The sequence below is a fragment of the Loxodonta africana genome, chromosome 6, assembly GCF_030014295.1.
Source record: "Loxodonta africana isolate mLoxAfr1 chromosome 6, mLoxAfr1.hap2, whole genome shotgun sequence".
NCBI lineage: Eukaryota > Metazoa > Chordata > Mammalia > Proboscidea > Elephantidae > Loxodonta > Loxodonta africana.
In genome coordinates, this window is record NC_087347.1 from 20,820,309 (window position 1) to 20,892,397 (window position 72,089).

Below are 72,089 nucleotides of genomic sequence, written 5' to 3' on the forward strand. Positions count from 1 at the left end.
AAACAATCTTTGATGGTTATGAGGGAGGATGGGGTGAGAGGTAAAAACATTAAGTAGACAATAGGTAAGTGGTAACTTTGGTGAAGGGTAAGACAGTACACAATACAGGGGTAGCCAGTACAACTTGTCCAAGGCAAGGTTATGGACGCTCCATAGACACATCCAAACTTCCTGGGGGATCAAATTACTCAGCTGAGAGCTGTGGAGACCATGGTCTTCGGGAACATCTAGCTCAATTGGCATAATATAGTTTATGAAGAAAATGTTCTACATTCTACTTTGGTGAGTAGCCTCTGGGGTCTTAAAAGCTTGTGAGTGGCCAGGGACTCTACCAGTCTCACCCTGTTGGGAGCAAGGGAGAATGAGGAAAACCAAAGACACAAGGAAAAGATTAGTCCAAAGGATCACAACTACCAGAGCCTCTGCCAGATTGAATCCAGCACAAGAAGATGGTACCCAGCTACCACCACCAACTGCTCTGACAGGGATCACTACAGACAGTCTTGAACAGAGCTGGAGAAAAATGTACAACAAAACCCTAACTCAAAAAAAAAAAAAAGACCAGGCTTGCTGGTCTGACAGAGACTTGAGAAACCCCATGAGTATGGCCCCCAGACACCCTTATAGCTCAGGAATGAAGTTACTCCAGAGGTTCACCCTTCAGCCAGACATTAGACAGGCCCATAAAACAATATGAGACTAAATGGACACACCAGCCGAGGGGCAAGGACGAGAAGGCAGGAGAGGACAGGAAAGCTGCAATGGGGAACCCAAGGTCGAGAATGGGAGAGTGTTGGCATGTTGTGAGTGTTGGCAACCAATGTCACAAAAGAGTATATGTATTGTATGTTTAATGAGAAACTAGTTTGTTCTATAATACCATCTAAAGTACAATAAAGAAAAAAAATTTTTTTAAAAAAGACTTTTCAACTAAGGAAGATAAGGGTAAATTTCAAGGTAATACAAAGAAAGTTAACAGACCTACTCATCAAAACAAAAAAAAAGAAAAACAAAGTCTCAGTAAATACAAATTCTATATATAGTAACAAAAGGAAAGAAGAGAAAATCCACACACACAAAAAAAGGAACTCAGCACAGGAGAGTAAGATAAAAAAAAAAAAAAAAAAAGTCAGCACCAAAAAAAAAAAAGTCACAATATGATAGCAATAAACTCATACCTACAGATAATCACACTGAATGTAAATGGCATAAATGCACCCGTAAAGAAATGGAGAGTGACAGAATGGATAAAAAAACATGACCCATCAATATGCTGTCTAAAAGAGACACACCTTAGACACAAAGATATAAATTTATTAAAAATCAAAGGATGAAAAAAATATATATATATCATGCAAGCCATAAGCATAAAAGAACAGGAATGGCAATACCAATTGCAGATAATATAGACTTTAAGGCAAAATCAACCATAAAAAATAAAAATAATGATTAAAGAGAAAATCCACTAAGAAGATATAACCTTAATAAATATCTGCACACCCAATGGCAGGGCTCCAAAATACATAAAAAACACTCAAACATCACTGAACAGAGAAACAGTTCTACAACAATAGTAGGAGCCTTCAAAACATCATTCCTTGAGGAAAACTAAAGATACAAAGGAAAGATTAGTCCAAAGGACTAATGGACCACGTCTACCATGGCCTCCACCAGACTGAGTCTAGTACAACTAGATGGTACCTGGCTACCACCACTGGCTGCTCTAACAGGGATCATAATAGAAGGTCCAGACAGAGCTGGAGAAAAATGTAGAACAAAATTCTAACTCAAAAAGAAAGACCAGAATTGCTGGCCTGACAGACTGGAGAAACCCTGAGAGTATGGTCCCTGAACATAATGATGTCACTTTCAGCTCAGTAATGAGGTCACTCCTGAAGTTCACCCTTCAGCCAAAGATTGAACAGGCCCATGGAACAAAACAAGACTAAAGGGGTGCACCAGCCTTGGGGCAAGGACTGGAGGGCAGAAGGGAACAAGAAAGCTGGTAATAGAGAGCCCAGGGTTGAGAAGGGAGAGCATTGACATGTCATCGGGTTGTTAACCAATGTCACAGAACAATGTGTGTACTAACTGATGAGAAACTAGTTTGTTCTGTAAACTTCATCTAAAGTACAATTAAAAAAAGAAAACACCATTCTTGGTAAAGGACAGAACATCTAGAAAGAAACTCAACAAAGATACATAAGATATAAAGGCCACAATCAACCAACTTGACCTCATATACATATATAGAAAACACTCCACACAGCAGCAGCAAAGTATACATTCTTTTCAAGCATGCATGGAACATTCTTCAGAAAAGACCATGTTTTAGGACACAAAGCAACTCTCAATAAAATCCAAAATCTTGAAATAATACAAAGCATGCTCTGATCACAATACCATAAAAGTAGAAATCAATAACAATAAAAACAAGATTTAAAAAATCAAATACAAAGAAACTGAATAATACCTTGCTGGGTAATGGAAGAAATCAAACAAGGAATGAAAAGCTTCCTAGAATCAAATGAGAATGAAAACACATCATACAAAAACTTTTGGGACACAAGAAAGGCAATGCTCAGAGGTCAATTTACAGCAATAAATGTACACATCAAAAAGAACGGGCCAAAATAAAACATTAACCTACAACTCAAACAAATCGAAAGAGAACAACAAAAGAAGCCCAGAGTCACCAGAAGAAAGAAAATAATAAACATTAGAGCAGAAATAAATGAAACAGAGAACAGAAAAACAACAGAATCAACAAGGCCGAAAGTTAGTTCCTTGAAAAGAACAACCAAATTGACAAACCACTGGCCAAAACGATAAAGGAAAAACAAGATAGGAAGAAAAAAACCAAATAATGAGATGGGAGACATTATAACAGAACCAACTGAAATAAAAAGGATCATAACACAATACTATGAAAAATTATACTCCAAGGGATTTGAGAACCTAGAGGAAATAGAGGATTTGAGAACCTAGAGGAAATAGCTCTGACCCAGACAGCTTCGCTGGAGAATTCTACCAAACATTCAGAGACAATCTCACAATAGTACTACTCAAACTATTGCAGAGCATAGAAAAGGAAGAAATACTCCCAAAATCATCCTGTGAAGCCAGCATAACCCTGATATCAAACTCAGGCAAAGACACCACAAAAAAGAAAATTATAGACCAATATCTCTCATGAATATAGATGCAAAAATTCTCAACAAAATTCTAGCCAATAGAATTCAGCATCATATCAAAAAAAATTACACCACAACCAGCTGGGATTCATACTAGGTATGCAAGGATGGTTCAACATTAGAAATCAATCAACTTAATCTGCCACATAAATAAAACAAAAGGAAAAAAAATCACATGATCATCTCAATCGACAGAGAAAAGGCATTCAATAAAGTCCAACACTCATTCCTGATAAAAACTCTGAACAAAATAGGAATAGAGAGGAAATTCCCCAACATAATAAAGGGCATCTATACAAAAACAACAGCCAACAACATTCTCAGTAGAAGGGCGTTGAAAGCATTCCCTGAGAATGGGAACGAGACAAGGATGACTTTATCACCGCACTTACTTAACATTGTGCAGGAAGTACTGGCTAGAACAATAAGGCAAGAAAAGGAAATAAAGGGCATCCAAATTGGAAAGAAAGAAGTAAAACATCCCTATTTGCAGATGATATGTTCCTATATAGAGAGAACTCCAAGATTCCACAAAAAAAAAAACTACTGGAACTAAAAGAAAGATTCAGCAGAGTAGCAGGATACAAGACCAACATACGAAAATCAGTTGGATTCCTCTACACCAATAAACCAAACCCTCAGAAAAGAAATCAGGAAAACAACACTATTTATAACAGCCCCTAAAAAGGTAAAATACTGAGGAATAAATTCAACCAGGGACGTAAAAGACCTACAGAAAGACAACTACAAAATATTATTGCAAGAAACAAAAACAGACCTACATAAATGGAAAAACATATCATCCTCATGGATAGAAAGCCACAATATTGTGAAAATATCAATTCTACTCAAAACGATTTACAAATTCAAATACCAACGCATTTTTAAAGAGATATAAAAACTAGCCACCAACTTTATGGAGAAGGGAAAGAGGCTCCAGATAACAAAAGCATTATTGAAGAAAAAAAAAAAGAGTAGGAGGCCTCATACTACCTGATCTCAGAACCTATGATACAGCCATGGATGTCAAAATAGCTTGGTACTGGTACAATCACAGGCACATAGACCAATGGAACAGAGTCTAGAACCCAGACACAAATCCATCAACCTATGGTCAGCTGATATTTGAAAAAGGACCAAAGCCCATTAAATGTGGAAAAGACAGTCTCTTTAACTAATGGTGGTGGTAAAACTGTCTGGCCATCTGTAAAAAAAAAAAAAAAAAATGAAACAGGACCCATACCTCACACCATACACAAAAATTGACTCAAAATGGATCAAAGACCTAAATATAAAACCTAAAACAATAAAACCATGGGAGAAAAATAAATGACAATGCTAGGGGCCCTAATACATGGCATAAATACAATACAAACCATAATAACTAATAATGTACAAACAACAGAAGAGAAACTAGATAACTGGGAGCTCCCCAAAATAAACACATATGATCATCAGAAGACTTCAACAAAAGAGTAAAAAGAGAACCTACAGACTGGGAGTAAAGTTTTGGCTATGACATATTCCTCAAAGAGTCTAATCTCTAAAATCTATAGAATAGTGCAACACTTCAACAACAAAAAGACAAACAGTCCAATTAAAAAATGAGCAAAGGATATGAACAGACACTTCACCAAAGAAGAGATTCAGGCAGCTAACAGACACATGAGGAAATGCTCCCAATCATTAGCCATTAGAGAAATGCAAATCAATACTACATTGAAATATATTTCACACCAACATTACTGGCACTAATCAAAAAAACAGATAATACAAATGTTGGAGAGGTTGGAGGGAAATTGTAACTCCTATGCACCGTTTGTAAGAATATAAAATGGTAGAACCACTTTGGAAAATGATACTGTAACTCCTTAAAAGCTGGAAATAGAAATACCATATAATCCTGCAATCCCACTCCCAGGAATATATTCTAGAGAAATAAAGAGCTGTCACTTGAATAGACACGGGTACAACCATGTTCATTGCAGCATTATTCACAATAGCAAAAAGATGGAAACAACCTAAGTGGCCATCAATGGATGAATGGATAAACAAATTATGGTACATACACATAAAGGAACACTACGCAATGACAAAGAACACTGATGAATCTGTGAATCATCTTACAACACAGACGAATGTGGAGAGAATTATGCTGTGTGAAATAATTAAATCACAAAAGGACAAATGTTGTATGAGACCACTATTATAAAAACCGAAGATTTACACCCATAATAAAAACAAGCTTTGATAGTTACCAGGAGGGGAATGGTAGGGAGGGGAAATCAGTAACTCGTGGGTAGACAAGAGTTAACTTTGGTGAGGGGAAAAACAACACACAATATAGGGGCTGTCAGCACCCACTTGACCAAGGCAAAATCATAGAAGCTTCCTAGATACATCCAACCCCTTGAGAAAACAAGTTACTGGCACTGAAGGCTGGGGACCATGGTCTCAGGGGACATCTAGGTCAATTGGCGTAATATAGTTCATAAAGAAAATGTTCTATGTCCTACTTTGGTGAGTAGCGTCTGGGGACTTAAAAGCTTGTAAGAACCATCTAAGATACATCTATTGACACAAGGAAAATACTAGTTCAAAGAACTACTGGACCACTTGAACCACAGTCTACACCAGTCTGAGCCCAGAAGAATTAGATGGTGCCTGGCTACTACCACCAACTCCTCTGACAAGGATCACTAGAGGGTCCTGGACAGAGCAGGAAAAAAAATGTAGAACAAAACTAAAATTCACACACACAGAAAAAAGACCAGACTTACTGGTCTGATTGAGACTAGAGGAACCCTTGAAACTACAGCGCCCGGACACACTGCTAACTCATAACTGAAGCCACTCCCTAAATCCACCTTCAGGCAAAGGTTAGACAGTTCTATGTAACAAACAATAACACACATGAGGAATGTGCTTCTTAGTTCAATCAAGTATGGAAGACCAAATGGGCAACACCTGCCCAATAGCAAAGACAAGAAGGCAGGACGGAACAAGAAAAGTAAACAAATGGACAATGGGGAATCCAGTGTTCAAAGGGAAGGGAGGGGAGTGCTGAGAAAATGTGGGAATTACAACCAATGTCACAAAACAATTTGTGCATAAATTTTTGAATGAAAAAACTGTGCTGTAAACATTCATCTAAAACACAATAATTTTTTTAATGAGAAAGAAGAGGAAGTTGTGGCATCTTGAAATAAGTCAGTAGCTGATATATTTCATTATTTTGTTTGATACTTAGACTGGAGGGTTGTATGTATCATTTAATTTTTAAAGAAACACTCAAACCATGTGTATGTTTTTTACAACTAATTTATGACACCTAGTGAATGCCTACTTGAGCTTTTCTTTCTTTCTTCATATTCCCCTGCCCTTTCTTCATATTCCCCTGCCCTTTCTTCATTTTCTTACCTTATTAGTTTTGTTATTCTTATTGTTCTGAACAATGGATGCAAAAAACACCATCACACTCTCTAGGAAAATGGCTGTGCCCATTACTGAGTTAATTTTAAGAGGGTCACATAACCTGTGGGAAAGAAAACAGGAAAACACAAGTGAAGTTCTATTTCACATGAACTTCAAAACCCAAATGTAGAAAGCAGAATACTAATTTCTGGAGAACATTTATACTGTGGAAGAAGAAATAGGTTATGGTCTCCACTTTTAAGATTTCAAAATACATCTATGAAAATAATTTAATCCAGCATCTGTGTAATATTACTGTTATCAAAATGCTTTTATTTAAATCAACCCATTGGACCACAAAAATTCTGGGACCATTCTAAACTATGTTTATCTCTGAAAAATTAAGATTGCAGAAGATGCATTTTTTAAGGAGTATGTTTCTATAATACATAAACAATAAAGATTAAAATGATATTTGATGCTCTCCCCAATCATACTGGCCCACAATATAAATATATTGATCCCATTTCTACACCAGTACACACACAAACACAGAGTATGTATTAGCATGTCACTAACCCTAAAATAAAGATATAGAAGAAGGCTTAGATTATAGGGAAGAATCACAGGGATTATCCATTTTGCCTCTGACATTTATTCAGTCAACCAAGTCAACACCTTAATCCTGCTAGTCTATTACATCTGGCCCTAGTCTTTTGACCTCTTCTTTGCCTGCCTCAAAACACTTGGCTTCACAGAACTAACCTCCCTCTCATCTGTAATTCACTGTTTACAAGTAGCCTGTTGTATTTCAACCTTGGCCTCTCCCCAGGGTCCTTAGCATGGCATGGAGTTCTGTGGGAATTCTTTCCCCAGCTCCAGCCTTGGGAAAGAAACCCGATCTCTGAGCCTATTGGTTCTGTTGGTGATGTCTGGGGACAGTGATGTCTGGGGACACAGTGTCTAGCAATGTGGGTAAGTTGTAAAGGAAGAAGAAAGATCTAAGTGTCAGAAACCTAGTAAACATGCATTGAGGACTGAAAAAGCTTCCTCATGGACAGAGGATTAACCAAAGCACAATGACATCATTTATGTGAATGAAATTTAGGACCCAAAGAAAAAGAAAAGGAATAGGTCACTGCCCAATTTGTATTTTCTACATCCAGATTCAATACAATTGTGTTTAAGAATTAAAAATATACTTATAGGTTTCCGGAAACCCTGGTGGCATAGTGGTTAAGAGCTATGGCTGCTAACCAAATCCACCAGGCATTTCCGGGAAACTGTATGGGGCAGTTCTATTCTGTCCTATAGGGTTACTATGAGTTGGTATCAACTCGACGGCAATGGGTTTCGTGGATGGGTTTATAGGTTTCCATGCACAAAGGGAAAGTGAAAGACAACAGACATAATGTGTCATTAATCTCACAAAAGAAACTCTGGTGGTGCAAAGTTAAGCTCCGGGCTGCTAACTGAAAGGTCAGTAATTAGAACCCACCAGCTGCTCTGTGGAGAAAAAAGCCCTGGCAATTTACGCCTTTAAAGAATTATAGCATAGGAAACTGTATGAGGCAGCTCTACTCTGTCCTGTGGGATAGGTATGAGTCAGAAACATATCGACAGCACACAACAACAACAATCTCCCAAACAGGGGAAATCTGGAAAATGAGTGGCTGCTGCCTTTACAGATAAATCATGTTGGGGAGGGAAGGTGATGAATCCTGAGATGATACCTCTGCAAGTAGCAGAAAAGCCTCAAAAACTGTGTGTGTCCTGCTGAAATATCTACTGTTTGGCAGGCCACTTACCCAGGACAGATAAGTTTGTCAGCAGTTTTGTCTCCCATCTTCTGAAACCCTCCCTACTGTACAAACAGAATTGGACCAAAAGTCAAGACATAATAATGGCAAAAAACAAACCAACCAACCCTAAACCTCACCCTCTGTTAGACAAGTCAAAGACCAGTTCACAAATTACTAGTGAGTATTATGGTGAGGAGACCACAGCTCTGAAACACTCATGGGTCATAAACTTGAACTCTGATGGAAACTATCACCCTTTCCCCTGGAAAATGTGTCTATTCACACTCCCACAGAAGTTTACGCAGTTCCAGGATTTGGGGAACACAGTTTCAGAATTTTTGAATAGCTATGTTTTCTTGAAAAAGGTTAAAACTCAGTGGAAAAACAGGAAGTTCTTAGTGTAGAATGTAGAATACTTAAGAAAAATATGAGGGAAATGAAAGTGAAATTAGAAAAAGTTAATAACAAAATGAAAGCCAAGAGTAATAGGCTTAATACAATAGCAAAATGTCTTTGAAACTGACTTTAAAGAGAAAAGTAATCCAGTAAAGCTGAATGGTACTAAAAGAAAAAATAGAAAGACACCAAGTGGTGGAGGGGGGTGGTGGTGGTGGTGGTGATGATGGTGGTAGAAAGCTACCACTTATGAAATATATATAGAAGGATTGGGAAGAAGCTAAATTGGCTATGCAAACACCCAAAATACAAATTAAAATTACAAGAAGAAACTTGTTCAGTTTACCCAGCAGAGCACAGGAAGATAGCAGGTATTTGTGGTAAAATCAGAGAAATACAGCCAGAAATGTGATGTAAATTGCTAGACAAAGCCATGTACTAAGCTCTTTAACATGACCTGTGGTACATAAGGTATACCACCACTTTTTCTGGCTCTTAGGTTTTTGATAGTATACTTTATCACTGAAAATATCTGCTGCTTTCCAGTGGTGACTTGCATAATGGCAAAAGGTGAAAGAAACATTAGTTGAAGCAAAATAGTTGGGGTATGAGCCTTAAATGTGAGGTAGTGCATCCTTGAAGTATGATTGGTTAAAATTTTTTTTTTTTTTTTTTTTTGCTTTTGTTCCCCTAGATAAGCCTTTTAAGCATATTTATGGTTCCCTGTGTAATAGTTAGGGAGCGCTGGTGGGGTTGGTTTGGGGCTTTTGTGTCATATTTGGAGAACCAGAGGTTCCCAATGTAACCTAATGGAAGGTGCCCTACAATACATCCAGCAAACAAGGTCTGCTGGTAAAGACAGGCATCCACTAATTATGGCATCCAAGAACCCTTAAGATTTTTTTGGTAACCAAGTAATAGCAGATAATATTTCTCAAAATCCATATTACTAACCAAAAATTTAAGCATGCTCCATGACTCACCATGATTCCATTAATGAAAACACATGTATGAACAAATAATTCAAAGCAGAAAATAATTGGGTCACCAAAGGGTTAAATGCATAAGGGATAAGAGACGACCATAGGTATGTTAGCCTTTCATATTTCCTTTTAATAAATGGCTAAAAAATAAAGTCCCTTAACAACTTGTAACTGAATGAGTATCTAGATTCAAAGTTCAATTTTAACAATTAAAATAATGATAATAGTAGAAATAGTCAAAATATTGCCAATATGTCATTATAACCTACAATGTTCAATGGCGTAAGCATGAAGTTTTGTATTCATTCCTTCAACACTTATTGAGCATTTTAGTGGACATCTTAAATAGGAAATCCACATAAAGCACTCCATAAATATTAGCTATTAATATTTTGATTGTTACCAGATGTTACTGATTGCCCAGCATCCAGTGACCATATTCTGGTACAGAACCACTTTTCTCCCTTTGTAAATCACTCTCACTCTACTCTTAACCCATGGGGGTCAGGAAGGGTCAGGAAGGGCTTACCTCTATTCTTAGTTTCTGGAATGTTTCCTGACCCCAACTAAGGCACTCAGGAGATGATACTCCAAAGCTATGGTCAGGGGCCCATGGGTGAACTTGTGACCCAAGCCAACCAATGAAACTCTGGTCAGGGTATTTGCTGAAACAATCTCTTTCTAAGACTGGAGTTACCAGGGATCACATAAACCTGGAGCATTCAGCACTATCTTGGCCACCACATGAGCAGAACATTTCTAACTGTATAAGCAACAAAAAGAAATTATCGTAAGGACGTAATTTGAGTACAGGGGCCGAGCTATAATGAAACTACTCAAATCTATCTCTCGGCTTTTTAGTTACATGAATCACTGATTCCTTTTTCTTACATAAGGTCAGATGAGTTGCATTTCTGTCGAATGCCACCCAGAGTCCTGGCCATGTGCACACTAAGTGCTAGAGAGATACTGGTGTCTAAGATAGATAGAGTCCCTGCTCTCATAAAGTGCAGAGTGTTCTGAAGAAGACTGGCCTTAACAATCCATTACAAGTGTGTAGAAAGTTTTAAAGGAAAAGTACAGGCTTCCAAGGCAAGGTTTACCAACAAGTATATCTGACCCGGTCTGAGAGGTCAGGGAACACTTCCTCAAGGAAGTGACACTTATTCTGAGACATGAAAGGTGAAAAGGAGTTAAATCTAGGCTAAAGAGATGACACTGAAAAAAAGAAAATCTTTGCATACATACAAAATCCTAAGACAAAATCCTTACTCCATATAATGTATAAAAGGCAACTTTGACTTCTCTTTTAGAACAAGTAATATCAGAAATGGAAAGTTAAGGATACATACTACAGAGAATTGAATAATCCAATAGATTAAATATACCTGTGAGATATGTTAATTTCTATAAATAATGAGGAATCATATACAAGGAGATAGCTAAAGTAAACATACAAATGTTCATGAACACACAATGTCAAAAATTTTCCAATGATGGGTATTCTGGGAGAAGTGATGGTATTGGGGCAGTTTAGGTAGAAGGGCTATTCTGCTGACAGGTTAAGTATGTGAGGAATTCTGAGGATGGTAAAGTACAATTGTGATCTTAGAAAAGTCACATAAGCTTCTGGGGATCAATTTTTGTAATCTATAAAATGACAATTATAACTAGATGATCTCTAAAAGCCCTTACACAAATTAAATTCTAGAGAAGTGCCTTCAGTCTAGTTTGTCAAAGTTTAATTTTGGCATGTTGAGGTATCACTCAGGCCCCCATGCACCAGCTCCCACCACGCCATCTTTTTTTTTTCCTCTTCCTTGTCTTTCTCCACTCCACTTAGCTCCATACGCCACCTCCTTATCTTTTTGCCAAGCCAAACAGCACCACAACTGCTAGAGAATCACTGCCCTGACACCACCCCATGCCCCTACCTGCTAGCCCACATCAAACCATCATCTTTTTTTCCTCTTTATTTTCTTTCTTTTATTTTCCCCTCTCACCTACCTCTATAAGCCACCACTCCTCCCTTCCACCAGACCCCAGGTACACCCCTCTGCTACTCACTGAAGCCATTGCCTGTCATCTTTTTCCTCCTTTTTCTCTGTCTCCCTTTCTCCCTCCCACCCAGCCCCATAGGCCACAGCCCCTCTTCCTGCCAGACCTCACCGTACCACCACAGATAAGAATGCAGCCAGTGCACCAGCATGCTACTGACCCAATCCACCCAATACCCCCATGCTGGCCCCACCATACATCATTTATTTCATTCTATTTTCTTTTTCTTTCTTTCTTCCTCCCGTTTAGCACCATATCCCACTTCCCCTGCCTTCTCACAGGCCTGTAGCTCTGCCCCAACCCCATCCACTGGCTATAATTTTTCTCTCTCTCTTTTCTTCCCCTCCCCCACCTAGCCCCATATGCCACCACCCCCTTCCCATTGTCCCTCACTATGCTGTCACATCTACAGTGTCCCTGGCACTCAGGCTCGCCACCACACCGAGCCTGCACTACCCCTCCCCTGCTGCCACTAACCAGGTACTGAGCAGTAGAAAGCGAGCCCATACCCCTCCACATCTGCTATGCCCACCCATCTGGTGAGGGTCTGTGAATGCTCCCACACCACTGGAACATCAGGATGCAGACAGCAGCTGCCCAGTCCACCTTCAGCCACCTTGCCAAACCAGTGTACAGTGAAGTGAGTTCACCCTGACTGCTGCTGCCCTGCCCACCCAGACAAGGTGGTAAGAGCTATCGTGCCAACAAACAAGCAAGCAGTAAAGCACACCCAGCCACCCACCCTGACATATCAAAACAAAACAAAAAAGCAGGATGAAACAAACATACAATCAATAAATGAAAAAAATACCTTAATCTTCTGCAGACAGCAGACAATATCAAAACATATCAAAAAGGCAGGACAAGATGGCTCCAGCAAGTGACAAAAATAAAGAATCAGATGACCTCCCAGTAGAAGAAAAGGTAATGAAACTGCCTGATATGGAATTCAAAGACTAATATTTAGGGCTTTACAACAGATTAGGAAAGAGATCAAGGAAAACAAAGACAAAACCAAGGAAAAAAATGATAATGTTACAGAAAATACAGAGAAAACCAACAAAAACATATCCAAAATCAAGGAAAACACAAGCAAAGCAATAGAAGAATTCAGGAAAATAATAAAACAACAATACATTGAAATAAACAGAAATCATACAAAAACAGCAAGTAAAAATCCAAAAGACAAACAACAAAATTTCAGAAATGGACAACTCAGTAGAAGGTCTTAGGAGCAAATTTGAAACAATGGAAGACAGAATCAGCAAGACTGAAGACAAATCCATGGACAACATTTCGTTTGAGGAAAAATATGAGGAAAAAAATGAAGAAAACCAAAAAATTATGTGGAACACAATCAAGAGCAAAAATGTTCATGTCATACAGAGTTCCAGAACAGGAAAGAAAATGGAAAACACAGAGAAGATTGTTGAAGATTTGCTGGGCAAAAACTTCCCAAATCTCCTTTATCTGAGAAGATGAAAAGCTGATCATCCAAAAAGATCCACAAACCCCAAGGATACACCCCAAAAAAAGGCATCAAGACATATAATAATTACACTTATCAAAATCAAACACAAAGAATCCTGAGAGCAGCTTGAGAAAAATGAAAAGTCACTTAAAAAGGGGAAATAATAATACTAAACTCTGATTATTCAGCAGGAACTATGCAGGCAAGAAGGAAATGGGATGAGATATATAAAAGCTTGGAAGAAAAAACTGTCAACCAGAAATAATATAGCCTGTAAAACTCTCTCTCAAATATGACGGCAAAATTAGGAGATTTCCAGATAAACAGAAATAAAGCGGATTTGAAAAAATCAAACTTACAACTATTAAAGGGACTCCTTGGGTTAGAGAACCAACACAACGGACAACAACTGGAGTCTAGGATGCAGGACAGCATCAGCCAGATACCAACCTAGGTAAAGAACTCTCAATAATAAAACACAGCAAAAGACTTAAAACAGGGAAACAGAGATGTCAATCTGTAAATGATGATAAAGTCAAAATAATAAACTGTGTAAGTATGGAATTTTCAAATAAAGAGGAAGTCAAGGCAATATCAAAGAATAAAAAACTCATTCAAAATTAGAAAGATAAGGGTAAATTTCAAGTTAACCACAAAGAAAGTTAACAAACCTACTCATCAAAATAAGAAAAACATTAAGATTTACTAAACAAAAAATCTATAATAACAAAAAGAAAGACAAAAAAATCCACAAAGGGAACTCAGCACAGGGAAGTAAGAGGAACAAAGAGAATGTCAGCACCACAAAAAAAGTCACAACAATATGACAGCAATAAACTCATACCTATCAATAATCACACTGAATGACAAGGTCTTGAATGGACCCGTAAAGAGACATAGAGTGGATAAAAAAAAAAAAGACACATCAATATACTATCTGCAAGAGACACACCTTAGACAAAAAGACACAAATGTATTAAAAATCAAAGGATGGGAAAAACAATATATCAAGTAAACAGTAATCAGAAAACAGCAGGAGTGCCAACAGTAATTTTAGTTAAAATAGATTTTAAGTCAAAGCCAACCATAAAAGATAAGGAAGAACATTATATAATAATTAAAGGGACAATCCAACAATGAGACATAACACTAATGAATATCTATGCACCAAACAACAGGGCTGCAAATTGCATAAAACAAACTCCAACAGCATTGAAAAGAGAAATAGACAGTTCCACAATAATAGTAAGAGACTTTAACACACCACTCTTGGTAAAGTTCATAACATGTAGAAAGAAACTCAACAAAGAAGCAGAAGATTTAAAGGTCACAATCAACCAATTTGACCTCACAGACACATATAGAACACTCCACAAAATACGACCAAAGTATACATTCTTTTCCATTGCAAATGGAACATTCTCCAGAATAGGCCACATTAGGCCACAAAGCAATCCTTAATAAAATCCAAAACATCAAGATAATACAAAGTATCCTCTCTGATCGCATCACTGTAAAAGTAGAAATCAACATCAGGAAGAACAAGGAAAAAATCTAATACATGGAAACTGAATAACACGTTGCTTAAAAGCAACTGAGTGATGGAAGAAATCAAAGAGAGTATCAAAAACTTTCCAGAATCAACGAGAATGAATACACATCATACCAAAATATTTGGAACACAGCAAAGGCAAAGCTCAGAGATCAATATATAGCAATAAACGCACATAACAACAAAAAAAGAGTGGGTCAAAATCAAAATGTTAGCCCTACATCTCAACAAGTAGAAAGAGAGCAGCAAAAGAAGCCCACGGCAACCAAAATACAGGAAATAAACATTAGAGCAGAAATAAAGAAACAGAGAATACAATAGAAAGAATCAGCCTGAGCCCAGAAGAACTAGATGGTGCCTGGCTACCACCACCAACGGCCTTGACAGGGATCACAACAGATTGTCCCAGACAGAGCATGAGAAAAATGTAGGACAAAATTCAAATCCACAAAAAAGACCAGGCTTACTGTTCTGACAGCGACTCGAGGAAATGCCAAGACTATAGCCCCCAGGCACTCTGCTAACTCAGAACTGAAGCCACTCCGAAGTCCACCTTTCAGCCACAGATTAGAAGACAGGTTTATAAAACAAATGATAATATACATGAGGAGCGTGCTTCTTAGTTCAATCAAATATATGAGACCAAATGGGCAACTCCCACCCAAAAGCAAGACGAGAAGACAGTAAAACTGGGCGAATGGACACAGGGAACGCAGGGCGGAAAGGCAGAGAGTGATGTCACATTGTGGGGATTGCAACCAATGTCACAAAACAATATGTGCCTAAATTTGTGAATAAGAAACTAACTTGAGCTGTAAACTGTAAAGCTGTAAACTTTCACCTAAAGCACAATAAAATTTTTTTAAAAAATTATAATTCATATGATAAAGGTAACACTGACATTATATTCTTGGGGTTGAAAGAAGCAAGCAATCCTTCTTATTCTAAGGAGAATAAAAGACTGACATAAAATTGGATTTTTCACAACCTTCAGAGGCACATTACAAACTTCATTATATTTGCTTGAATTCATATAATGAATAGTTTATAATTTTATGTAAATAAGCTAAAAATGTATCTTTCTACTGGGGGGAAGGTACCAAAAATAGCAGGCAGCAAGAGTAAGCTATTGAGGCAAAAATAGTTCTCATATTCTTGTTTCTTGCTCTGCCACTGCAGGCTAAAATTCAATTCGACATCCAATTACATTTGATGAGTTATTTAAAAAAAATAAACACCCCATTTCCATGGGGAGAATAATTTTCATGGTATAAAATTCCACTGGAGTAGAAAAAACACTGATAGGTCATTTTGCTTAAACATGTTCAGGAAAATACAATGTTTCAACATGAAACTATAGTACATGAGGAATACATTTTATTCAAAGGAAATTTCATATGAATCTTTTTTTCAAGAGCATTGCTCCTAACCCCAACTTCCATCTACAGTTTTTCTTTCTTATCATTTGAATTCCAAATATTCAGCTTCCTGAAAGAGGGACACATTTAGAGTTCACTTTGCCTAAATTAAAAACAGAGAAAAGAATAACAATAGCAAGGACCACGACCACAAAAAGGAAACCCTTAAAATTACCCTGTTGGTTGCCTGTTTCCGTAAAATCTGTTTTCAGGAAGTAAGCATATGTAATCCGGGTATAATTCCTTGATATCCTGTTTCTACTGGCAGGTGTTCCCCTCTCCTATCATCAGAAATACTGGGCCTCCAGATTTGTAGAAGGCATTGTTAATAAAATATCTCTGTGAAAGTAAAAATATTCCTGTAGGTCACTAACTCACGAGGCTTTGTGGTTTGTTTGTGGTTTCAGATAACTGGGTGGCAATATATTATGGCCTGTCAGATTTGGGTTACGGTCCTGAGATCCCATCTAAATTAGTGGCATTGCTCAAGCCACTATGACTACATCCTGGACAAATTTATTTTTTGCTTTTGGTGGTAAAATAGACACAGCATCAAATCCGCCATCTCAACTGTTTTCAAGTGCACAATCCAGTGGCGTAAGTCATACCCACAATATGAAACTATCCCTACAATTTGTTTATATTTCATGCTAGTATCTCAAATTTAAATTTAGAATGTGAGATTGTTGTTTGATTTTATATTTGGAGCAATTTTCTTTTACTCTGAAAATTTAGGTTCCTCACAACATTAACATAATTATTTATTTGCTTTATACAAATAATATATAGTAATACATACACATTGGAATAACAATATTAAAGTAGCCCTGGTAGTACAATGGTTAAGCACGCGGCTGCTAACTGCAAGGTCAGTGGTTCAAATTCACCAGCCAGTCCTCGGGAGAAAGACCTGGTGATCTGCTCCCATAAAGATTACCCACTACCACGGAGTCGGTTTTGACTTATAGCAACCTTGTAGGACAGAGTACAACTGCCCCATAAGGTTTCCAAGGCTGTAAATCTTACCAGAAGTGGATTGCCACATCTTTTTCCCATGGAATACATGGTGGCTTCCAACCATTGACCTTTCCGTTAGCAGCTGAGCACTTAACCACTGCACAAACAGGGCACCTTCCCATAAAGATTAACCCACCCCAGCCCAGTGCCGTCAAGTCGATTCTGACTCATAGCAACCCTACAGGACAGAGTAGAACTGCCCCATAGAGTTTCCAAGGAGCGCCTGGCAGATTCGAACTGCTGACCCTTTGGTTGGCAGCTAGTAGTACTTAACCACTACGCTACAGCCTAGAAAACACTAGGGACAGTTCTACTCTGTCCTAAAGGGTTGTTAGGAGTTGGAATCGATGCAATGGTACATAGAAACAACAACAATATTAAGACTGTATGATTATTGAAATCTTTGATTTCTTTACTATTGTTCATGAGTTTGTGTGTATCCTTAGGAATTATCCCACAAGAGATATAAGTCAAAGTACTGAGCTTTCTACTCACTTAATATAATTCTCTCTGATTAAGCTACACACTTACTTAATAGGCAGCTCCATTTGTTTTATTTTATTTCCAATTTTTATTTTTTTTTATTGGAAACTTTTACGTGGATCCAAAGCTAAACCTGCAAAACAAAGTTTATTCAGAGAAAACAGTGATCATTTTTATTTCCTAAACCTTTTCACGCTCTCTCATTATAGGTAACCATTTCTACTAATTTTTATTTATTTTTTTATAACTTTATATATATATATATATATATATATACACACACACAAATATATTTCATTTTTCTGACTTAAGGTGCAATTCTGGTATATCCACATAATATCATATCCTAGAGATCATTACATAGCAGTATATTAAGATGTTGAAATGTTCCTCATTCTCTTTTACAGCTACATGGTATTTTCTAGCATGGATATACTGTAATAATAATAAAACCAGTATTTTATTGATAAGCACTTATTTATTTTCCATCTGTTCCTACTCAAAATGCTGCTGCAATGAATAGTTGGTGCATATATATTTTCATATTTTTCCTACTGTATCCTTGAGATAGAGTCCTGAAAGTGTATGTAATTTTACTAAATATTGCTAAATTCCCCTCTAAAAACGTTGTACTATTTTTTCATTCCTATCTACTATGTTTGAGAATGCCTTTTAACCAATATCCCAGCCAACAGATTATGTAATCAAGCTAGGAAAATGTACTTGGAAGCAGTTCATAATTGTGATGAAAGATTTTTCCTAAGAATTCAAGAACTTAAAGAAAAATCACCTCTATGAATAAGAGATCAGAAAACTTAATGAAAGAATAACAAAGATATGAAAACTAAAGTGGTCATGCTCAGAAGATAAATTGAAGGAAAAATAAACTTATACAAATAAAAATTATTCACAGAAATGAAGAATCTAGAGGAAAAGTTGGAGAATTAGCAGAAATAAATGAAGTGTGTAAATAGAATTAAACAGAAAATTTTAAACGTGGTAATAGGCACAATATATTTGTGATTAGTGACTTTAGAGAAGAAAAATGAATATATAGAATAGAAAATATATATATAAGTAAAAAAAACTATTATAGAGTAAATAGACTGTGTCTCGGGAAAAACTGGTATCAACTCATCAACACCAAGGTGTGTCCCCAGAAATTTTATTTACTTCAAAGAAAAAGAAAGGATCCTTCAGGCACTGAGGCAAAAAGTCCCATGTAAGGAGGTATATATTTCACTGGACTCAACCTGCTACATAGCAATATGCAATGTCAGATGAGGGTTCAACAATGCATATGAAATCAGGGAAGAAAATTGACAAGCAAGAATTATATACATAGCCATTAAGACATCAGGTAAGTATTAAAATTAACAATATAATCCTTATAAATCTTCCTTTAAGAATCTATTGTGGAAGTGAGGCCACCATGGCAGAGTAGTCAAATGCTTTCTGTGGTCCCTCTTACAATAAACACCCCAAAAAACAAGTGAATCAATTACATATGACAATTTAGGAGCCTTGAACATCAAAGACAAAGTTGAGGAGTTGGACTGAGCAGCAGGGGGAGGGAGAGACGGTTCAGAAGCAGTGAGGATTTGCCACACCTGACCTGGCCAGCACCTTGCAGGCTGAATCTGCTGGTGTGCTCAGGCTGAGGCAAGCAGTAGTACTCCGGATGTGTTTTCCACATAGGGAGAAACCAAGCAGCAGAGAGTCTGCTCAAGCCTCTGGAACCAGGGAAAAGCAACACTGAATCAGCAAAAGATAAGTACAAGTGTCTAACCTACAGCACAGATCAAAAAAACATTCCTTTCTTTGGGAAGTACCTCTCTCCCATTTACCTGCCCCCTCCCCACTCTGTTCTGGGTCCCAGTTCACCTTCAGAGATTGCTGCACCCCTTGGGTCAGGAGTAGGACCCATCTCACACACCTCAAGCCATTCTCCCAGCTTTGGAGAGGGAACAGATTAACAGGGAAAAATAATCTGCTAGCTCCCCTAAGCCGGGAACTCAGGGCAGTCACAGCCTCTTTGCCTAGGCACAGGCATAACGGGTTTATGAACTTTGAATGCCTTTCACCCTTTCCTAGACCTGTGTAGACCCATTTCAACAGGATAGTTCCTCATTGGCATAGCACAAAAGGGTATATGCCTGAAGCCTATTTTCAACTGCAACAGCGAAGGGGGAGTAGCAGATTCTTGATATTTGACTAAGCCTAAAACAACCTTAACATTATGGCTACTGAATAGGTTAAATTAGATGTCACAAAATATAAAAATTAGAAACATATGCTGATCAAAGGCAGGCAAATGCAGAACTGAATTTCAAATTCCCATGGAATACAGCATTTTTGGAGTCACGGAGGCTGGATAAACCCCTGAAACTATTTCCCTGAAATAATCGTTAAACCAAAAATATTCCCTGAAGGCTTCTTAAAACCAAACAGTAGTTTAGCTTAACTAGTAAAATATGTCTGCCTTGAGCATTATGCTCTTTTAAGATCTATTTACATGGGATCGAATTGGAAACAGCAACTCGAAAGATTAGATAGGAACCTTGGGGGGCAGTATGTTAATGGAAGAGAAACAACTCAGAAAAGGTGGGTGAGAATGGCTGTATAACTAGAAGTACAGAATCAATGTCACTGATTTGTGCAAGTAGAAACAGTTGAATTGGTGTATGTTTGCATATGTTCTCAACAACAATAAATTATAAACAAAAAAAGAAAATGATTGCCTATAATATCACTAACAAAACCAGGAAAGTAAAAGAGAAAAAGTGGAATATTATAGTGCAAAGACATGAAGAGCTTCATCTTTTAAGTCATAAAGAGAAGCCCTAAGAATAATGATATAACAAGCCAAAATTGAGTTTATTGAAATATTTCATTTTGTCAATTGACTCTGGAACCATATAAATATTTTAGGTAATTGTGAAACAGAATTACATTGTTGTGTAATACAAGGTAAAGAAAATGAGTGATTGCATGATATTCTAAATCTATTATCTTAACGTCCTGTAAAATCTGGTAAATAAAGGAAATGAGTCAAGCATTTCTACTATCTTTCCAATACAAACTGTAACCAAATAATAGATGATGGGAAGATGATGAGAATTCTCTTTTATACACACATTATGTCGTCATTTTGTAACTCCCCCAATGAATAAATTGTCTTGGAAGAAGTACAACCAGAGTGTTTCTTAGAAGCAAAGTACATCTCACATACTTTGGACATGTTGTCAGGAGGGATCAGTTCCTGGAGAAGAACATCACGCTTGGTAGAGGATCAGCAAAAAAGAGGAAGACCCTCAATGAGGTGGACTGACACAGTGATTGCAACAATTGTGAGGACGGCGCAGGACCAGGCAGTGTTTCATTCTGTTGTAAACACGGTAGCTATGTGTCGGAACAGACTCGATAGCACCTAACAACAACAACAACAATGAATTAATACATCTGGGCATTCAGTAGAAACAGTTTCTAACATAATAATAATAAAAGACATTTCAGGCATTACATATCTCTACATGAAAGAACCTGCCATTATCTATAAAGTAGCTTGCTCACCCACTTCCACAAAAAAACAAAAAACTAAGTTTTATCAATTCTTTAGTTCCAGTCTTATTTAACCTTCACAAAAACCCTGTAAAGTGGCCACTGTTATTTACTGCTATTTTGCAGATAAGGAAACTGAACCACCAGGAAGTGGAGCCCCTTGACCCAAAATCGGAAGTTAGCAGAGCCAAGATTTGAACCCGGCAGATGGTCTTCAGGACCCTTCTGTTATACTGAAACCAGAAGTTTTACAGGCTTTCTCCTGCTGCCAGGCCCCTTCATACACTCAGAGGTTTTCCCTTCAATCCAAATAACAACCTCCCCATAAACACTGTACACCCACTGATGGCTTCCAACTTCTGAACACCAGTAATTTAGGAGGGCAAAGAGAATGGCCAATCTTAGGTGCTAAGAGAAGCAAAGGAAATCACCTCGCATAAGCAGAACACATGTGAATAACCACTGAAATACAAGTCGGCCTCACCATCGCCCAGGAGACTGAAATAGAACCGTTACCTAAGATTTCTAGAAACACTAAGTTCTTGGACTACTTAAAGATCATCTGAAGCACTACTTCCCCACACTGCCTTAAGGAAAGGTATCCCATACAGCATTTCATAGGGGCTTAATTGGAGCCTGCTTCTAGGCACCATCCAAACACTCAACAGGGCAGCATAGCAGCTCAATCCATGGCGGTTGATCTCTTAGAATACAAGTATTCACCCACATTGCCCACACTAGATTAGGTTTCTAATTAGACCTTTTAAGCACACAAGCAATGCATTTGTAGTTACTGTGGTCTCCAAGGAGCATGTAGCTTCCACCAAATTCCTAACTTTGGATACAAAAGCTCTTCCGTTATTGCTTTGAATTGAATAAGGTAGGACAAATATAGAAATAATTTCACTGAGGAAAGCTTTGCTTACTTCTGATGCCTTTTCTGTTTGGAAGGGGAAGGCTTCTATCCATCTGGTAAAGGTATCTACGAACAACCTCCCATAGCCATTGGCGTAACAAGTCCACTTGCCTGTATCTCTGGGTCCGGTCCCTCGGGCTTATACCCCTGGAATAGGAGGTGGTGGGCCTGTTTTTGGATTGTTCACTACTTTCTGGATAGTCTTCTGTAGATCAGGCCCTTTTAATCAGTTTGGCTAGCCAGTAAAACATAGCATCCCACCGTAATGTGTGCTTTTATGAGCTGCCTTTATTATTGGGTACATCAGGCATTCTTATATTAACATCTGTCCTTGGAAACTGTACAACCATCATCTTCTGCTGTCATTAAGGTCAGAGCCCCATTTGCAAGCTCTGTTTATATCACATTCAGTGCACAGGGGATTTTCTGATAGATGAAGATTAGGAATGAAAGCAAGGCAAGAGGCTGGGTTTTTCTGGAAGTTTGGTTGGCCACCTGATCCTTTAATTATGTGAGACTTTCCATTCTGGAGCCCATTCTGTAAAAAGACATCTCTAGTAGACTTTCTGGAACTGCCAGAAATTCAGGCCAGATTCAGAAGAGGAACATGGAACCAGGGATATCATTGCTGATGTCAGATGGATCCTGGCTGAAAGCAGAGAATACAAGAAGGATGTTTACCTGTATTTTATGGACTACATAAAGGCATTTGACTGTGTGGATAACAAATTACAGATAACATTTCAAAGAATGGGAATTTCAGAACAGTTAATTGTGCTCATGAGGAACCTGTACATAGATCGAGGCAGCTGTTCAGACAGAACAAGGGGATACTCAGTGGTTTAAGTCAGGGAAGGTGTGCATCAGGGTTGTATTCTTTCACCATACCTATTCAATCTGTACGCTGAGCAAATAATCCGAGAAGCTGGACTATATGAAAAGCTCAGCATCAAGATTGGAGGAAGACTCATTAACAACCTTTGTTATGCAGATGACACAACATTGCCTGCTGAAATTGAAGAGGACTTGAAACACTTACTGATGAAGATCAAAGACCACAGCCTTCAGTATGGATTACATCTCAACATAAAACAAAAATCCTCACAATTGGACCAATAAACAACATCATGATAAACAAAGAAAAGATTGAAGTTGTCAAGGATTTCATTTTATTTGGATCCACAATCAACACCCACGGAAGCAGCAGTCAAGAAATCAAAAGACATATTTCACTGGGCAAATGTGCAGCAAAAGACCTTGTTACAGTGTTGAAAAGCAAAGATGTCACCTTGAAGACAAAGGTGCACCTGACCCAAGCCATAGTATTTTCGATCGCATCATATGCACGTGAAAGCTGGACAATGAATAAGGAAGACCGATAGAACTGACACCTTTGAATTGTGGTGTTGGTGAAGACTATTGAATACACCGTGGACTGCCAAAAAACAAACAAATCTGTCATGGACGAAGTACAACCAGAATGCTCCTTAGAAGCAAGCATGGTGTGACTACATCTTACATACTTTGGGCATGTTGTCAGGAGGGATCAGTTCCTGGAGAAGGACATCATGCTTGGTAAAGTACAGGGTCAGTGGAAAAGGGGAAGACTCTCAATGAGATGGATTGACTCAGTGGCTGCAACAATGGGCTCAAGCGTAATGATTGTGAAGATGACACAGGACCAGGCATGTTTCCTTCTGTGATACACATGGTGGCTATGAGTTGGAACTGACTTGACAGCACCTAACAACAACAGACTTTTCTTTCCTCCAACCCCACCGACTCAGATGCTCTTTGCTGTCACAGCCCTGCCAAGGTTTGGGGTAAACTAAGGATGGTGACCATCTCACCAGGCCCTGAAGCTTTGTGCTGCCTCTGCTGTGTCTGGCAGCTCTCCACCCTGCCAAGGAAGCCAGCCAAGGACTGGGACTGCAGATTTCTCCCTGCCTGGGGTAGCTGGTGGGTCCCCCGTGTGCCTGAAACAGTAGCAGAGGCCATATTCTCCAGCTCTCTGGTCTGTTGTGTCGGTAAGCTGTCCTCCCACTGTTATTGCAACCTGGGCTCCTCAACGGTTTCAGAGGAGTCCCTAGGACTTGTCAGTTCAAGCCAGTGGCTGACAGCTGTGGGAGCTGTGTTATGCGTTTCCTGCTCAGACTGGGTTGGCCCAGAGGGGCGCTCTCGTTTCCAGTGGCTGTGTTGTTTACAGTAGGCACACTGTCTGGGACCTAGCTTTAGGAGGCCTTGTGTTGGCCACTGGACCTTTAGGAAAATACAAGGACTTACCCTGCACAATGTCTGCCTGGGTGGCAGGTTACCTCTGAGAGCTACTTGCCAGGAACGCGGCCTTTTTCCTTGTATCTGGTCCCAATCTCAACAAGTTGTGAAGTATTCATTCCTAAATCTCCTTCTAATTTTTGAAGTTTCTGCCTGAAGCTGGGGGTGCTCTGGCTGATGAGGGTTATCTTTATTAACCTGGCATTCTCTGAGTCTTCAGGGTTTATATCAGTAAACTGCCAGTATGCTTTGTACACCCATGTCTTAGTCATCTCGTGCTGCTATAACAGAAATACTACAAGTGGATGGCTTTAACAAAGAGAAATTTATTCTCTCACAGTCTAGTAGGCTACATGTCCAATTCAGGGAGTCAGCGCCTTTGTTGGCTCTGGAGGAAGGTCCTTGTCATCAATCTTCCCTTGGTCTGGGAGGATCTCAGCACAGGAACCTCAGGTTCAAATGTTGCGCTCTACTCCCAGTGCTGCTTTCCTGGTGGTATGAGGTACCCTGTCTCTCTGCTCGGTTCTCTCTTTATATCTCAAAAGATATTGGCTTAAGACACCACCTAGTCTTGTAGATCTCATCAATATAACTGCTGCTAATCCATCTCATTAACATCATAGTAATAGGATTTACAACATATACGAAAATCACATAAAATGGTGGACAGTCACACAATAGCAGGAATCATGGCCCAGCTAAGTTGACAGATATTTTTGAGGGACACAGTTCAATCCATGACAATCCATTCTAGGAAGCTGGAGGTATTGCCTTGGGGCCTTGTTCATCTTTAACTTTCCTAAAGCTCTTCTCTTTTGGAGCCCCTTGCAGTCAAAACAGTTTTTATAATGTTCTAGCTGTCCTGCCCCCAGCTGATATCTGTGGCAGGTACAGTCTGGATGGCCAGGAGTCTAACACCATTCTGGGGGTTGAGGTTATGCAACCTGTCCACCTCTTGACATGCCTTTTCTAAGACCATCTTCCATTCCTCTAGAGAGTGACTGACAGCCCAATTAGGGTGATAGCAAAGATGGACACAAACAAATCTGTGAGTTTTAGGTCATCTCTATTCTTCCAATTATACAGGTCAGAGATAAAGAATGGTGTACAGACCCAGATAAACCCTCTGGGCTGGCCGTTGTGATCTAGTCCAGCAGGCATTTGTCTCAGCAGAAATTGCCCTGAGGAGACTTGGGTGGATCCCTGGCCAAACTGCACCTCATAAAAGTGTGTGCTGGGAAGACTATTCCCTGGCAGGACCAGGAGTTTCTGACTCATGAGGGGCCATTGGAGGGTTCTGCCAAAGGGGTAGCTGCTGGGCTGGGAACCAGGCCTACACCTCCCGGTGGAAGGGGTATGAATACATGCAAATCTGGGTGAGGCTCAGGTTTTTGACCTAAAATCCCATTCTATAAACAAAAAGCCGTGTTTCTCTCAGGCAACTCCTAGCTCCCTTTTTAGCATATCCAATTAAGTACTGGCTGAAGGCGGAGTTACATGGTCTCCCTAGCACATTCAGATAAACCAAAACCAAAACCAAACCAAACCCACTGCCATTGAGTCGATTCCAACTCATAGCGACCCTATAGGACAGAGTAGAACTGCCCCATAGAGTTTCCAAGGAGCGCCTGGCAGATCTGAACTGCCAACCCCTTGGTTAGGAGCCGTAGCACTTAACCACTACGCCACCAGCGTCTCCATTCAGATAAACGCATAATCCTAACCACATAACCCTTTCTAAAACATTTCCAGATTTGTCTTCTCTTTACACTGTATCTTCTCATTTATATGCATATGGCCTTGGGCCTTTGGCTGGATGGAACCAGAAGACCCTGGCCCCCTATCGATCATCCCATTTATCTGGCCTGGCGTTAGCCTTAGGCCTCTCCGGGTGGGATTTTCTCCCCTGTACCACCAGCTTACAGTTTTCGTAGGTTTTTATTTTGCCAGAGAGACAGAAAGGTTTGTATATAGGGGATTTCATCCCATTTTCCCCCTCTTTTGTCATTTTTTCTGTCATAGTTAAGTGACCCCAAACGGTAATTAAAACCCACATGAAAAAACAGAGCACCAGTGAAGGTACACTAGGTTGGTTTCCCATATTTCACTCACAGACACACACTCACTGAGTAGCAGAACCAGAGCCTGAACTCAATCAGAGTTAACAACCATAATCTAGGCCTGCCTGTTCTCTGCCATCTGCTGAGGGAGTCGCGAGGCCAGATAATGAGGATGATCTTAGTAGGGCTTCATCCTACTGGGGATGTCTCAGTCTACCTCAATCCTCCAGACACTTCCCCACCTCAGAACCATGGAATGACGGAGTAACGAGGATGATCTCAGTAAGGTTTCAATCCCACCTAATAAGGATGTCTTGGTCCGACTTCAATCCTCCAGATACCTCCCCATCTTCAATCCTAAGCATTTACACTTAACAAGAGAAATTCTTAGGGCACTTGCATAGCAGATGTCCATACCAGAGTTAGTTTCTAATTCTCAAAGTAAAAGCACCTCAGGCCAGTCACTGTCTCCGTTGCAGTTAGGAGACCCACCTGATCCACCCAAACAAGAGGCTCGGTAAGTGCCAAGGGTTGGTGGAGTTTCCGCTTGTGGTCGAGAGGGTGCCAGGCTCCGCAAGTAAGCCCTACATTGGGCGCCAAAATTGTTACCGAACCCAGGAAGGTGGGTCCTTGTCTGGTGCACTCAGACTTGCCAGTTACCTGGACACTGGTTTTTGAGAATGTAACTTTACTGCAATGCTCAGGAGCTAGAAGTTCCTCAGATCTGGCTCCCCAAGCTTTGGGAAGTAAGGCTTATATGAGATTTGGGCAGCAAGATGGTGGCCACACAGGCATACCGGGGAGGGAAAATTCCAGAGGGTGGCCCGGAAATAGGAGGTAACGTGGATCTTGTCGGACCTCTCGCTTCAGAATATGATCCAGATGATGATTTTCCTTCTGATTCATTCTTCCTATTGCTTCAGCCTCTGTTGAGGTCAATTACTAGTCACAGCTGACCCTTCTATACATCCGAGCTGGGTCAGATCTAACCTGGGCTAGTTTAAGGACTAATGGAAATTTACTGGCATTCATAGGGTCAGGTTACATCACTTGCCCTTTGCCAATTACAATTCTACCACATAGAACTTCTTCCTGTCTGCACAGCACTCCAAATTTATTCCCAGGGTAGACCCTTTGCACTAACTGTTCCCTTTGCTGTGAATGCCCTTCCTGCTCATTTTACCATGGCTCACTAGTTTTGACAGTTAGATTGCAGCTTAACGAGGTCACCTCCTCAGAGAGGTCTTCGCTGACCCCTGATTTAAAGTAGCCACCCTCTATCACAGCACCCTCAGGAATTTTCTCCAGTGTAAGCTCCCACAGGAAGGTAAGCTCCCACCTGAAAGTAAGCTCCACACACGCAGGGACATTGAGTATCTAAATTCCTGTGTGTCTCCAGGACCTGAAGAAGTACCTGGGGAATTTTATTTCCACTCACAGGGTATATGAATTGGAAAAAAGGAAACCTGTCATAATTTATAAATGACATGACTGTGCATGAAAAACCCAAAACTGTCAATAAGGGAACGTAATTGATTTTCTGCATATAAAAATCAGTTTACGAAACCAATTATATTCTATATACCCGGAACACACAGTTTAAAAAGGATATTACCTACAAAAGTACTAGAAAAGTTAAGTTGTACAAGTAATCTGCTTTGTGATTGATGACACAAGAAACCATCTTGTGGATAACTTATGTTTTCTATTAATCCCTATGAAAACTTTACTTCAATGCACTTACATTGTGATGTTTAAAGGGAGACTCTAGTCCTCGTGTGCCAAGATGTGATTCTGCAGTCATATTAGCTTTTTAAAAAATCATTGTAATCACTGATAAATTTACATTAAAGGAGAAGCCAAGGATAAATGAACAAACTACAGATGGTGCCTGTACTCCTATATTTTCAGGGCTCAAAACCTATGTATGCTGTGAAAATTCCTTATAAGGTGATTCAAATTAATAATAACTAAATAAAAGACGAAGAAATGAAAGACAAAAAAATGAGGCATATGAGATTTCATTACTCACATTAATAATGCATTTTTTTTTATTTTCAATACCGTATATGATCCCCCACACGTCTGTCAATTTGTCATACTGTGGGGGCTTGTGTGTTGCCGTGATGCTGAAAGCTATGCCACCGGTATTCAGATACCAACAGGGTCCCCCATGCAGGACAGCTTTCAGCCGAGCTTCCAGACTCAGACAGACCAGGAAGAAGGACCCAGCAGTCTATTCTGAAAAGCATTAGCCAGTGAAAGCCTTATGAAGAGCAGCGGAACATTGTCTGATATAGTGCTAGAAGATGAGCGCCCCCAGGTTGGAAGGCACTCAAAATACGACAGGGGAAGAGCTACCTCCTCAAAGCAGAGTTGATCTTAATGACATGGATGGAGTAAAGCTTTCGGGACCTTCATCTGATGATGTGGTGCAACTCAAAATGGGAAGAAACAGGTGCAAACTTCCATTAATAATCGGAACCTGGGGCGTACGAAGTATGAATCTAGGAAAATTGGAAATCGTCAAAAGTGAAATGGAATGCATAAACATTGATATCCTAGGCACTAGTGAGCTGAAATGGGCTGCTATTGCCCATTCTGAATCGCACAATCATATAGTCTGCTATGCTGGGAATGACAGCTTGAAGAGGAATGGTGTTGCATTCACCGTCAAAAAGAACATTTCAAGATCTATCCTGAGGTACAACACTGTCAGTGACAGGATAATATCCATACGCCTACAAAGAAGACCAGTTAATACGACTATTATTCAAATTTATAAACCAAACACTAAGGCCAAAGCTGAAGAAAACGAAGTTTTTTATCAGCTGCTGCAGTATGAAATTGATTGAACATGCAATCAAGATGCATTGATAATTACTGGCAATTGGAATGAGAAAGGTGGAAACAAAGACGAAGGATCAGTAGTTGGAAAATACGGCCTTGGTGATAGAAACAATGCTGGAGATCGAATGACAGAATTTTGCAACACCAACGGCTTCTTCGTTGCAAATACCTTCTTTCACCAACATAAACAGCAACTATACACATGGACCTCACCAGATGGAACACACAGAAATCAAATTGACTACATCTGTGGAAAAGGTGATGGGAAAACCTCCATATCATCAGTCAGAACAAAGCCAGGGCCGACTGTGGAACAGACCATCAATTGCTCATAAGCAAGTTCAAGCTGAAACTGAAGAAAATCAGAGCAAGTCCACGAGACCCAAAATATGACCTTGAGTATATCCCACCTGAATTTAGAGACCATCTGAAGAACAGATTTGATGTATTGAACACTAGTGACCAAAGACCAGACAAGTTGTGGAATGACATCAAGGACATCATCCATGAAAACAGCAAGAGGTCACTGAAAAAACAGGAAAGAAAGAAAAGACCAAGACGGATGTCAGAGGAGACTCTGAAACTTGCTATCAAACCTCGAGCAGCTATAAAGCAAAAGGAAGAATTCATGAAGTAAAAGAACTGAACAGAAGATTTCAAAGGGCATCTCGAGAGGACAAAGTAAAGTATTATAATGACATGTGCAAAGAGCTGGATATGGAAAACCAAAAGGGAAGAACACTCTTGGTGTTTCTCAAGCTGAAAGAACTCAAGAAAAAACTCAAACCTCGAGTTGCAATAGTGAAGGATTCTATGGGGAAAATATTAAACAAAGCAGGAAGCATCAAAAGAAGATGGAAGGAATACACAGAGTCATTATATCAAAAAGAATTAGTTGATGTTCAACCATTTCAAGAGGTGGCATATGATCAGGAACCCATGGCACTGAAGGAAGAAGTCTAAGCTGCCCTGAAGGCATTGGCGAAAAACAAGGCTCCAGGAATTGATGGAATATCAATTGAGATATTTCAACAAACAAATGCAACGCTGGAGGTGCTCACTGGTGTATGCCAAGAAATATGGAAGACAGCTTCCTGGCCAATTAACTGGAAGAGATCCATATTTATGCCTATTCCCAAGAAAGGTGATCGAACCGAATGTGGAAATTATAGAACAATATCATTAATATCATACGCAAGCAAAATTTTGCTGAAGATCATTCAAAAATGGCTGCAGCAGTATATCGACAGGGAACTGCCAAAAATTCAGGCTGGTTTCAGAAGAGGATGTAGAACCAGGGATATCATTGCCGATGTCAGATGGATCCTGGCTGAAAGCAGAAAATACCAGAAGGATGTTTACCTGTGTTTTATTAATTATGCAAAGGCATTTGACTGTGTGGATCATAACAAATTATGGATAACACTGTGAAGAAAGGGAATTCCAGAACATTTAATTGTGCTCATGAGGAAACTTTACATAGATCAAGAGGCAGTTGTTCAGACAGAACAAGGGGATACTGATTGGTTTAAAGTCAGGAAAGGTGTGCGCCAGGGTTGTATTCCTTCACCATACCTATTGAATCTGTATGATTACCAAATAATACGAGAAGCTGGACTATATGAAGAAGAACAGGGCATTAGGATTGGAGGAAGACTCATTAACAACCTGCGATATGCAGATGACACAACCTTGCTTGCTGATAGTGAAGAGGACTTGAAGCACCTACTAATGAAGATCAAAGACCACAGCCTTCAGAATGGATTGCACCTGAACATAAAGAAAACAAAAATCCTCACAAGTGGACCAATGAGCAACATCATGATAAATGGAGAAAAGACTGAAGTTGTCAAGGATTTCATTTCACTTGGGTCCACGATCAACAGCCATGTAAGCAGCAGTCAAGAAATCAAAAGACACATCACACTGGGTAAATCTGCTGTAAAGAACCTCTTTAATGCGTTGAAAAAGCAAAGATGTCACCTTGAAGACTAAGGTGCGCCTGACCCAAGCCATGGTATTTTCAATTGCATCATATGCATGTGAAAGCTGGACAATTAGTAAGGAAGACCAAAGAAGAGTTGATGCCTTTGAATTGTGGTGTTGGCGATGAATATTGAATATACCACGGACTAGCAAAAGAACGAACAAATCTGTCTTAGAAGAAGTACAGCCAGAATGTTCCTTACAGGCAAGGATGGCGAGACTGTGTCTTACATACTTCGGACATGTTGTCAGGAGGGATTAGTCCCTGGAGAAGGACATCATGCTTGGCAGAGTACAGGGTCTGTGGAAAAGAGGAAGACTCTCAATGAGGTGGATTGACACAGTGGCTGCAACAATAAGCTCAAGCATAACAATGATTGTAAGGATGGCTCAGGACTGGGCAGTGTTTCGTTCTGTAGTGCATAGGGTCAGTATGAGTCGGAACCGACTCGACAGCACCTAACAGCAACAACAACATATGTGATAACTTCATAATCAATTAACACATATTTAAACTTATTCTTCGATAATACAGTTTTCAACATTGAAGAGGAAATCACCAAATCAATACCATTTACAGTAGCCCCCAAGAAAATAAAATACTTAGGAATATATCTTACCAGAGACGTAAAAGGGTTATACAAAGAAAACTACAAAACACTTCTGCAAGAAACCAAGAGAGACCTACGTAAGTGGAAAAACATACCTTGATCATGGATAGTAAGACTTAACATTGTAAGAATGTCTATGCTACCAAAAGCGATCTATAGATTTAATGCAATTCTGACCCAAATTCCATCGACGTTCTTTAATAAGATGGAGAAACAAATCACCAGCTTCATATGGAAGGGAAAGAGGCCCCCGATAAGTAAAGCATTACTGAAAAAGAAGAACAAAGTGGGAGGCCTTACTTTATCTGATTTTAGAACCTATTATATCACCACAGTAATCAAAATAGCCTGGCATTGGTACAACAACAGATACACAGACCAATGGAACAGAATTGAGAATCCAGTCATAAATCCATCCACATATGAGCAGTTGATATTTGACAAAGGCCCCAAAACAGTTAAATGGGGAAAAGACAGTCTTTTTAACAAATGGTGCTGGCATAGCTGGATATCCAACTACAAAAAAATGAAATAAGACCCATACCTCACTCCATGCACAACAACTAACACAAAATGGATCAAAGACCTAAACATAAAATCTAAAACGATAAAGATCATGGAAGAAAAAACAGGGACAACATTAGCAGCCCTAATGTATGGCATAAAAAAAAGAGTATACAAAACATTACTAATAATGCAGAAGAAAAACTAGGTAACTGGGAGCTTCTAAAAATCAAACACCTTTACTCATCCAAAGACTTCACCAAAAGAGTAAAAAGATTACCTACAGATTGCGAAAAAGTTTTTAGCTATGACGTTTCCTATCAGCACCTGATCTCTAAAATCTACATAATACTGCAAAAACTCAACTACAAAAAGACAAATAACTCAATTTAAAAAATGGGCAAAAGATATGAACAGACACTTCACTAAAGAAGACATTCAGGTAGCTAGAAGATACATGAGGAAATATTCACAATCATTAGCCATTAGAGAAATGCAAGTCAAAATGACAATGAGATTTCATCTCAGTCCAACAAGGCTGGCATTAACCCAAAAAACACATACTAATAAATGTTGGAGAGGTTGTGCAGAGACTGGAACACAAATACACTGCTGGTGGGAATGTGAAATGGTACGACCACTTTGGAAATCAATTTGGCGCTTCCTTAAAAAACTAGAAATAGAACTACCATACGATCCAGCAATCCCACTCCTTGTAATATATCCTAGAGAAATGAGAGCCTTTACAGGAACAGATATATGCACACCCATGTTTATTGCAGCACTGTTTACAATAGCAAAAAGATGGAAGCAACCAAGGTGCCCATCAATGGATGAATGGATAAATAAATTACAGTGTATTCACACAATGGAATACTACTCATTGATAAAGAACAGTGATGAATCTGAAATATTTCATAACATGGAGGAATCTGGAAGGCATTACACTGAGTGAAATTACTCAGTTGCAAAAGGACAAATATTGTATAAGACCACTATTATAAGAACTCGAGAAATAGTTTAAAGAGAGAAGAAAATATTCTTTGATGGTTACGAGAGCGGGGAGGGAGGGAGGGTAAGAGGGGCTATTCACTAATTAGATAGTAGGTAAGAACTACTTTAGGTGATGGGACAGACAACACACAGTACAGGCGAGGTCAGCACAACTGGACTAAACCAAAAGCAAAGAAGTTTCCTGAATAAACTGAATGCTTCCAAGGCCAGAGTAGCAGGGGCAGGGGTTTGTGGACCATGGTTTCAGAGGACATCTAAGTCAATTAGCATAATAAAATCTATTAAGAAAACATTCTGCATCCCACTTTGGACAGTGGAGTCTGGGGTCTTAAATGCTAGCAAGGAGCCACCTAAGACACCTCAATTGGTCTCAACCCACCTGGATCAAAGCAAAATGAAGAACACCAAGGACACAAGGCAATTATGAGGCCAAGAGACAGAAATGGCCACATAAACCAGAGACTACATCAGCCTGAGACCAGAAGAACTAGATGGTGCCTGGCTACAACAGATGACTGCCCTGACAGGGAACACAACTGAGAACCCCTGAGGGAACAGGAGACCAGTGGGATGCAGACCCCAAATCCTCGTAAAAAGACCAGACTTAATGGTCTGACTGAGACTAGAAGGACTCTGGTGGTCATGGCCCCCAGACCTTCTGTTGGCCCAGGACAGGAACCATTCCCAAAGCCAACTCTTCAGACGGGGATTGGACCGGACAATGGGTTGGACAGGGATGCTGGTGAGGAATGAGCTTCTTGGATCAGGTGGACACTTGAGAGTATGTTGGCATCTCCTCCCTGGAGAGGAGATGAGAGGATAAAGGGGGTTAAAACCTGGCGAAATGGACACAAAAAGAGAGTGGAAGGAGACGGCAGGCTGTCTCATTAGGAGGAGAGCAATCGGGAGTATGTAGCAAGGTGTATATCTGTTTTTGTGTGAGAGACTGACTTGATTTGTAAACTTTCACTTAAAGCACAATAAAAATTTTTTTAAAAAGTTTTCTCAGTGTTATTAATATTAGCCTTTGGGCGGAGGTAATATTGCTCATCAAAACATTAAGAAAAATGAAACAATCTGTCATGCCTTAAGCAGGGTCCCTTCTGTATAAAATGCAGGTTACTTTAACGTCAGCATAATAAAATGAGTGGTGTTAGCCTGTCTTGGAGGAAGACAGCCTATCATCAATTGTGCGTTTATCCAAATTTACATTATGGAAGGGCAGGGTTTCAGTCTATTTTAATTGAATGGGTTAGGCTTATTTCTTATTTACCTGAAATTATTTTGGGGGATCTCTGAAATTGTTCCACAGTTGGCCCCTGGCCTTGTTCTAACTGATGATATTGAGCTTCTCCATCTTCTCTTTCCACAGATGTAGTTGATTTGATTCTTGTGTATCCCATTAGGCAAGGTCCATGTGCATAGTTGCTTGTTTTGAAAAAAGGTACTTGCAATGAAGAAGTCGTTGGTCTTGCAAAATTCTGTCATGAGAGCTCTGGAGTCATTTCTGTCACCAAGCCCATATTTTCCAACAACCAATCCTTCTCCTTTGTTTCCAATTTTCACATTCCAGTCACCAGTATTTATCAATACGTCTTGATTGTATGCTTGATCAATTTCAGACAGCAGAAGTTAGTAAAAATCTTGTTTCCTCATCTTTGCTCTTAGTCATTGGTGAGTAAATTTGAATAATACTTGTATTAACTCATCTTCTGTGTATGCCCACGGATATTATCTTATCACTGACAGTTCTCTCTCTCTGACAGTGTTGTACTTCACGATAGTTCCTGAAATGTTCTTTTTGACGATGAATGTGACACCATTCCTCTTTAATTTGTCATTCCCGGCATAATAGCACATATGATTGTCTGATTCAAAATGGCAAATACCAGTCCATTTCAGCACACTAATGCCTAGAATATAGATTTCTATGCGTTCCATTTTATTTTTGACGATTTCCAATTTTCCTAGATTCCTATTTTGTACATTCTACATTCTGATCATTAGTGGATATTTTCAGCTGTTTTTTCTCATTTTGAGTCATGCCACATTAGCAAATGAAGGTCTCGAAAGCCTGACTCCATTCACATCATTAAGGTCTACTCTACTTTGAGGAGGCAGCTCTTCCCCAGTCTAATTTTGAGTGTCTTCAAACCTGAGGGGCTCATTATCCAGCACTATATCAGACAAAGTTTTTCTGCTGTTTATCAGGTTCATCAGCCAATTTTTTCAGATGTAGGCCGCCAGGTCCTTCTTCCTAGTCTGTCTGCCTAATCCGTCTGCCATGGGTGATTTGAAATATCAGTGGCATAACTTCCAGAACCATAGCAACATGGAAGCCACCATAGTATGACAAACTATCAGTTACTCATATGCAAGATCAAGATGAAGATAAAGAAAATTAAAACAAGTCCATGAGAGCAAAATACAAACTTGAGTACATCCAACCTGAATGTAGGGACCATCACAAGAATAGATTTGAAGCATTGAACACTAATGACTGAAGATCAGATGAGTTGTGGGATGACTTAAAGGACACCGTACATGAAAAAAGCAAAAGATCATTAAAAAGACAGGAAAGGAAAAAAGGCCAGAATGGACATCAGAAGAGACTCTGAATCTTGCTCTTGAACACAGAGCTGCTGAGGTGAATGGAAGAAATGATGAAGTAAAAGAGCTGAATGAAATATTCCAATAGGCTGCTCGAGAAGAAAAAGCGAACTATTATAATGAAATTGCAAAGAACTGGAGTGAGAAAACCAAAAGAGAAGAACATGCTTGGCATCTCTCAAGTGGAAAGATTCAAGCCTGGAGATGCCATATAAAGGGTTATATGGGCAAAATATTGAATGACCCAGGAAACATCAAAAGAAGATGGAAGGAATACACAGAGTCATTGTACCAAAAAGAATTGGTCGATGTTCAATCATTCCAGGAGACAGCATATGCTCAAGAGCCGATGGTACTGAAGGAAGAAGTCCAAGCTGCACTGAAGGCATGGTGAAAAACAAGGTTCCAGGAATTGACAGAACACCAATTGAGATGTTTCAGCCAACAGATACAGCATTGCAGGTGCACACTTACCTGCCAAATAATTTGGAAGACAGCTGTCTGGCCAACTGACTGGAAGAGATCCATATCTGTGCCCATTCCAATGAAAGGTCATCCAACAGAATACAGAAATTATCAAACAATATCACTAATATTAGACCCAAGTAAAATTTTGCTGAGGGTCATTCAAAAATGGTTGCAGCAGTACACCAGGAGGGAACAACTAGAAATTCAAGCTGGATTTAGAAGAGGATGTGGAACGAAGGACATCATTGCTGATGTCAGATGGATCTAGGCTAAAAGCAGAGAATACCAGAAAAATGTTTACATATGTTTTACTGAGAATGCAAAGGAATTCGACTGTGTGGATTATAACAAATTATGGATAACATTGCAAAGAACAAGAATTTCAGAACATTTAATTGTGTTCATGGGAACCTGTACATGGACCAAGAGGCAGTCTTTTGAACAGAACAAGGGGATACTGCATGTGTAAAATCAGGAGAGGTGTATTTCCTTTCACCATGCATATCCAATCTGTATGCTGGGCAAATAATTCAAAACCTGGACCATATGAAGAAGAACATGGTACTGAGATTAGAGGACGACTCATTAGCAGCCTGTGATATGCAGATGACACAACCTTGCTTGCTAAAAGTGAAGAGAACTTGAAGCACTTACTGGTGAAGATCAAAGACCACAGCCTACAATATGGATTACACCTCAACATAAAGAAAATAAAAATCCTTACAACTGGACCAATAAGCAACATCACAATAAATGAAGAAAAGACTGAAACTGTCAAGGATTTCATTTTACTTGGATCCGCAACCAACACCCATGGAAGCAGCAGTCAAGAAATCAAACCATGCATCGTACTGCAAAAGACCTCTTTAAGGTGTTAAAAAGCAAAGATGTCACTTTGAGGCCGAAGGTGCACCTTAACCAAGCCATTATATTTTCAATATCCTCATATGTATAAGAAAGCTGGGCAATGAATAAGGAAGACAGAAGAGGATTAGATGCCTTTGAATTAGTGTGTTGATAAAGAATATTGAATACACCACGGACTGCCAAAAGAATGAACAAATCTGTCTTGGAGCAAGTACAGCCAGAATGCTCCTTAAAGACAGCATGGGGAGACTTCCTCTCGCATACTTTGGACATATTATCAGGAAGGACCAGTCCCCAGAGAAGGACAACATGCTTGGTAAGGTAGAACGTCAGCGAAAAAGAGGAAGACCCTTATCATAGATTGAATTATGTTCCCCCAAAAATGTGTGTATCAACTTGGTTAGGCCATGATTCTCAGTATTCTGTGGTTGTCCTCCATTTTGTGATTGTAGTTTTATGTTAAAAGGATTAGGGTGGGATTGTAACACCAACCTTACCCAGGTTACCTCCCTGATCCAAGGTAAAGGGAGTTTCCCTGGGGTGTGGCCTGCACCACCTTTTATCTCTCAAGAAATAAAAGGGAAGCAAGCAGAGAGTGGGGGACATCATACCACCAAGAAAGCAGCACCAAGAGCAGAGTGCATCCTTTGGGCTGGGGTCCCTGTGCCTGAGAAGCTCCTCGACCACGGGAGGATTGAGGACAAGGACCTTCCTCCAGAACTGACAGAGAGAGAAAGGCTTCCCCTGGAGCTGACATCTAGAATTTGGACTTTTAGCCTACTTTACTGTGAGGAAATAAACTTCTCTTTGTTAAAGCCACCCACTCGTCATATTTCTGTTACAGCAGCACTAGTTAACTAAGACAACCCTCAACAAGATGGACTGACACAGTGACTGCAATGATAGGCTCAAGCATAGCAATAATTGTGAGGATGTCACAGGACTGGGCAGTGTATTGTTGTATACAGGGTCCCCATGACCCAGAACTGATTCAACAGTATCTAAAAACAACAAAGATTCCAAAGACTCTGGAGGCTTGGATTTTAATGCCCTGAAATCACTCACTTCTTGCAATTTTTAATAATTTTACCTTTGAATTTATGTGGAATCTGATGGAAGCACACACTGGGGGCTCACGGCCTCAAATTAGGTGCATCCTGCCTCCTGATAACTTCATACCTCCCCAGGATAGGTTTTCAATCCCTCTCCACCACCCTGCACAAAAGTCATTCCCTGGGCTCTTACGTGGGTCTGTACTCATCAATTTCTTTAGAAGTAGACCACCAAGTCCTTCTTTTTAGTCTATCTTAGTCTGGAAGCTCCCCTGAAACCTGTCCATGATAGGTGACCCTCTGGGCATTTGATATACTGGTGGCATAGCTTCAAGCATCACAACACTCACACCACCACAGTACGAAAAACTGACAAATGAGCGGTGTCTTTGGAATCTAGGAGTGGGCAGACAGCATTTGCCCTCAAGAGTGTGACAAATGCTATGACAGGGATAAAATTAGTGCTGTGGGAGTCTAGCAGGGGATGTTGTTGTTAGTTTCCATCAAGTTGGCTCCAACTCATAGCAACACTATGTATAATAGAACAAAACATTGCCTGGTCCTGTGTAATCTTCAAGATCGTTGGTATGTTTGAGTCCATTGTTGTGGAAATTGTGTCAATCCATCTCACTGAGTGTTTCACTAGTTTTCACTTACCCTCTACTTTACCAAATGATCCTTTTCTAGTGATTGATATTTCCTGAGGACACGTCCAAAGTAAGCCAAAGTCTCACCATCCTTGATTCTAAGGAGCAATCTGGTTGTATTTCTTCTAAGGGTCTGTGAACTGAGCCAAGAATCAGTGTATGTACTAAAACAATAGTTTAATATCAGCCTCAGAAAAGATCTTATACCCCCGGACACCCTTTCAGCTCAGTAACGAAGTCACTCCTGAGGTTCACCCTTCAGCCAAAGATTGGACAGGCCCGTAAAACAAAATGAAACTAAAGGGGCACACAAGCCCAGGGGCAAGGGCTAGAAGGCAGGAGGGGACAGGTAAGCTGGTAATGGGGAAACCAAAGTTGAAAAACGGAGAGTGTGGACATGTCGTTGGGTTGTTAACCAATGTCATAAAACAATATGTGTTTAGTTTAATGAGAAACTAGTTTGTTCTGTAAACCTTCATCTAAAGTATAATAAAAAAAAGATCTTATAATTACTAAAAGACTCAGTCTCTTGTATGTAAGTTTTCCAAATTCTTCTTTAGCAATAAGACTATCAAAGCATTGTTTAAAATCAGATTTCAACTATGTTCCAGAATTTACCAAATTTCTACACAAGCCAATTTCCAGAAAGAATGAGGCAAAAACAGAAGTCATAGAGACATTTGGTAGTTTTTAATTTTTTAGTTCTCATAAGCAATAAAAGTTAAAACTCTCAAGGCAACTAAATCAGAACGCTTATACAGTCATGTTCTCACTCTGTGCTTGAAGATTCCAAGAACTTAAATGTCTAATTCCATCTCTACATTTTAGAAATAATAAAACTGAGGTCCAAAGAGTCATTTGGCTTATGTAAACTACATTCTTCTCCTTTACTGTCTTTCCTTGATGCACACTGCATATAGACACATAATAAATTAGACAGATTTGTAAGCAGTCTTGCTGTTGAGCCTGGCAATAAAGTGAAAGGTATAGAAGTGATGTGCATTACCACATCTGCAGGTGTGGAAAGGACCCTGACTAGTTTATCTTTCTAGATAGGGCCCCACAAAGACTAGGGACCTGTAATAGGCAGAATAATGGCCCCCAAAGGTGTCTACATCCTAGCCCCAGAACCTATTAATATGTTAGGTTATATGGCAAAAGGGAATTAAGTTTGTAGAAGGAATTAAGGTTGCTAAACAGCAGACAGGAAGATTATTCTGGATTAGCAGGGGAGGATTTTATGTGATGAGGGATATCAGGTAAGATTTCCCTGAGGAAGAATGTTTGAACTGAGATCTCAAGGATGAATAGTAGTTAACTATGTCATACAATCCAGAAGAAACGATCCAGGCTATAAAAATAGCACACAAAAAAGCTCCAAGGCTAGTCAGGCTTAGAGAATATGAGAGATTGAAGAAGTCAATACGGCTGAAAGGAGAGATGGGGAGGAAACTGGTATAAAACACTGGTGGAGAAGCAGAGAATGGGATGACCATGCCCAGTTAAACACCAATTGCCATCTGAATCAAATTTAGAGTTTACAATGGCTAACTTTTTTTAAATGGATTGCCAGGCCTTTCTTCCAATCACGCAGAGGCCTGTAAAACATTTAAACAAAGTCTATCTTCAAAGGCAAACAACTGGATGACTTCAAGCTGGTGGCCAACATTGTTTAAAATAATCAGATTTTGGTTTTGAAAAGACCAAGTGGTTTGCTCATTGATGTCATACTCAGTGCAGCTGAGAAAGATAAGACCAAGCTACATGCCCTAAAGACAGACACGATAACTAGAGTATCCACAGTGCCTCCTCTCCTTCCATCACCTCCTAAACTCTCGTTCCAATACTGCTCTGCTGCTCTGTACACTCTGGGACCCTTTCTTCATTTCTCCACTCCCAAATCCTCCATCCAAGCAAACATGTTAATCTACCAATCTCCTTTTAAGCCTAACCTCTTCCCTGAAGTTTTTCTCTAGCTGCTTGCCTTTGAGTGAAGCCTTGAAGACATGAGTAACAATGCAGTCTTCTCAAACTAAGGCTCTGTACTCTCTCCACACTCCATATTGCTCTGGAGGTAGCACAGAAATCTTCTGTGCCCCCAAATTCCTTCAAACTACTATTTCATCACCCCTGCCAATAATACCCTCTCCACCTTCTTCTTGACAGCATCTACCAACCTGCTGATCATTCCCTCTCATTCACCAAGCGTGGAAATCTTCTTAACTTATTCTATTTGACTCCAAAGGCCTTCATCTAATCTTGTTGCTGTTGTTAAGTGCCGTCGAGTCAATTCCAACTGCTAGTGACCCTATGTACAACAGAACTAAATACTGCCTGGTCCTGCACCATCCTCATGATCTTTGTCATGTTTAAGCCCACTGTTGTAGCCACTGTGTCAGTCCATCTCATTGAGGGTCTCCTCTTTTTTGCTGACTCTTTACAGAGCATGATATCCTTCTCTAGGGACTGATCCTTCCTAATAATATGTCCAAAGTATGTGAGAAAAAGTGTCACCATCCTCGCTTCTAAGGAGAATTCGAGCTGCACTTCTTCCAAGACAGATTTGTACATTCTTTTGGCAGTCCATGGTATATTCAATATTCTTTCTCAACACCATAATTCAAAGGCATGAATTATTCTTGGCTCTCCCTTATTCACTGTCCACTTTTCCATGCATATGAGACAATTGAAAACACCATGGCTTGAGTGAAGCACACTTTAGTTCTTAAAGTAATATCTTTGCTTTTAAACACTTTAAAGAGGTCTTATGCAGCAGATTTGCCCAATCCAATGCATCTTTTGATTTCTTTACTGGGGCTTCCATGGGTGTTGACAGTGAATCCAAGTAAAATAAAGTCCTTGACAACCTCAATCTTTTCCCCATTTATCATGATGTTACCTACTGGTCCAGTTGTGAGCATTTTTGTTTTCTTTATATTGAGGTACAGTCCATACGGAAGGCCACAGTCTTTGATCTTCATCAGTAAGTGCTTCAAGTCCCCTTCACTTTCAGCAAGCAAGGTTTTGTCATCTGCATAACACAGGTTGTTAATGAGCCATCCTCCAATCCTGATGGCACATTTTTCTACACAGAGTCCAGCTTCTCGGATTCTTTGCTCAGCATACAGATTGAATAAGTATGGTGAAAGGATACAACCCTGACTCATACCCTTCCTAACTTTAAACTGTGCAGTATGCCCCTTGCTCTCTTTGAATGACTACCTTTTGATCTATGCACAAATTCCTCATGAGCACTATTAAGTGTTCTGGAATTTCCACTCTTCACAATGTTATCCATAATTTGTTATGATATACACAGTCGAATGCCTTTGCCTAGTTAACAAAACACAGGTAAACATCTTTCTGGTATTCTCTGCTTTCAGCTAAGAGCTACCTAACATTAGCAATGATATCCCTGGTTATTTCTGCATTTGGTTGGATCATCTTTCTTTGGAATGGCATAAATATGGATAACTTCCAGTCAGTTGGCCAGGTAGCTGTCTTCCAAATTTCTTGGCATAGACAAATGAGCACTTCCAGTGCTGCATCCATTTCTCAAAACATCTCAATTGGTAATTCTGTCAATCCCCGGAGACTTGTTTTTCACCAATGCCTTCAGCACAACTTAGACTTCTTCCTTCAGTACCATCAATTCTTGATCATATGCTACCTCTTGAAATGGCTGAACATCAACCAATTCTTTTTGGTACAGTGGCTCTCTGTATTCCTTCCATTTTCTTTTGATGCTTCCTGCATTGTTTAATATTTTCCCCATAAAATTCTTCAATATGGCTACTTGAGGCTTGAATTTTTTCCTCAGTTCTTTCAGCCTGAGAAATGCCACACATGTTCTTCCCTTTCGGTTTTCTAACTCCAGGTCTTTGCACATTTCGTTATAATACTTTTTCTTCTCAAGCTACCCTTTGAAATCTTCTGTTCAGCTCTTTTACTTCATCATTTGTTCCTCTCATTTTAGCTACTCGAAGTTCAAAAATCTTAGTGATTTTTAAATTACAATCTTTCTTACGAACTTTTACTTGGTCTATACTTTGGCCACCTACTCAATGGACTCATCATCACTAGATACTGTACCTTCTCTGAAACTCAAACACCCCCTTTTGAAACGTAAGCTGTTATCATTTCATGTCACTTGTGGGCTTCACTTTGAAAATATTTGGTAATTGTGTGTTTTACTCCAAAAACGAGAGAGAGACAGAGAGACATACATACACACAACATCTTTCTGCCCTCCCTCCCCACTCAAACGGAGACAAGAAAACAAGAGGAAATGGCTCTAAATTCCTCCATATCTAATAACTTCAATTTATTATGGAAAGTCCTTGAAGACATGGATTGTACTTTCCTGAAGCAAACCAATAAATAAGAACAAAAGAACATGAACAGATGAAGTTAAAGGCCAGGTATGTTCTGCTTCATCTCTCCAGGAAGGAAGTCTTGCCTAGTCTAAAATGTAAAATACATGGACAGTTCGTTAATAACACATGGTTTATAATAATGTATGTTCCTTAATTTTTCACCAGTTTAGTAATAGCTTATCTGGTCAACACAATCATACCTTTAAATACAGAAATACTCACAATCATGGTCTCCAGTGACAAACAGAACTCCAGACAGATCCTTTGCCTCACAAGGAAACCAGAGAAGGGCTGGGTCTTTGAATTCATGCTCCCATTGCCTACCTATAAAGTAAACCATTCAATTACTATAAGAGTAATAATGGTTTTGCTAATAATTCAAAAAAGAATTCAAAAAAATTTTTTAAGTATTCTATTTTACAGATTTTTATGCCCTAAAAGAACAATTTGGTCTGTTTTCTTAGATGTAATCTTGGCATGCCCAAACATTACCACACCGAACTACTGCAACTATGTCTTATGAGTAGGAGATGCTGTCCATGACCTCACATGCCCTTGAAATAACCCTCTCTCATTCCCCCCTGTACCATCTCTGTGAACACCTTGGGCCTGTCTTACTGTCTGTCCTCTATTTCCAACCTCTGTTAGGAGCACGCTCCATTCTCTCTGCATGGAAGAAGAGCAGAGAAGAGCTGTTATGGATTGAATTATGAACCCAAAATATGTAGTGAAATCCTAACCTTTGTACCTGTGGATGTGATTGGAAATAATGTGTGTTTGTTTGTTTGTTTGTTTGTTTTGGGTATGCTACTTAGACCATACCAGTGTAGGGTGAATTCCAAACCTAACCCATTCTGAGTTATAAAAAAGAATGTAATAGACACTGAGACTCACAGAGGTACAAGACAGATGCTAAGTAAGGATCATCCACAAACCAAGGAATGCCAAGGAACCAAGGAGTGCCCAGGGCTAACAACAAAGGAATTGACATGGCTAAGACCCTGATTTGGACTTTTAGCCTCCAAAACTGAGAAAACAAATGTCTCATCTTTAAAGCCACTCACTTTGTGTATTTTGTTACAGCAGCTCTACGTAGAGTAACAAGGACAAAAGTATTTGTGTTACAGCAGCTCTAGGTATTTGTGTTAAGCAGCTGTAGGTAACTAGGACAAAAGTCTTGGAAATAGATTTGGAGTTTTCTAAGTACAGACATCTTTAGACTTCGTCTTAAAAAAGAATTTCTACCTATTACCTAGACAAAATATTTAGAAGCTTTAATGTGTGCCATGTATATCAATACTAAAGTACCTCTTGTTCTCCTGTCAACTTCTCAACTGTTTTCTCTGTAATTACTGTATTACATTTATATTTGTATGTTTGATAAGGATGTGCAATCAAACTTTTACAGTAATGCACATTAAAATTTTTGCCCATTCAACAGTCTGGGATATACATATACACACGTACCATACATTCACTACACATCACCATTTATACCTACAGGTATATGTAAATAAGTTGTGTGCTAATAGCGTCTACTGTATTTGACTTGTTAAATTGGCCTTCACTATGAGAAACTATGGGTGGCGCAAACAGTTAGTTGCTGGGCTACTAACCAAAAATGGTGGTTCAAACCTTCCAGAGGTACCTTGGAAGAAAAGCCTGGTGATCTGCTTCCCCAAAGTCAAAGACTTGAAAACTCTGTGGAGAGCAGTTCTACTCTGCAACACATGGGGTCACCATGAATCATCATGGAGCTGAGTCAACAGCAAATGGTTTGAGTTTTTTGTTTTCTTTTTTTTTTTTTTTTTAATTAGAAACTAAGGAGACCCTGGGTGGTACAAAGAGTTAACATGCTAGGCTGCTAAGCAAAAGGTGGGAGGTGCAAGCCCACCCATGTGTGCCTCAGAAGAAAGGCCTGACAATCTACTTCTGAAAAATCAGCCACTGAAAACCCTATGGAGCACAGTTCTACTATGATACACATGTGGTCACCAGGAGGAGAAATCGACTCAACTGCAATTGGTTATGAGAAGAGAAAGTAGTGCTAAGCATAACTGGACAACCCAGAGACTTGGTAATCAGAGATTGAACCTTATTTTCAATATGAGAAATGCTTTCCTCAAGGTCAGCAGTCTTTCAATAACTCCACAAACATTAGTGACTATTCATCTGTGCCAAGCCGTATAATTCCAAGCACTGGTACTACAAAAATGAACCAGCCACAATCTTCAGCCTGTCTCAGGGAAAGGCAACTTTCAGTGCGATCAGTGAAACAAAGTCATAACATACTGACCATGCTATTTAATCTTAATCTGGATTTCTAGACTAACAGCTGTGTTTTCAAGAAAAGCATGTTTTCCTTCAATGGTCAAAACCAGTTATGTGAAACCATACGCACTAAGGGGGCTTGACCAAGTGACCATCTGCACGCCTTAAAATACAAGTACTCAGGAAGAGTGCTATGTGGGTACTGTCTCCAACAAAAAAGAGAGACAAAGAAAATACTTATAAGCATCTTATGACCATGATCTAAACATACTGTGAAACTACCTGTAATCACTAACTATTAATAATCAGTAACCAAGCAGAGTGTCCCCTGTTGCCGTCGAGTCGATTCTGACTCATAACAACACTATAGGACAGAGTAGAATTGCCCCACAGGGTTTCCAAGGAGTACCTGGTGGAGTCAAAATGCCGACCTTTTGGTTAACAGCTGAGCTTTTAACCACTATGCCACCAGGGTTTCCAATCAGAGTGTAATTATTACAATATTCATAGACTTACCCGTAACTGCCCTCTCTATGGTTTAGTTCCCCTTTTTACCCCATATTTGTATAACAAAGCCACCCTGGACTACCTGGTTCCATTTTCAATGGGCTATGTAGTTCCCCAGTTGTAATTGTCTTAAAACTTTGAGAAACCTCTCTGTTTTACCTTGAAACAGCACTCAAGTTTTTCCCTACAAGCCTCAGACTGCCACCAGTCTGAGGAAAAAAAAAAAAAGACTTCAAAGCTTAAACTTCACCTATCTTAGAAAACTTCTTTCATTTAAGCACGTGCCTTCTGCAAACTGGCAGCAGTATAATCTTCACACTCATTCCTACCTGAAAACTCTGAGGTATGGTCATACGCAGACACCAGAAATGAATTAAAAAATGTAAAACCTTGCTAGCAGGAAGTACTGTTCACTCTAGCTTCGGTGGTTCCTTTGTTCTCAGGAAAGGTGTGGGATTCCTCTAGTGTGCTTGGGCTTTAGTCTTACCCTGGGGGCACTGGGCAAAAATGAGCACAGAAGAAAATATATACCTCCCCCTAGGGTGATTCTAAATTCTGATAAAGGCTAACCCTCTGAGGTGAAGCCCAGACATTGGTATAATTTTCAAAAATTCCCTAGGCGATTCTATAGTGTAGTAACTAAGATTGCGAATCTCTACAAGGAACATCAGTTGGAATACCAACCAAGATAGCTCTTGTTTCAGGTGGTTAACAGATAACAGCATGCTTTTGAAGTGCACTAAGGGGATATCTTTCTTGATACTTCTTCTTTAAACCCTGGACATATGAGTGTTGCTGATGTCCTAACCTTCTCTCACTCTTTTCTCCTGTTCAAGGACACTTAGCTTCTAGTTCTTTGGTAATTCTTTGCTGCACTTAATTACGTTTTCATAATTCAAGGACAAGGAATGTTTAATGCACAGTGTTCATGGTCTATGTTCATTTTTCTCAACCTCCAGGTGAAAATTTCAAATGTCACCAGAGAACACTGAATCTCCTCTTGTACCTCGCCCTTTCCAAGATGGGTCAGTCAGTTCTTCTCTGTATTTCTTAGGTTCTGGCAGGGTACACCATGCATCTCAAACATTTGAAGCACAGCAGCTGAAGATCTATCATGAGATGAACCAAGGTAGACATAGGTCATTGAGATACCTCAGATCCTGGCATTCCCTATAAAAGAAGATTCCAGTTAGCCTCAAAAAAATATACATACTCAGCAATAAAGAAGAATAAACTATTGATACATGCCACAACATAGATGAATCTCAAATGCATTGTGCTAAGTGAAAGAAGACAGACTCCAAAGGCTACATACTGCATGATTTCATTTAGAATATTCTAGAAGGAGAGAAAAATGATTGGTGGTTGGCTGGACGTAAGGGAGGGGTTAGCTACCAAGATCTGGGAGAATTTCCAGGGAGGGGGAGTGATAACAGCAGAGTGTATCTTGGTTGTGGTTGCTGTTGTTGTTGTTGTTAGGTGCCAACTAGTTGGTTCTGACTCATAGTGATACTATGCACAACAGAATGAAACACTGCCCAGTCCTGCATCATCTTCACAATCATTGTTATGCTTGAGCCCACTGTTGGAGTCACTTTGTCAATCCATCTCACTTGAGGGTCTTCTTTTTCACTGACCCTCTACTTTATCAAATATGATGTCCTTCTCCAGGGACCAATGTCTCCTGATAACATGTCAAAATTATGTGAGACAAAGTATCACCATCCTTGCTTCTAAAGAGCGTTCTGGCTGTACTTCTTCCAAGATAGATTTGTTTGTTCTTTGGGCAATCCACAGTATATTCAATATTCTCCAACAACACCATAATTGAAAGGCATCAATTCTTCTTCTGTCTTCTTTATTCATTGTCCAGCTTTCGCATGCATATGAGACAATTGAAAACACCATGGCTTGAGTAAAGCACACCTTAGTCCTTAAAGTGACATCTTTGCTTTTGAACACTTTAAAGAGATCTTTTGCAGCAGATTTGTCCAACGCAATGCATCTTTTGATTTCTCTACTGCTGCTTCTGTGGGTGTTGATTGTGGATCCAAGCAAAATGAAATTCTTGACAACTTCAATCTTTTCTCCCTTTTGTCATGATGCTGCTTATTGATCCAGCTATGAGGATTTCTGTTTTCTTTGAGTGTAATCCATACTGAATGAAGTAGTCTTTGATCTTCATCAGGAAGTGCTTCAAGTCCTTTTCGCTTTCAGCAAGCAAGGTTGTGTCATCTGCATAAAATAGATTTTAATGAGTCTTCCTCCAATCCTGATGCCCTGTTCTTCATATTGTCCAGCTTCTTGGGTTATTTGCTCAGTATACAGATTAAGTATGGTGAAAGGACATATCTCTGACCGTTCCTGACTTAAAACCATGCAATATTACCTTGTTCTTTTCGAACAGCCTTCTCTTGACCTATGTACAGGTTCTTCATGAGCACAATTAAGCGTTCTGTAATTCCCATTCTTCCCAAAGTTACCCAAAATGCATTATGATATACACAGTCCGGTGCCTTTCCATAGTCAATAAAACACAGGTAAACATTTTTCTGCTTTCAGCCAAGATTCACCTAACAACAGCAATGATATTCCTGGTTTCATGTCCTCTTCTGAATCAGGCTTGAATTTCTGGCAATTTCCTGTTGATGTACTACTGTAGCTGCTTTTGAATGCTCTTCAACAAAATTTTACTTACCTGTGATATTAACAATATTGTCAGATAATTTCCACATTCAGATGGATCACCTCTCTTTGAAATAGGAATAAATATGGATCTCTTCCAGTCGGTTGGCCAGGTAGCCGTCTTCCAAATTTCTTGGCATAGATGAGTTAGCACTTGCAGCACTGCATCAATTTGTTGAAATATCTCAATTGGTATTCTGTCAATTCATGGAGCCTTGTTTTTTGCCAATGCCCTCAGTGCAGCATGGACCTCTACCTTCACTATCACTGGTTCCTGAAAATATACTACCTCCTCTAAAAAAAAAATTACTATTATTTTTTTTTTCAGATGGTTAAATGTTGACCAATTCTTTTTGGTATAGTGACTCCGTGTATTCCTTCTATCTTTTGATATTTTCTGTGTTGTTCAATATTTTCCCCATTGAATCCTTTAATTTTGCGACTCGAGGCTTGAATTTTTCTTCAGTTAGTTCAGCTTGAGAAATGCCAAGTGTGTCCTTCCCTTTTGGTTTTCTAACTTCAGGTCTTTGCACATGTCATTATAATACTTTACTTTATCTTCTCAGCCACTCTTTGAAATCTTCTGTTTAGCTCTTTGACTTCATGATTTCTTCCATTTGTTTTAGCTACTCAGCATTCAAGAGCAAGTTTCAGAGTCTCTTCTAACATCCATTTTGATCTTTTCTTTCTTTCCTGTATTTTTAATGACCTCTTGCTTTCTTCATGTATGACGCCCTTGATGTCACTCCACAACTCGTCTGGTCTTCGGTCGTTAGCGTTCAACACATCAAATCTATTCTTGAGATGGTCTGTGAATTCATGTCGGATATACTCGTCGTACTTTGGCTCTCATGGACTTGTTCTAATTTTCTTCAGCTTCAGCTTGAACTTGCATATGAGCAGTTGATGGTCTGTTCCACAGTCAGCCTCTGGTCTTGTTTTGACTGATGATATTGAAATTCTTTCTACAAGATGTACTCGATTTTATTACTGTGCATTCCATCCGGCAAGGTTCGCATGTATAGTCACTGTTTATGTTGTTGAAAAAGGTATTTGCAATGAAGTCGTTGGTCTTGCAAAATTCTATCATGAGTTCTCTGGCATCATTTCTATCACCAAGGCCATATTTTCCAACTATAGATGCTTCTTTGTTTCCATCTTTCACATTCCAATCACTAGTAATTACCAACACATCTGATTGTGTGTTTGATCAATTTCAGAGTGCTGAAGTTAGTAAAAACTCGTTTCTTCATCTTTGGCATTAGTGGTTGGCACGTAAATTTGAATAACAGTCATATTGATTGGTCTTCCACGTAGGCATATGGATATTAGCCTATCACTGACAGCATCTTACTTCAGGATAGATCTTGAAACGTTCTTTTGGACAATGAATGCAACACCATTCCCCTTCAGGTTACCATTCCTGGCATAGTAGACCATATGACTGTTAGATTCAAAATGGCCAATATCAGTCCATTTCAGCTCACTAATGCCTAGAATATTGATGTTTATGCATTCCATTTCATTTTTGATGATTTCCAATTTTCCTGATGTACATTTCCCATTCTGATTATTAATGGATGTTTACAACTGTTTCTTCTCATTTTGAATCATGCCACATCAGCAAATGAAGGCCCCCAAAAGCTTGACTCCATCCACATCATTAAGGTCAACTCTACTTTGAGGAGGCAGCTCTTTCCAGTCATCTTTTGAGAGCCTTCCAACCTGAGGAGCTCATCTTCTGGCACTTTATCAGATAATGTTCTACTCCTACTCATATGGTTTTCACTGGCTAATTCTTTAAGAATTAGATCACCAGGTCTTTCTTCCTAGTCTTAGTCTGGAAGCTCAGCTGAAACCTGTCCACCATGGGAGACCCTGCTCGTAATTGAATACCAGTAGCATAGCTTCCAGCATCACAGCAACATGCAAGCCCCCAGAGTATGAAAAACTGACAGACACATGGTAGTGGTTCTCAATTGTCCATTTGTCAAAACTGAGAGCCATACACTAAAAAAAAATAAAATTTACTGTGTGTAAATTATACATCAAATTATAAATCTGAAATTACACAAATCATACATCTGAAAATATATATACATGCAACTACCTTTCAAGCCTAAACCAAATTTAAATTTGGAACGTTTTAAAAAACAAGGTGATTGCTTTTATTCAGGTAAGATAGAAATAAAATACATTTAAAATAAAATAAATTGTATTAAAATAAAATAAATACAAATTCCTACAAATCATTCCTGGAAGATGATTTTACAAGATTGTTGCTTATCTGATTTTTTTCCTTATAAAAAATGAAAAAAAAATTTTTTTTGAAAATTCTCTTGTGTGAGATCCAGTTCTCACAACTGCAGGTTTATTTTAGCAGTGGCATGGAATTCCCAGGCTTTTTGAGTAAATAATCTATTTTGAAGACTTTCTGAAGTTCTAAAACTCTGTAAACCTACTATAGTCTCAGGACTATGCTAGATCTAGTGGGATACACAAAAGAAGCGTAAACAAACAACATGCCTACATCTGGGAAAAGCAGCCTAGATGAAAACACAGGACATAAAATAACAAACGTTGTTCTTGCGTGAAGCTGATTCTGACTCATTGTGACTGTTACCGGAGAGAATACCTCGGTTCTCGTTTTCGGTGTAGGAAAGAATTCAAACATTGAGACAAATAGTGCCAAGTGAGCAGAGGTTTATTAGCAAGCAGAGGGTTAGTAGTGAAAGTACACTTGACTAGGGAGCATCAAGCAGGCTACTGAGGTAGAGAAAGAATCTGAGTGCCTCATAAAGTCATTTTCTTAGGGTTTTATACCCTTTTTCTCTTATCTCTCCCTGTTAATGTTTAACAGCCAAGTCAGGGACCCCTGTAGAGACTAGTTCCTTAAGTTAGGGACCCTATCAAGTTAGGAACCCCTATAGGGACCACTTCCTTGGCTTAACATTTAACTACGTAGGGACCATTTAACTGAGGAGTGTCACCACCCCTTATCTCTTCCTCCTCCTTTGGAGAGTAAGCTCTCCCCCTCTCCCCTATCAAGTTAGGGATCACTGTAGGGAGCATTTCCTTGGCTTAATGTTTAACTATGTAGGGACCATCTTACTGAGGAGTGTCACCACCCGTCTCTTCTTCCTCCCCAGTGTAAGCTCTCCCCCTCCCCCTTATATGACCACCTGTGCAGAGTAAAACTCCTCCATGTGGTTTTCAAGGTTGTGGCCCTTTAGAAGCAGATAGGAAAGCCTGTCTTCTGAAATACATCTGGGTGGATTTGAACCAGGGCTTCAAACCAGTTCCAACTGGTTCTGTGATAACTCAAGGAGCGAAACCGGAAGACACCTAAATTTTTACAATTTGGGCAATTCAGCATAGTAACCGAAATGAAAAAAAATTAAGGTCAAAGCTCTGGAATGGGAGACTAGGAAGGGACGTACCTAGCCCTTCCAGGAGCCTGATATGTGAGATTGGGTTATTGGCAGGACACTGGAATGTGACACACATCCAAAGCGGTATGGTCAGCTGCCATCTTTGAGAGCAAATGCCCCAGCACTAAAATTATCCTTCACCTAGGAATTGGGCACTGTCTTTTCAGCTAAGTAGTAAATCTGGGCTTTGATGAACCTGCAAGCTCTGAAGCCTGAAACTCAAACTTAACTTCAACCAGGTTGATATTTACTTCTATACAGCTCACATGCAAAGGTGTCTCGTGGGAGTTGGTTGGCAAAGTATGGCTGAAGCTCCGTTATTACAAGTAAGGGGGTTGATATTTTTGAATGAACAGGGTACAAAATCTTCAATAACATACGTGCTGATTGCACAATTTGTGAATGGCATTAGATTAGGTATCACGGGAGAAGAGATTTTCCTCTGTTCTCTGATGCTCTCCAGGGACAAACGTAGTTTCCATAGAAACATACTTTGATCATATCAGAACAGGATAAATTCATGAGATTGTCAAACTACTCCACAGTCCTTAATGCAAAAGGAACCTCTATACATAACTTTGTGTATTTTCAGAAGGAAGGTTTAATATTTGTTTTTTAAAAATATGACTGGCTAGAAGATTTGAAATCTGCCATCACTGACTCATACATCTAAGCCTTTCAGAGATTCTCTGTCCTAAACCAAAAGGTATACCCCCTTATTTTAAACAGAGATAGAGAGAGATTCCTAGAGGATTTTTATCTTAAACGTAAATAAATGTTACACAGGTTTGTCATGCATAAAACTCATTTAGTTTATTGCAAGGTAGTCATGGCAAGGCATGCAAATAAGATTTAAGACTTTCATTTAGCACTGAAGAATTAGAACTAACAGCAGTTACAATGTTAGTTCAATGATTAAAGTCCAAATTAGAGGAAAGTTTGACCATTTGTCAAACTCAGAGGTAGTCCCCTGTAGCTATGGTCTGAGGTCAGTTGTGGCTGGCAATATCTCAGTCTTTGTTTTCAGCTGTCTTTGAAGGGAGCTGGGAATAGAGAGATACTTTTTGTTGCTGGTTTCTCTCAGTGAGGGAACAGAAGTTCGGGTTTTATTCTATCACCTTAGCTACGCACTATAAGGGCCACTAGCGAGTTACATTATTTCTTTAAGGTAGTCAGATGGTGTAATGCTGTGTCTTCAAGATTTACAGATTAAAGAGCTTGTTTATGTCCTACATACACCTGAAGGACACAGGAATTTAGCTATATGTTTATTTTATTATCACAGTACACTGGTGCAAAGAGGTTATTTACTATGATTATTTACTATGTGCCTCACATATCTCTTTGTTTCTATTTCTAAGTTCAGAAATTTTATTTCCAACATTACATTTAAGGTAACTCATAATCACATATGTGATTTGAGAGCATCACAGAAAGCATACTATATGTATAATTTTTTTAAAAACTAAACTATCATCACTTAGTTACATCTGTATTTATTACTGACTTGATCATACGTATACATTAACACCTTTGAATTGTGGTGTTGGTGAAGAGTATTGAATATACTGTGGACTGCCAAAAGAACAAACAAATCCATCTTGGAAGAAGTACAACCAGAATGCTCCTTAGAAGCAAGGATGGCAAGACTACGTCTTACATACTTTGGACATGTCAGGAGAGATCAGTCCCTGGAGAAGGATATCATGCTTGGTAAAGTACAGAGTCAAAGAAAAAGAGAAGACCCTCAATGAGGTAGATTGTCACAGTGACTCCAACAATGGGCTCAAGCATAACAAGGACTGTGGGGATGATGCAGGACCGGGCAGTGTTTCGTTCCGTTGTACATAGGGTCATGATGAGTCAGAACCGACTTGACGGCACCTAACAACAACAACGTACAGACAATTTATGATAAATATAAAATAAAATAAAAAAACATGGCCTTAAAAAGATAATGGCTATATCTTTCCTAAACGCTCTGCATACTGCTGGCCATCACTGGATCTTTCTTGTACTCTGTGACATGAACTAACTGCTTTGCCATACAATCCTCCCTCCCTGCAATATTCTCAAATGGCTCTAAATGTCTATATGCTCTCTGCTCTGTAGATTCTGATTGCTGAGTAAATGAGCTAATTCCTATAAATTATTCAAAATGAAGTATGGCACAAAATAAAAATTTTATTATAAAATAGAAAACTATCATCCAGTTTTATAACTAAAACCTATTTGCCTTCCTCCCTTCAGGTTTTGCAGATGTATGAATCATATTTGGACTACTTTACTCTCAGGCCTTTAGTTTTCATGTCTTAGCCTCCTTTAGTATTTTTGTTTCCATTAAAAGACACATGAATAGGAAACTTGCAGGGGAAAATAACCTTTTGTAATTTTAGGCATTCAGTCCTATTTACGAAATATTACGGCATGATGCCATTCCTAAAAGTACATATGTATATACAGGTTCATTTACATCAGCAGATGAACTGAAAAAAAAAATTCTGCAAAAAGAATAGGCCCCAAATTGTTAACAATGATTATCTCTAGGGTTGGGATTAGAATAACCCATTAACCAGTTGCCATCCAGTAGATTCCTACTTATGGCAACCCCATGTATGCAGAGTAAAACTGCACTCCATAGTTTTCAAGGCTGTGGCCTTTCAGAAGCAGATTACCAGGCCTTTCTTTCAAACACCTCTGGGTGTGTTTAGACCACTAACCTTTCACTTAGTAGTTGAGTGCTTATGGCTTAACCCTTTAACCACCTCAATTGGATTTCCAAGGCTATAATCTTCATGGACGAAAACTGCCCTATCTTTATGCCAAGAGTGAGGAATGGCTGGTGGGTTCAAACTGCCAACTTTTCAGTTAGCAGCTGACTGCTTAACCACTGCACCACCAGGGCTCCATGCAATAATAATACAGAGGTTATTGGGAAGAACTGAAAGTGCTATCTTGCCCATAGCACTTTATACCCATTAAGGTTTGTCCCTCACCTGCTTCCCTGTGACTCTCACCTGGCCTGGCTTAGAACACTCAGATTTATCATTTTGACCCATATCCTGCTGCTATCCAAAGGACTTTGGGAGTGGTCAGCTGCGTTTAATCCTTGATGTTTCCCCATGGTCTCAGCTCACTCCTTTGGCTCTCAGACTTCTCTAACTCCCCTCCCTAGCTCTAGCCCCATGATAGGAACCCAATCCCTAAACCAATGAAGTCTACAGGTAACTGTCTGGCAAAGTCAGTAAATTCTCATGGAAAAGGAGTTGAAACAGGATAACCAACAGCATTTATACTTTATGTAAATAGCATGAACTAAAAATACTACTTCTCACCAAAGCACAATCTCTACATGGCAATATCATTTAGATGATAGAAACGAAACCATATCATGATGAAAGGACAAATGACAATACATGATATTGCTTTTGGATATCCAGATTGTATACAGATACCACCAAACATCATTAGGACTAAAGGCAAAGTAAGAACAATAAAGGTAATATAGGGGCTTAATCATTAATTTCCAAAAAAAAGAAATAATAAGGGAAAGAATGGGACTCGCCTCTGCAGATCAAGCATGGAGACAGGGGATAGATCAAGGATGTGGGCATTGAATTAGCAGGGGGTCTCCAAAGACTGTAAAATCTTCTTCACTCTGGGAAGTCTGCCCCCAGAAGCAGCAGTCCCAGACAGAAGGCAAGTTGGCTGACATCCTGGGCTCCCTCCTGACACCCACTCCACAGTAGACACAGCACTGGGCAAAGGTCAAGACACAATAACCAAGAAAAGTCTCACTGTAACCAAACACAGGTTCTTGTTCTGTGTTATTAGCCAATCAAAACAAGACGGATGCCACACCACCAGTCACAAGGGAAACAGAAAGTAGAAATTTATTGTTTGAGCAAATAAAGGAGCAACATGGGGCCTAGCAACTGAATGACTACAAGCTCCATGCCCCACAGGAGCAGAGAGCTTTTATGTCCTCCAGTTGCCAGGGGGTAGGGATTGGTGCCCAAAATCAGAAACTGGAGAACCCCGCCACGCTCAAATTAGGAGATCCAGGTGCTGAGTCACGCTGCAAAGGAAGGGATCTTTCGCCTTGCAAATGGGCTGGGGCACTGTGATGTGCTGGAAAATATCTTCCTCTCTGGATGTTCAGGTCCAAGGTAAGTTCAGGGCCGTGGCTCCTCATGTCCTGTGCATGCTCCAAGATAGTGTTTTGCGCATGCGTGAGACTCTGAAGCCAAACTTAAAACCGAGGTTAGGGCCACAGGGTGTGGCCTGGACGAGCTACAGTTAGAAATTAGGGCTTGGTGGGCTGCAAGGGGGAAAACCACAGCTGAGTGGGGGGAACTCTCTCTGCAGCAGCTTCATTACCCCTCAACATCTTGAGAAAATTCAAAGGTCAGGTCACAACTGAAAAGCAAGTTATTTGTTATAAGGAAATTTTTTGCATCTATCTTTTCTAGATTGCAAAACCTAGAATTTGATGAGACCAATGGACACTATGTGGTACAGTAGTAGAATTCTCACCAGGTGGACACCTAGGTTTAATTCCTGGCCAGTGCTCCTCAAGCTCCTCTACCTCTCCATTAGTGGTGGCTTGAGTGCTGCCATGATGCTGAACAGGTCTCAGTGGAGCTTCCAAACTAAGACAGATGAGGAAGGAAGGCCTGGTGATCTACTTCTGAAAATCAGTCAGTGAAAACCCTACAGATCACAACAGTCTGAACTACACATAACATGGACATTATCCCCAGAAAAATCAGCCATGAAAACTCTATAGATCATTATGGTCGGAACAACAACACAATCACTAACCCAGGGAAACGTGCCTATAAACATTCAAATCTGCATTCAGTTTCAGGGATTTCAAGGATCCCCTGCTGCCACAGATGCTAGTTAACTTTTAGAGTAGATGCTGAATCCCTTTTCAGAAATGTAAAGCCTAGTGAGAAAATATTCTTTCACATTCACCATCTACAAGCAAGGAATTGTGAATACTGGATTTAAAAATAATTAGGAGATTAAGGGGTGAGGAGTTCTTAGAAACAAATAACATCTCATTGCTCTGGTTTGTAAAGTTCCTAGCTAATAGAAATAATAATGATTACCAAAGTAAAAACAGACATTATTGACTCCATACCTACCATAGACCAAACCTCAGGCACAAAACCGTGTTCATTTGACAAGTATTTATGGAGCATTTTAGTGCTAATTTTAAATAAATTAATAGAAAGAGAACTTAGAAGAAAGCTTGATTGTAAGTACTCAAGATGTCAGCTGTTATCATTAGAGTCAGGAAGTACTATGGTGCTTATGGGTTTAAATAAAAAGGTACTTCTAGGTCCAGCATGAAGTCCCTGGTGGTACAAACAGTTGAGCACTCTGCTTCTAAAAAATCAGCCATTGAATAGCCTATGAAGCACTGTTCTACTCTAACACATATGGGGTTGCCATGCGTCAGAATCAACTAGATGGCAACTGTTTTCTTTGTTTGTTCTTTTGTTACACGTTCAGCACTGATGGTTGCTCCCTCTGCCTAGTGGCCCCCGTGGTTCCAAGACTGTCAGCAATGACATCTAAAAACTACTGCCAAAACCCAGGATCGAACAAGGGACCTTAGGTCTTCAGTCTAATACTGTCTCAGCTGAGCTACTTTGGCTTATTTTAATAGGTTCTCTCTAATGGAAAAATGTTTGTAAAGCAGTAACAAAAAAACCAACGTTTAGGTTCAGCTGGAAGTAGATATTTAACAAATATTACATAGGTGATGAAACAAGGTTCCTGTTTACAAGCTAGAAGTAATAAATAATTTCCCTTATTTTGTTTTATTTTTAACTGCCCTGCAATTTGCTTTTGCCATTTAAAAATAAATCATAGATTTTTTTCATGCCAAAAAAGCAAGCGTCTCTAGCTGGCATTTTTTCCTTCCTAATATAGGCTTAGTTTCTAGAAAAATGACAGCATGATCCATTTAAATACTCTATTTTTCAGAAAAGCTACATTCCTAGGAGACTCACAAACACAGCCAAGATAAGAAACCAGTTCTTCTGAAGATCCAAGAACATCCCAAAGGTGAAATGGTTGTTGTTGTTCTTGTTAGCTGCCATAGTGTTGATCCCTGATCATGGTGACCCCTTGTACAATGGAACAAAATGCTGCCCTGTCCTGCGCCATCACCATGATCAGTTGTAGACATGACGGTTATGATCCATAGAGTTATCATTGCCTGATTTTTAGAAATACATCACCAAGCCTTCTAACCTAGTCTGTTTAGTCTGGAAGCTCTGCTGAAACCTGTTCAGCATCATAGCAACACTCAAGCATCCACCGATGGAGGGGTGGTGGCTAAACATAAGGTGCGCTGGCCAGGAATCAAACCCAGGTTTCCCACATGGTAAATGAAAATTCTGCCACTGAACATGAAAAATATGAACAGGAAAGACAAAGCAAACTTAAAAGGGATCTGTGGTAAGTAGAGTAATGACCCCTCAAAAATGTACACATCCTAATTCCTGGGGCCTATGAATATGTTAGGTTACATAGCAAATGGGAATTAAGGTTGCTAATCAGCTGATCTTCAGATGGGGAAAGCAGCTTGTATTATCTGGGTGGACCCATTAAAATCACCAAACAAAAAACAAAACCTATCGCCATCGAGTCAATTCTGACTCATAGTCACCCTACAGGACAGAGTAGAACTGCCCCACAGGGTTTCCAAGGAGTGGCTGGTAGATTCAAACTGCTGACCTTTTGGTTAGTAGCTGTGTTCTTAACCACTGTACCACCAGAGCTCCATTAAAATCAAAGCTCCTCAACCAGGGGAAGATTGATGACAAGGACCTTCCCCTAAAGCTGACAGAGACAAAAAGCCATCCCTTGGAGCTGGTACCCTGAATTCAGACCTCTAGCCTCCTAGGCTATGAGAGGATAAATTTCTCTTTGTTAAAGCCATCCACTTGTGGTATTATAGCAGCACCAACTAAGACAATGGGTTTCTAAATTTGCTGTGGAGAGGGTGGATCCCGAAAGTGATGAAAATAAATACCACATGACTTTCTGGTAGAAGAAAAAGCACTGGAACTACCTGATAGGGAATTCAGAACTTCAGTATTCACGGTTCTCCAACAGATGACGGAAAATGAAGATAAAAATAAGGAAAAAATAGACAAAATCATGGAAAATACAGAAAAATTCAGGAAAAAGACAAAACAAGGGCAGAATTCAGGAAAGTAATCTGGGAAAAAAAAACTTCAAAATAAACAACTAGAAATCATACAGCAATTAGAACTCCAAAAGATAAGCAATAAGATTTCAGAAACAGCCAGTGCAATAGAAGATTTTAGGAGCAAATCTGGATCAATAGAAGACAGGATCAGCAAAATTGAAGACAAATCCTTGGATACCAATTTGTTTGAGGAAAAATCAGAGAAAACAATGGAGAAACCCTGAGAATGATGTAGGATACAAACAAAAGCAAAAATTTGTGTTTGGTAGAAGTTCCAGAACAGGGGAAGAAAACAAAAAACACAGAGAGGATCACTGAAGATTTGTTGACTGAAAACTTCCCTAATATCATGAAAGACAAAAAGCCAACCATCCAAGAAGCTCAACAAACCCCATATAGGATAGACCCCAAAAGAAAATCACCAAGATATATTATAATCACACTCACTAAAACCAAAGGCAAAGAAAGAATTCTGAGAGCAGCTCAACAAAAATGAAAAGCCACATACAAAGGGAAAACAATAAGACCAAACTCTGATCACTTAACAGAAACCACACAGGCAAGAAGGCAATGGGATGATATATATAAAACCTTGAAAGAAAAAACTGTCAACCAAGAATAATATATCCTGCAAAACTCTCATTCAAATATAATAATGAAATTAAGAAATTTCCAGACAGACAGAAATTAAGGGACTATGTAAAAATTAAACTAAACTTAGAAGAATTATTAAAGGGAGTCCTTCAGTTAAAGAACCAACATTAGACAAAAACCTGAATCTAGGACATAAGACAGAATCAGCTAGATACCAGCCTAGATAATGGACTCTCAAGGATAAAACAAAACTAAAAAATTGACAACCTGGAACCAGAGAGGTCAGTCTGTAAATGACAATATTAGAACAATAAAAGAGGGAATAAACAATGTAGGTATAGAACTTTCAAATGGAGAAGAAGTCAAGGTGATATCAAGAAAAGGCTGGCTTAAACTTAGGAAGATAAGGGTAAATTTCGAGGTAGCCACAAAGATATTTAACAAACCTACTCATCAAAATAAAGAAGGAAAAAAAGTCCCAGCAAATATAAAATCTACAAAAATCAAAGGAATGAAAAAAAAATCCACAAACAAAAGAATTCAGCACAGAAGAGTAAGAAGAACAAAGAAAACATCAGCACCACAAAAAAAAGAAAGAAAACTACAAAATAACAGCAATAAAATCACATCTATCAATAATCACACATTCTTATCAACATACATGGAACATTCTCCAAAATACACCACATCTCAGGCCACAAAGCAACCCTCAACAAAATCCAAAACACTGAGATATACAAAGCATCTTCTCTGACCACAACATCATAAAAGTAGAAATTAATAACAGAAAGAGCAAGGGAAAAAATCAGTTACATGAAAACTGAATAATACCTTGCTTATAAACCACTGGGTAACAGAAGAATCAAAGATGGGATTAAAAAATTCCTAGAATCAAATGATAATGAAAACACAGCATACCAAAACCTCTGGGACACAGCAAAAGCAGTGCTCAGGGGTCAATTTATAGCAATAGATGCACACATCAAAAAAGAAGGGATAAAATCAAAATATTAGCTATACAACTTGAACAAATAGAAGAACAGCAAAAGAAGCACACAGCCACCAGAAGTAAAGGATAAAGACCGGAGCAGAAATAAATGAAATAAATAATAGAAAAACAATAGAAAGAATCAACAAAACCAAAAGTTGGTTCTTTGAGAGACAAACAAAATCAACAAACCACTGGCCAAAATGACAAAAGAAAAATGAGAGGACACAAATAAAATGAAATGGGCCATATGACAACAGATCCAACTGAAATCAAAAGGATTATAACAGAGTGCTATGAAAAACTATACTCCAACAAATTTGAAAATCTAGAGGAAATGGGCAAATTTCTAGTAACACACTACCCACCTAAACTAACACAAACTGAGGTTGAAAATCTGAACAGACCCATAACAAGAAAAAAGATTGAAAAGGTAAAAGAAAAAAAAAAAAAACTCCCAATGAAAAAAATCCCCGGCCCAGATGACTTCACTGGAGAATTCTACCAAACATTCAGAGAAGAGTTTGCACCAGTACTACGCAAAATATTTCAGAAAGTAGAAAACAAATGAATACTTCCAAATTCATTACATGAAGCCACCATAACCGATACAAAAGCCAGGCAAAGACACCACAAGAAAAGAAAATTACAGACCAATATCTCTCACGAATATAGATGTAAAAATTCTCAACAAAATTCTAGCTAATTGAATTCAAAATCATATCAAAAACATACATGGAGGAATCAGGAAGGCATTATTCTGAGTGAAATCAGTCAGTTGCGAAAGGACAAATATTGTATACGACCACTATTATAAGAACTCAAGAAATAGTTTAAACAGAGAAGAAAATATTCTTTGACGGTTACAAGAGGGTGGAGGGAGGGAGAGAGGGGGTTTTCACTAATTAGTAGATAAGAACTACTTTAGGTGAAGGGAAAAACAACATACAATACAGAAGAGGTCAGCACAACTGGACTAAATCAAAAGCAAAGAAGTTTCCTAAATAAACTGAATGCTTCAAAGGCCACTGTAGCAGGGGCAGGGGTTCGGGGACCATGGTTTCAGGGGACATCTAAGTCAACTGGCATAATAAAATCTATTAAGAAAACATTCTGCATCCCATGTTGGAGAGCGGCGTCCGGGGTCTTAAATGCTAACAAGCGGCCATCTAAGATGCATCAATTGGTCTCAAACCACCTGGACCAAAGGAGAATGAAGAACACTAAGGATACAAGGTAATTACGAGCCCAGGAAACAGAAACGGCCACATAAACCAGAGACTACATCAGCCTGAGACCAGAACTAGATGGTGCCTGGCTACAACCAGTGACAGCACTGACAGGGAATATAACACAGAACCCCTGAGGGAGCAGGAGAGCAGTGGGATGCAGACCCCAAATTCTCATAAAAAGACCAGACTTAATGGTCTGAGACTAGAAGGACCCCGGTGGTCATGGACCCCAGACCTTCTGTTAGCCCAAGACAGGAACCGTGCCCAAAGCCAACTCTGCAGACAGGGATTGGACTGGACAATGGAATAGAAAAAGGTGCTGGTGAATAATGAGCTTCTTGGATCAAGTAGACACTTGAGACCATGTTGGCATCTCCTATTTGAAGGGAGATGAGAGGGAAGAGGGGGTTAGAAGCTGGCAGAATGGACAAGAAAAGAGAGAGTGGAGGGAAGAAGCAGGCTGTCTCATTGGGGGGAGAGCAATTAGGAGTATATAGCAAGGTGTATAGAAATTTTTGTATGAAAGATTGACTTGATTTGTAAACTTTCACTTAAAGCACAACAAAAATTTTAAAAAATAATAATACACCACAACTACATGGGATTCATACCATGTATGGAAAGATGGTTCACAAAATTAGAAAATCAATTGACATAATCTACCACATAAATAAAACAAAAGAAAAGAATATGATCATCTCAATCAATGCAAAAAGGCATTTGATAAAGTCCAACATCCATTCCTGACAAAAACTCTCAATAAAATAAATACAGAAGGGAAATTCCTCAACATAATAAGTGGCATCTATTTTTTGGGTTTATACAAAACCAAAAGCCAACATCCTTCTTAATGGAGAGAGGCTAAAAACATTCCCCCCAAGAAAAGGAACAAGACAAGACTGCCCTTTATCACCACTCCTATTTAACACTGTGCCGGAGGTCCAAGCTAGATCAATAACTCAAGAAAAAGAAATAAAGGGCATCCAAAATTGGTAAGGAAGAAGTAAAACTATCCTTATTTGCAGATGATATGATACTATACACAGAGAACACAAAGGACTCCACAAGAAAACCACTGGAACTAATAGAAAGATTCAGCAGAGTACCAGGATACAAGATAAACATACAACAATCAGTTAGATTCCTATACACCAATAAAGAGAACTACGAAAAGGAAATAGGAAAACAATACCATTTTATAATAGCCCCTAAAAAAATAAAATACTTAGGAATAAATCTAACCGAGGATGTAAATGTCCTACACAAAGAAAACTACAAAACTACTGCAAGAAACCAAACAAGACCTAAGTAAATGGAAAAACATACCATGCTCACGGATAGGTAGACTCAACATTATGAAAATGTCAATTCTGCCCAAAGCAATCCACAAATACAATGCAATTCTGATTCAAATACCAGACAAAACGGAAAAACTAATCATTAACTTTATACAAAAAGGAAAGAGGGCTTGGAGAAGTAAAGCCCTATTTAACAGAAAGAATAAAGTAGCAGGGCTCACACTACCTGACCTCAGAACCTACTATACAGCTACAGTAGTCAAAATAGCCTGGTATTGGTACAACAACACACACATTGACCGATGAACAGAAATTAGAACTCAGATGAAAATCCATCCACCTATGGTCACCTGTTCATCAAAAAAGGCCTTAAGTCCATTAAACAGGGAAAAGATAATCTTTTTAACAAATGGTGCTGGTATGCTGGATGTCCGTCTGTAAAAAAAATGAAACAGGACCCATTCCTCACACCATACATGAAAACTAATTCAAAATGGATCCAAGACCTAAATACAAAACCAAAAACCATAAAGATCATAAAAGAAAAAAATAGGATCAATGCTAGAGGCACTAATACACAGCATAAATAACATACAAAACATAACTAACAATACGCAAATGCCAGAAGATAATCTAGATAACTGGGGTCTTCTAAAAATTAAACACTTAATGCTCATCAAAATACTTCACCAAAAGAGTAAAAAGAGAACCTACAGACTGGGGGGGGGAAATTGGCTATAACAAATGCAACAAAGGTCTAATCTCTAAAACCTGTAGGAAAATCCAAAATCTCTACAACAAAAATACAAATAATCCAATCAAAAACCAAGCAAAGGATATGAACACATCACCAAAGAAGACATTCAGGCAGTTAACAGACACATGAGGAAATGTTCGCGATCACTAGCCATTAGAGAAATGCAAATCAGAACTATAATGAGATAACATCTCACCCCAATTACTGCCATGAATCAAAAAACCAGAAAATAACAATTGTTGGAGAGGCTGTGGGGAGCTTGGAACTCTTACGTACTGTCGGTGGGAATATAAAATGGTATAACAATTTTGGAAAACGATATGGCACTTCCTTAAAAAGCTAGAAATAGATATACCATACAATCCAGCAATCCCACTCCTAGGAATATATCCTAGAGAAATAAGAGCCATCACATAAATAGAGATATGCATACCCATGTTCATTGCAGCATTATTCACAATAGCAAAAAGATGAAAACAACCTAAGTGCTCATCAACAGATGCGTGGATAAACCAACTAGGGTACATACACACAATGGAATACTATATAACAATAAAGAACAACGATGAATCTGTGAAACATCTTCCATCATGGATGAACCTGGAAGGCATTATGCTGAGTGAAATAAGTCACTCACAAAAAGACAAATATTATATGAGACCACTATTATAAAAACTTATGAAAAGGTTTACACACAGAAAGAAACAACCTTTGATGGTTACCGGGGGGTTGGGGGGTGGGAAGGGAAAAACACTAACTAGACAATCGATAAGTGGTAACTTTGGTGAAGGGTAAGACAGTACACAATACTGGGGAAGTCAGCACAATTTGATCAAGGCAAGGTCATGCAAGCTTCAAAAACACACCCAAACTCCTGAGGGACAAAATTATTGGGCTGAGGGCTGGGGACCATGGTCTCGGGGGACATCTAGCTCAATTGGCATAACATAGTTTATAAAGAAAATATTCATCTTACTTTGGTAAGTAGTGTCTGAGGTCTTAAAAGCTTGTGAATGGCCATCTAAGATACTTCACTGGTCTCACCCTGTCTGGAGCAGGGCAGAATGAAGAAAATCAAAGACATAAGGGAAATATTAGTCTGAAGGACTAATGAACCACAACTACCACAGCCTTCACCAGACTGAGTCCAGCACAAGTAGATGATCCCCGGCTACCACCACCAACCGCTCTGACAGGGATCACAATAGACAGCCTTGAACAGAGTTGGAGAAAAATGTAGAACAAAATTCTAACTTACAAAAGAAGACCAGACTTAGTGGTCTGACAGAGACTGGAGAAACCCTGAGAGTATGTCCCCCAGACTCCCTTTAAATTCAGCTCTGAAGTCACTCCTGAGGTTCACCTTTCAGCCAAAGATTAGACAGGCCAATAAAACAAAACAATACTAAATGGGCACACCAGCCCAGGGACAAGGACAATAAGGCAGGAAGGGACAGGAAACCTGGTAATGGGGAACCCAAGTTCGAGATAAGAGTGTTGATATGTGTTGGGGTTGCCAACCAATGTCACAAAACAATATGTTTATTAATTGTTTAATGAGAAACTAATTTGCCCTGTAGCCCTTCATTTAAAGTACAATAAAAAAATTAAAAAACACAATATAGCAAAAGCTATGTGAAGGAATAAAAGTACTGATCAGAGGCAAATTTATAGCAATAAATGCATATATTAGACTAAAAAATAAGAAAAATCCAAAATCAATAAGTTAACCTGACATCTTGAACAAATAGAAATGGAAGACCAAAAGAACAAAACTGCCAGAAGAAAGATCAAAACAGAAGCAAATGAAATACAAACCAGAAAAACAATAGAATCAACAAAACTAGAAGTTGGTTCTTTGAAAGGATCAATAAAAAAGACCAATCACTGGCCAAACTGACCAATGAAAACAATGAGAAGATGCAAATAAAATAAGGAATTAAACAGCAGACATTACAACAGATCCAACTGAGATGAAGAATATCATAACAGAATACTGTGAAAAATTGTACTCCAACAAATTTGAAGACATACGAGAAATGGACAAATTTCTAGAAAAGCACTACCTGCTTAAATGAGCAACATCACGATAAACGGAGAAAAGATTGAACTCGTCAAGGATTTCATTTCACTTGGATCCACAATCAACAGTCATGGAAGCAGCAGTCAAGAAATCAAAAGACGCATTGCATCAGATAAATCTGCTGCAAAGGACCTCTTCAAAGTGTTGAAGAGCAAAGATGTCACCCAGAAGACTAAGGTGCACCTGACCCAAGCCACAGTATTTTCAATTGCATCTCATGCGTGTGAAAGCTGGACAATGAATAAGGAAGACCAAAGAAGAGTTGGCGCCTTTGAATTGCGGTGTTGGCGAAGAATACTGAATATACCATGGACTGCCAAAAGAACGAACAAATCTGTCTTGGACGAAGTGTGGCCAGAATGCTCCTTAGAGGCAAGGATGGCGAGACTGCATCTTACATACTTTGGACATGTTGTTAGGAGGGATCAGTCCCTGGAGAAGGACATCATGCTTGGCAGAGCACAGGGTCAGCGGAAAAGAGGAAGACCCTCAACAAGGTGGATTGACACAGTGGCTGCAACAATGAGCTCAAGCATAGCAACAATTGTAAGGATGGCGCAGGACCGAGCACTGTTTCGTTCTGTTGTGCACAGGGTCGCTATGAGTCGAACTGACTCGACCGCACCTAACAACAACAACTTAAACTAACACAAATAGAGGTCCAGAACCCAAAAACCCAGTGCCCTCGAGTCGACTCCGACAAAGAAAATCTAAATAGGCCCATAACAAAAGAAGATTGAAGATGTTATCAAAAAACAACAACAAAATGTCCCAGTGTATATGGCTTGCTTCACTGGGGAATTTCACGAAACATTCAGAGAAGAACAGACACCAATTTTACTCAAACTTTTCCAAAACATAGAAAAGGAAGGAATCCTCCCCAACTCATTCTATGAAGCCAGCATCACTTTGATACCAAAGCTGGGTAAAGACACCGGAAATAAAAGAAAATTACAGACCAATATCTCTCACAAATATAGAAGCATAAATTTTCAACAAAATTCTAGCCAACAGAATTCAACAGCATATCAAAAAATAATAAATCATGATCAGGTGGGATTCATACCAGGACAGCAAGGGTGGTTTGACATTAGGAAATAGATTAATGTAATTTACCACATAAATTAAAAAAAAGAATCCCACGATCAACTCAATTGATGCAGAAAAGCCATTTGATAAAATCCAAGACCCATTCCTGATAAAAATTCTCAGCAAAATAGGAATAGAAGGGAAATTCCTCAACATGATTAAGAGCATATATACAAAACAGATACCCAACATTATTCTCAGTGGAAAAAGACTGACAGCCTTCCCTTGAGAAAGGAAGCTTGACAAGGATTGCCACTATCATCACTCTTACTCCATATTGTACTTAAAGTCCTAGCCAGAGCAATAAGGCAAGAAAGGGAAATAAAGGGCATTCAAATTGGAAAGAAAGAAGTAAAACTATCTCTAGTCACAGATGACATACACTTAGTCACAGATGACACGATCCTATACATACAAAACCCCAGAGATTCCACAAGAAACTATTGAATCCAACAGAAGGATTCAGCCAAGTGTCAGGGTAAAAATTAGCACTCAAAAAGGAGAACTCTGAAAAGGAACTAGCGAAAACAGTACCATTTACGATAGCATTCAAAAGGATAAAATACCTAGGAATGAACCTAACAAGGAATATAAAAGACCTATACAATGAAAAAACTATAAAACACTGCTGCAAGAAACTAAAAGAGACATACATAAATAGAAAAATATTCCATGCTCATGGATTGGAAGACTTAACATTGTGAAAATGTCAATACTACCCAAAGCAATCTATAGAAACAATGCAATCCCAATACAAATTCCAACAACATACTTTACTGAGATGTAAAAACAGATCACCAACTTTATATGGAAAAGAAAGAGGCCCTGAATAACCAAAGCAATACTGAAGAACAAAGTAGGAGGTCTTACACTCCCTGATCTGAAAACATACTATTCAGCCACAATAATCAAAACATCCTGCTACTGTTTTGATTGACACAAACACCAATGGAACAGAATTGAAAACCCAGAAGTAAATCCATCCATTACAGGAAGCTGATTTTTGACAAGGGGTCAAAGACCATTTGATGGAGAAGAAACATTCTCTTCAACAAATGGTGCTGGCAAAACTGGATATCCATTTGTAGAAAAATGAAACAGGATCCATACCTAACACTATACATAAAAACTAACTCAAAATCAATCAAAAATCTAAAAGTAAAAACTAAAGCTATAAAGTTCCTGGAACATAATATAGAGACAAAACTATGAGACCTATTTTTTTTCTTTTTTCAGTAATAGAATACCAAACACAGCTACAAACATACAAGCAACAGAAGACAAATTAGACAAACCAGGACCTCCTAAAAATTAAATACTCATGCTCATCAAAAAGCTTTACCAAAAGAGTAAAAGGAGAACCTATAGATTGTGAAAATATCTTTGGGAACAATATACCTGATAAAGGTCTTATCTAAAACATATATAAAGCATCAACAACTCAGCAACAAAAGACAAACAATCCAATAAAAAATAGGCTAGGACATTGTCGTGGATTGAATTGTGCTCCCCCAAAATATCTGCCAACTTGGCTAGGTCATAATTCCCAGTATTGTGTAATTGTTCAACATTCTGTCATCTGATGTGATTTTCCTATGTGTTGTAAATCCTCTCTCTATGATATTAATGAGATGGGATTAGTGGCAGTTATGTAGACTCAAACTACAAGATTGATCTACAATTTAAGCCAATTTCTTTTGAGATATAAAAGAGAAACAAGCAGAGGGACAGAGGAACCTCATACCACCAAAAAAACAAGTGCCAGGAGACTAGCATGTATTTTAGACCTGGGGTTCCTCTGCTGAGAAGATCTTAGTCCAGGGGAAGATCGATGACAAGGACCTTCCTCCAAAACCAACAGAGAGAGAAAGCCTTTCCCTGGAGCTGACACCCTGAATTCGGACTTGTAGCCTACTAGACTGTAAGAGAATAAATTTCTCTTTGTTCAAGCTATCCACTTCTGGTATTTCTGTTATAGCAGCACTAGATTACTAAGACAGACATGTACAGACACTTCACTAAAGAGGACACTCAAGTGGCCAGCAAACACACGAAAAGATGCTCGCATCATTAGCCATTACAGAGAGGCAAACCAAAACTAGAGTGAGGCACCATCACACCCCTGCAAAAATGGCACTGATCAAGAAAACAGAAAACAACAAATGCTGGCAAAGATGTGGGGATATTGGAATACTTATCCACTGCTGGTGGGATTGTAAAATGGTACAACCACTATGGAAAACAGTATGAAACTTCTCCAAAAAGCTAGAAATAGAAATACCTTATGATCCAGAAACCCACTCCTAGGTATATACCCTAGAGATCTAATCAGACTGTCACAAATAGACATATGTATACCTATGGTCATTGCACCATTATTCACAATACCAAAAAGATAGAAACAGTCTAAGTGCTCATCAAGGGATGAATGGATAAACAAAATGTGATATACACATATAATGCAGCTATAAAGAATAATGATGAGTCTGTGAAACGGCTTATAACATGAACAAATCTGAAGGACATTATGCTGAGTGAAGTAAGTCAAGAACAAAGGGAAAACATTGTATAATACCACTTTTACAAAAAGACAAAAATAGGTACACATGCAAAAATGAGCACTCTTTGGTGGTTACCAGGGAAGGGAAATCACTCTCTAGACAGTAGACACTGTGATTTTTGGTGATGGAAAAGGCAATTGCAAATGTTCGTGAAGTGTGCACAACTTAACCAAGGTAAATGATGACAATAAAAACATACAAGATTATTGGGCCTTATTGGTAAATGCTGTAGCATACAATTTGGCAACAAAAGCAGTAACAATAAAAAAAATCCGTGGTTACATAGGTAGATATATATGCACATATGTATATAGCAAGGTATATGTGTGTTTATACATGTGCATATATAGGTAGATATATACATGTTTGTACATATATTCATGTATATAATAAAGCACAGAGGCAACCCAGTCACAGAGACCTCCCAGACATAAAAAAACCCACCTTGCTGGGTTTGAAGGCTCAGCACCACAGTACTGTGGGACAACTTGGTCAATTGGCACAACATAGTCTATAAAGTTTATATTCTACATCCTAGTATAGTAAATGGAAACCCTGGTGGCATAGCGTTTAAGAGCTACGGCTGCTAACCAGATGTTTGGCAGTTCAAATCCACCAGGCAGGCACTCTTTGAAAACCCTACGCAGCAGTTCTGCTCTGCTATGAGTCAGGATTGACTTGACAGCTTTTGCTTTAGTATAGTAAATAGCATATGGGATCTTAAAAGCTTCTGAGCAGCCATCTAAGATACAACTATTGATCTCCACTCGTCTACAGAGAAAAAGAAAGAAGGAAACTGAATTTGTCTTCTGTTGCTTGTATGTTTGTAGCTGTGTTTGGTATTCTATTACTGAAAAAAGAAAAAAAATAGGTCTCATAGTTTTGTCTCTATATTATGTTCCAGGAACTTTATAGCTTTAGTTTTTACTTTTAGATTTTTGATTGATTTTGAGTTAGTTTTTATGTATAGTGTTAGGTATGGATCCTGTTTCATTTTTCTACAAATGGATATCCAGTTTTGCCAGCACCATTTGTTGAAGAGAATGTTTCTTCTCCATCAAATGGTCTTTGACCCCTTGTCAAAAATCAGCTTCCTGTAATGGATGGATTTACTTCTGGGTTTTCAATTCTGTTCCATTGGTGTTTGTGTCAATCAAAACAGTAGCAGGATGTTTTGATTATTGTGGCTGAATAGTATGTTTTCAGATCAGGGAGTGTAAGACCTCCTACTTTGTTCTTCAGTATTGCTTTGGTTATTCAGGGCCTCTTTCTTTTCCATATAAAGTTGGTGATCTGTTTTTACATCTCAGTAAAGTATGTTGTTGGAATTTGTATTGGGATTGCATTGTTTCTATAGTTTTGGTTTGCCTCTCAAAAAAACTAGCCTACAGGACTAATTGCCTACACTAACCATGTCCTTGTCTATCTAGAGACCAGAAGAACTAGATGGTGGCCAGCTACCAATACTGACTCAGGGACACTAATTATCCCAAACAGAATTGGATAAAATTGTGTAACAAATCTCTAATTCTTCAAAAAAAAAAAAAAAAAAGGCCAGGCTTACTGAACTGGTAGAGACTAGAAGAACCCCCAAGACTATTGCCCTGAGGTTCCTTTAAATTTTGAACTGTAACTACTCCTAGAGTTTACCTTTTAGCTAAATAACAGGTTGGCTCATAAAATAAACAATATCACTCATGAGTATTGTGTTCCTTTAAAAAAAAAAAAATCATCTATATGAGACCAGCCAACATTTACCCTAAGCAAAAAGGAGA

General features: G+C 39.0%; 1 long non-coding RNA gene across 1 annotated transcript; it reads right to left on the bottom strand.

The window, feature by feature from the left end:
• Positions 1-6,693: 6,693 nt before the first annotated feature.
• LOC135231534 (uncharacterized) lies at positions 6,694-47,535 on the bottom strand. Its single transcript, XR_010322231.1, has 3 exons — positions 47,369-47,535; positions 43,807-43,908; positions 6,694-6,729 (listed from the first exon to the last, which is right to left on the bottom strand). It is a non-coding gene; the product is annotated as an uncharacterized LOC135231534 (long non-coding RNA).
• Between the last annotated feature and the right edge of the window lie 24,554 nt (positions 47,536-72,089).